General features: G+C 45.4%; 7 protein-coding genes and 1 long non-coding RNA gene across 13 annotated transcripts; 2 read left to right on the plus strand and 6 right to left on the minus strand.

Annotated features, from left to right (window-relative positions):
* Positions 1-8,379: 8,379 nt before the first annotated feature.
* On the plus strand, positions 8,380-14,417 carry LOC127296274 (protein GID8 homolog). Its single transcript, XM_051326313.1, has 5 exons — positions 8,380-8,806; positions 8,898-9,004; positions 12,754-12,885; positions 13,054-13,210; positions 14,059-14,417. Exons 1-5 carry the CDS (start codon positions 8,587-8,589, stop codon positions 14,178-14,180), a joined length of 738 nt encoding a protein of 245 aa, XP_051182273.1. The 5' UTR covers positions 8,380-8,586; the 3' UTR covers positions 14,181-14,417.
* A 261-nt stretch (positions 14,418-14,678) lies between these two features.
* LOC127296269 (pentatricopeptide repeat-containing protein At4g37170) lies at positions 14,679-16,800 on the plus strand. The gene has a single exon (XM_051326303.2). It carries the CDS (start codon positions 14,861-14,863, stop codon positions 16,745-16,747), a length of 1,887 nt encoding a protein of 628 aa, XP_051182263.1. The 5' UTR covers positions 14,679-14,860; the 3' UTR covers positions 16,748-16,800.
* A 425-nt stretch (positions 16,801-17,225) lies between these two features.
* LOC127296270 (protein NRT1/ PTR FAMILY 8.3) lies at positions 17,226-27,401 on the minus strand. 2 transcript variants are annotated; one of them, XM_051326305.2, is made up of 5 exons: positions 27,288-27,401; positions 26,297-26,396; positions 25,720-25,937; positions 24,863-25,419; positions 17,226-18,159 (listed from the first exon to the last, which is right to left on the minus strand). In XM_051326305.2, exons 1-5 carry the CDS (start codon positions 27,363-27,365, stop codon positions 17,340-17,342), a joined length of 1,773 nt encoding a protein of 590 aa, XP_051182265.1. In that variant the 5' UTR covers positions 27,366-27,401; the 3' UTR covers positions 17,226-17,339. The 2 variants fall into 2 exon arrangements, with proteins under 2 accessions (XP_051182265.1, XP_051182264.1); XM_051326304.1 differs by having other exon boundaries at positions 26,297-26,399; positions 27,288-27,396.
* Positions 27,402-29,579: 2,178 nt separating this feature from the next.
* LOC127296273 (protein NRT1/ PTR FAMILY 8.3) lies at positions 29,580-33,825 on the minus strand. Of its 2 annotated transcripts, XM_051326311.2 has the most exons (6): positions 32,891-33,825; positions 32,572-32,673; positions 32,016-32,115; positions 31,704-31,921; positions 30,910-31,466; positions 29,580-30,526 (listed from the first exon to the last, which is right to left on the minus strand). In XM_051326311.2, exons 2-6 carry the CDS (start codon positions 32,644-32,646, stop codon positions 29,710-29,712), a joined length of 1,767 nt encoding a protein of 588 aa, XP_051182271.1. In that variant the 5' UTR covers positions 32,647-32,673; positions 32,891-33,825; the 3' UTR covers positions 29,580-29,709. The 2 variants fall into 2 exon arrangements, with proteins under 2 accessions (XP_051182271.1, XP_051182272.1); XM_051326312.1 differs by lacking the exon at positions 32,891-33,825 and having other exon boundaries at positions 32,572-32,735.
* Positions 33,826-34,612: 787 nt separating this feature from the next.
* LOC127296272 (protein NRT1/ PTR FAMILY 8.3) lies at positions 34,613-40,038 on the minus strand. 2 transcript variants are annotated; one of them, XM_051326309.1, is made up of 5 exons: positions 39,870-40,038; positions 39,330-39,432; positions 36,843-37,060; positions 36,075-36,631; positions 34,613-35,531 (listed from the first exon to the last, which is right to left on the minus strand). In XM_051326309.1, exons 1-5 carry the CDS (start codon positions 39,942-39,944, stop codon positions 34,715-34,717), a joined length of 1,770 nt encoding a protein of 589 aa, XP_051182269.1. In that variant the 5' UTR covers positions 39,945-40,038; the 3' UTR covers positions 34,613-34,714. The 2 variants fall into 2 exon arrangements, with proteins under 2 accessions (XP_051182269.1, XP_051182270.1); XM_051326310.1 differs by having other exon boundaries at positions 39,330-39,429; positions 39,870-40,037.
* An 873-nt stretch (positions 40,039-40,911) lies between these two features.
* LOC127296271 (protein NRT1/ PTR FAMILY 8.3) lies at positions 40,912-45,282 on the minus strand. Of its 3 annotated transcripts, XM_051326308.2 has the most exons (6): positions 44,679-45,282; positions 44,092-44,194; positions 43,345-43,562; positions 42,522-43,078; positions 41,504-41,966; positions 40,912-41,398 (listed from the first exon to the last, which is right to left on the minus strand). In XM_051326308.2, exons 1-6 carry the CDS (start codon positions 44,748-44,750, stop codon positions 41,147-41,149), a joined length of 1,665 nt encoding a protein of 554 aa, XP_051182268.1. In that variant the 5' UTR covers positions 44,751-45,282; the 3' UTR covers positions 40,912-41,146. The 3 variants fall into 3 exon arrangements, with proteins under 3 accessions (XP_051182268.1, XP_051182266.1, XP_051182267.1); XM_051326306.2 differs by having other exon boundaries at positions 40,912-41,966; positions 44,679-45,279; XM_051326307.2 differs by having other exon boundaries at positions 40,912-41,966; positions 44,092-44,191; positions 44,679-45,276.
* A 4,666-nt stretch (positions 45,283-49,948) lies between these two features.
* Positions 49,949-52,748, minus strand: LOC139839268 (uncharacterized). Its single transcript, XR_011756897.1, has 3 exons — positions 52,292-52,748; positions 50,787-50,848; positions 49,949-50,650 (listed from the first exon to the last, which is right to left on the minus strand). It is a non-coding gene; the product is annotated as an uncharacterized lncRNA (long non-coding RNA).
* A 58-nt stretch (positions 52,749-52,806) lies between these two features.
* Positions 52,807-55,846, minus strand: LOC127296268 (protein NRT1/ PTR FAMILY 8.3). The gene is made up of 5 exons (XM_051326302.2): positions 55,664-55,846; positions 55,020-55,125; positions 54,522-54,739; positions 53,871-54,436; positions 52,807-53,785 (listed from the first exon to the last, which is right to left on the minus strand). The coding sequence occupies exons 1-5, from the start codon at positions 55,709-55,711 to the stop codon at positions 52,993-52,995; spliced, it is 1,731 nt and encodes a 576-aa protein (XP_051182262.1). The 5' UTR covers positions 55,712-55,846; the 3' UTR covers positions 52,807-52,992.
* Positions 55,847-68,153: the final 12,307 nt, after the last annotated feature.

The following is a 68,153-nucleotide window of genomic DNA, read 5'->3' on the forward strand; positions in this document are numbered from 1 at the left end:
TCTTCTATATTGGCAAGGCCTGCAGCTTGAGATGTGTGCCCTTACAACTTTGAAGCAATATAATATGGAAAAATACATTGCAGATGACATCTACCCATCATGGTCCAGAACTGTTAATCAATTTCACACTCTCAAGGAAACAAGAGAGTTCTCTTTGCCAAGGCTTAAGAAGTTATGAGAAAGGACATTGAGAGAGCTTTCTGGATATTGCAAGCTTGCTTTTGCAATTTCACATGAACCTACTACCTTTTGGATAAAAAGACGCCGATGAGGATCATGAAAACATGCACGATCTTGCATAATATGATAGTAGGGAATGGGAGGGTATAACATGACAACTTCAAGTACAATTTAATGGGATCACTTTGTGTAAAAAAGATTTTACAAGAACACCTTTAACCGTTGAAGAGAATGAATACATAATTCACAGGTTACTTGAACTTCATAGAAGCATAGAAGGTCGATATACACATGAGAAACTCTGATATGACCATCTCGAGCACATGTGCAACAATTCATTCATCATCATGATGTTTATTTGGATTATTTCCTTCATTTGGACCTCATGTTGTCTTTGAAGTCGAATTCAGTTTTCCCCAAAACAATGCATTTGGAATGTTGTTAAATTTGTAGAGTCTAACCATCAAAGTTTGAATTAATACCCAAAATTCTCTGAGCCTTCCTAAATTGGTATTTTGGGAGTTAAATAAAGCTTCTTCCTTCTAGGAATCTGATATATCTCCTAGGAAGTACTCCCTACGTTTATATATATAAGGCCACCACACATTCCGCGGTTTGACTTTGACTAACAATTTAACCAACTTAATATAAGTTATATGTCACGCAAAATATACCATTGGATTCTGATACGTCTCAAACGTATCTATAATTTCTTATGTTCCATGCTAGTTTTATGACAATACCTACATGTTTTATTCATACTTTATATCGTTTTGATGCATTTTCCGGAACTAACCTATTAACAAGATGCCGAAGTGCTAGTTCCTGTTTTCTGCTGTTTTTGGTTCCAGAAATCCTACAAAGGAAATATTCTCGGAATTGGACGAAATCAATGCCCAGTATCTTATTTTTCCCGGAAGCTTCCGGAGCACCGAAGAGGGGCCAGAGGGGAGCCAGGGGGGCCCCACCCCACAAGGCGGCGCGGCCAAGGGGGGGCGCCCCCCTATGGTGTGGCCCCACCAGGACTCCTCCGAGGCTGCCCTTCCGCCTACTTAAAGCCTCCGTCGCGAAAACCCTAGGAGAATAAGCCACGGGACGAGAAAAGTTACGCAGTCGCTGCCATCGCGAAGCCAAGATTCGGGGGACAGAAGTCTCAGTTCCGGCACGCCGCCGGGACGGGGAAGTGCCCCCGGAAGGCATCTCCATCGACATCACCGCCATCTTCACCGCCGCTGCTGTCTCCCATGATGAGGAGGGAGTAGTTCTCCATCGAGGCTAAGGGCTCTACCAGTAGCTATGTGGTTCATCTCTCTCCCATGTGATCTTTATGTGATCATGAGCTTTGTATCACTATTAATCTATGTGCTACTCTAGTGATGTTATTAAAGTAGTCTATTCCTCCTTCATGATGTAAAGGTGACGGTGTGTGCATCATGTAGTACTTGGCGTAGGTTATGATTGTAATCTCTTGTAGATTATGGAGCTAACTATTACTATGATAGTATTGATGCGATCTATTCCCCCTTTCATAGCTATTGTTGACAGTGTGTATGCTATGTTAGTACTCGGTCTAAATTGCAATGGTCTATGATGCACTCTAGAGGTTACTGAAATATGAACTCCGGATGTTGTGGAGCTTGTTTACTCCGGCTTGAGGTGTGCTTTTATAGCCCTACACAATGAATGGTGTTTGTTATCCAACAAGAGAGTGTGAGAAAGTAGCACAAGTGAAGAGAAGTTATTTATTTATGTGATCATTGTTGAGAGTGTCCACTAGTGAAAGTATGATCCCTAGGCCTTGTTTCCAAATATCGAATCACCGTTTATTTACTGTTCTACTGCATGTTTACTTGCTGCCATATTTATTTCGGATTGTTATTACCACTCATATTCATCCATATCACTTGCATCTTACTATCTCTTCGCCGAACTAGTGCACCTATACATCTGACAAGTGTATTAGGTGTGTTGGGGACACAAGAGACTTCTTGTATCTTAATTGCAGGGTTGCTTGAGAGGGATATCTTTGACCTCTACCTCCCTGAGTTCGATAAACCTTGGGTGATTCACTTAAGGGAAACTTGCTGCTGTTCTACAAACCTCTGCTCTTGGAGGCCCAACACTGTCTACAAGAATAGAAGCGTGCGTAGACATCAAGCTATTTTCTGGCGCCGTTGCCGGGGAGGTAAGGTAAAAGGTATTCACATCCTCCGACTACTAAGCTATTTCCTACCACTGTTGCCGGTGTGTGAGTGCTCGAAGGTATTTCCTTTAGATCCTGCAATTTTATCTTTTTGTTTCTTGTTTTCACTAGTTAGGCTTAATGGAAAACAACAACAAAATGAGAGATCTTTATGAACTTTATCTTGAATTAGGACATGATGTGTTTGAAGAGAGAATTAAAAAACCCATGGAACTTTATATGCATGCTAATGGGAATGTTATTAGTATGAATGCTTTGAACACCATTGTTGCTAATGCTATGGAAAATTCTAAGCTTGGGGAAGCTGGTTTTGATGAGCATGATATTTTTAGTCCCCCAAGTTTTGAGGAGAAAATTTTCTTTGATGATACTTTACCTCCTATTTATGATGATTATAATGATAGTGGTATTTTGGTGCCACCTACTATGGAGGATAAAGGTTATTATGATTATACCATGCCTGCAATTTATGATGATTACAATGATGGTTATGCTAGTTTTACTCCCACTATTACTAATAAAATTGATTATGCTTATGTGGAGAGTAATAATTTTATGCATGTAGCTCATGATAAGAATGTTTCATGTGATAGTTATATTGTTGAGTTTGTTCATGATGCTACTGAAAGTTATTATGAGATAGGGAAACATGGTTATATGCATCTTAATAATATTAAGTTTCCCCTCTTTATGTTGAGAATCTTGATGTTGCACTTGTGTTGCCTTTTTATGCTTGTTGCATTATGCTTACATGACTTGTTTATTTACAAGATTCCTTTTCATAGGAAGTGGGTTAGACTTAAAAGTGTTTCTTATTTGCTTTTGATGCTCTCTTTTGCTTCAACTCTTATTTCTTGCGAGAGTATCATTAAAATTACCCATGTTTATTGGGAGATAACCCATGTTTTTATTGGGAGATAACCCATGTTTTTATTTTGCTACTGTTCTGTTGTGTCTTGGAAGTTGTTACTACTGTAGCAACCTCTTCTTATCTTTATTTTATTGCATTGTTGTGCCAAGTAAAGTCTTTGATAGTAAGGTTGATACTAGATTTGGATTTCTACGCAGAAACAGATTTTTACCTGTCACGAATTTGAGTAGATCTCTCTGTAGGAAACTCGTAAAATGCTGCAAATTTTCATGCGTGATCCTCAGATATGTACGCAACTTTCATTAGTTTTGAGTTTTTTCATCTGAGCCTGTTAAGTGCCTCTAAAAAATTCGTCTTTACGGACTGTTCTGTTTTAACAGATTCTGCATTTTATTTCGCATTGCCTCTTTTACTGTGTTGAGTGGATTTCTTTGTTCCATTAACTTTCAGTAGCTTTGGGTAATGTCCAGAAGTGTTAAGAATGATTGTTTCCTTGCTGAACATGTGAATTTTTGATTATGCACTAACCCTCTAATGAAGTTTATGAGAAGTTTGGTGTGGCGGAAGTTTTCAAGGGTCAAGAGAGAAGGGTGATATAATGTGATCAAGAAGAGTGAAGAGTCTAAGCTTGGGGATGCCCCCGTGGTTCATCCCTGCATATTTCAAGAAGACCCAAGCGTCTAAGCTTGGGGATGCCCAAGGCATCCCCTTCTTCATCGACAACTTATCAGGTCACCTCTAGTGAAACTATATTTTTTATTCCGTCACATCTTATGTGCTTTACTTGGAGCGTCTGTGTGCTTTTATTTTTGTTTTGTTATTTTCATTCTCTGAATAAATTCATGCTTATGTGGGAGAGAGACACGCTCCGCTTTTTCATTTAAACACTTGTGTTCTTAGTTTTACTTTTAATGTTCATGATGAAAGTTAAAAGCTGCTGCATTTATTGCTATTTGGTTGGAAACAGGAAATGCTTCATGTGGTAATTGGTATATGGTCTTGAATAATTTGATACTTGGCAATTGTTTTGCTCAATAGATCATGTTTAAGCTCTTGCATCATGTACTTTGCACCTATTAATGAAGAACTACCGTAGAGCTTGTTGAAATTTGGTTTGCATGATTGGTCTCTCTAAGTCTAGATATTTTCTGGTTAAGGTGTTTGAACAACAAGGAAGACAGTGTAGAGTCTTATAATGCTTGCAATATGTTCTTATGTAAGTTTTGCTGTACCGGTTTATACTTGAGTTTGCTTCAAATAACCTTGCTAGCCTAAGCCTTGTATTGAGAGGGAATTCTTCTCGTGCATCCAAACCCTTGAGCCAAAAACTATGCCATTTGTGTCCACCATACCTACCTACTACATGGTATTTCTCTGCCATTCCAAAGTACATTACTTGAGTGCTACCTTTAAAATTCTATTCTTTGTCTTGCAATATATAGCTCATGGGAAAATAGCCTTAAAAACTATTGTGGTATTGAATATGTCGCTTATGTATCTTATTTCTTATAAGTTGCTTGTTGAGCGGTAACCATGTTTCTGGGGACGCCATCAACTATTACACTTTTGTTGAATATCATGTGAGTTGCTATGCATGTTCGTCTTGTCTGAAGTAAGGGCGATTTTCATGATCAAATGGTTTGAGTATGCATATTGTTAGAGAAGAACATTGGGCCGCTAACTAAAACCATGAATCATGGTGGAAGTTTCAGTTTGGACATCAATCCTCAATCTCTTATGAGAATATTATCTGTTGTTGAATGCTTATGCATTAAAGAGGAGTCCATTATCTGTTGTCTATGTTGTCCCGGTATGGATGTCCTAAGATGAGATCTATCAAAAACGAGAAATCAAATGCGATCTATCTCCTTGGACCTTTGTACAGGCGGCATAGAGGTACCACTTTGTGACACTTGGTTGAAACATATGTTATGCAATGATAATCCGTGTTAATCCAAGCTAATTAGGACAAGGTGCGAGCACTATTGGTATTCTATGCATGAGGCTTGCAACTTATAGGATGTCTTATACATAACACATATGAATTATTACTACCGTTGACAAAATTGTTTCTATGTTTTCAATATGAAAAGCTCTAGCACAAAAATAGTAATCCATGCTTCCCTCTGCGAAGGGCCATTCTTTTACTTTATGTTGAGTCAGTTTACCTACTTCTTTCTATCTTAGAAGCAAACACTTGTGTCAATTGTGTGCATTGATTCTTACATGTTTTACCTATTGCACTTGTTATATTACTTTATGTTGACAATTATCCATGAGATATACATGTTGAAGTTGAAAGCAATTGCTGAAACTTAATCATCCTTTGTGTTGCTTCAATGCCTTTTACTTTGAATCTATTGCTTTATGAGTTAACTCTTATGCAAGACTTATTGATGCTTCTCTTGAAAGTACTATTCATGAAAAGTCTTTGCTATATGATTCAGTTGTTTAGTCATTATCTTTACCATTGCTTTGAATCACTTCATTCATCTCATATGCTTTACAATAGTATTGATCAAGATCATGTTTGTAGCATGTCACTTAAGAAATTATCCTTGTTATCGTTTACCTACTCGAGGCGAGTAGGAACTAAGCTTGGGGATGCTTGATACATCTCAAAAGTATCTATAATTTCTTATGTTCCATGCTAGTTTTATGACAATACCTACATGTTTTATTCATACTTTATATCGTTTTGATGCATTTTCCGGAACTAACCTATTAACAAGATGCCGAAGTGTCAGTTCCTGTTTTCTGCTGTTTTTGGTTCCAGAAATCCTACAAAGGAAATATTCTCGAAATTGGACGAAATCAATGCTCAGTATCTTATTTTTACCGGAAGCTTCCAGAGCATCGAAGAGGGGCCAGAGGGGAGCCAGGGGGGCCCCACCCCACAAGGCGGCGCGGCCAAGGGGGGGGGGGCGCCCCCCTATGGTGTGGCCCCACCAGGACTCCTCCGAGGCTGCCCTTCCGCCTACTTAAAGCCTCCGTCGCGAAAACCCTAGGAGAATAAGCCACGGGACGAGAAAAGTTACGCAGCCGCCGCCATCGCGAAGCCAAGATTCGGGGGACAGAAGTCGCTGTTCCGGCACGCCGCCGGGACGGGGAAGTGCCCCCGGAAGACATCTCCATCGACATCACCACCATCTTCACCGCCGCTGCTGTCTCCCATGATGAGGAGGGAGTAGTTCTCCATCGAGGCTAAGGGCTCTACCGGTAGCTATGTGGTTCATCTCTCTCTCCCATGTGATCTTTATGTGATCATGAGCTTTGTATCACTATTAATCTATGTGCTACTCTAGTGATGTTATTAAAGTAGTCTATTCCTCCTTCATGATGTAAAGGTGACGGTGTGTGCATCATGTAGTACTTGGCGTAGGTTATGATTGTAATCTCTTGTAGATTATGGAGTTAACTATTACTATGATAATATTGATGCGATCTATTCCCTCTTTCATAGCTATTGTTGACAGTGTGTATGCTATGTTAATACTCGGTCTAAATTGCAATGGTCTATTATGCACTCTAGAGGTTACTGAAATATGAACTCCGGATGTTGTGGAGCTTGTTTACTTCGGCTTGAGGTGTGCTTTTATAGCCCTACACAATGAATGGTGTTTGTTATCCAACAAGAGAGTGTGAGAAAGTAGCACAAGTGAAGAGAAGTTATTTATTTATATGATCATTGTTGAGAGTGTCCACTAGTGAAAGTATGATCCCTAGGCCTTGTTTCCAAATATCGAATCACCGTTTATTTACTGTTCTACTGCATGTTTACTTGCTGCCATATTTATTTCAGATTGTTATTACCACTCATATTCATCCATATCACTTGCATCTTACTATCTCTTCGCCGAACTAGTGCACCTATACATCTGACAAGTGTATTAGGTGTGTTGGGGACACAAGAGACTTCTTGTATCTTAATTGCAGAGTTGCTTGAGAGGGATATCTTTGACCTCTACCTCCCTGAATTCGATAAACCTTGGGGGATTCACTTAAGGGAAACTTGCTGCTGTTCTACAAACCTCTGCTCTTGGAGGTCCAACACTGTCTACAGGAATAGAAGCGTGCGTAAACATCAGATTCATATTTGAAAGATGTTTCAACTATTCTTGCCCAGAGTGGCTTCACAACGTGCTGATGAACGCATATCATGAATTGCAAAATAATATTTTGATGTTGTTGTGGAGATCATGGCACCTAAGATGTGATATATATCATGAAAAGGGGGAGGAGACCATCACAAGATCTGCGACCTTCTTCATTAGCTACAACAATTTCTTACAAGGCACTGAGAAGCAAACTAGACTAATTCAAGTTTGGCTTGTCATAGCTTACAACACGCTAACTCCCTTACATGCTTGAGACATTTTGCTGATAGGAACAAAGAAAAGAGGATGAGTTGGGATAAACCAATCGCCGGAGAAAATCAAAATCAACGTCGACGCTGGCTTCTGCCTAGACACAAAAAAGTTCACTACTGGTGTGGTCGTTCGCGACCATATGAGAACTATCATCCTTGCCGCCAACCTAGCTGGAGAAAAATGCACATGTGTTGAAGAAGCTGAAGCAAATGCAATCTGGAATGGTTTGAAGATTGCCATCGATAACAACCTGAACCTGGAGTCTGACTGTTCAGCGGTGGTTTCGATGGTCAACAACACGACCCAAAATAGCTCCAGTTTTTGGCATGTCTACAAGAACATTAGCTTGCCAAGGATGCACTTCCAAGATGCATTATTCGCAAAATTGTCAGGCGTTGTAATGTAATACAGTGGCTCACGAGCTTGTACGTCAAGCTAATCTCCATGGCTATAGGTATATTTGGCTGGCTCATGTGATGTAAGCCATTAGGGAATTATGTAATCACGATTTTGTGTATGATTCTGAGAGCTGATTAAATCCCCCCCTCAGAAAAATATATTTGAAAGATGTTTCCACCTATGTTTTTTGATGTTATGTAAATTATTTTTTATCGATTATTTTGGCTCGAAATACTTAGTGGTCTTGTAAATAAAACCATAAGGAGTACTCTACATCACCAAAATAAACAAAAAAAAAAATGAAAAAATTAGAGGAAGAGTGAACAAATCAGAGGAAGGAAGTTGCAATCACGAGCACTCTCTCTCTCCTACTCTCCCGAGCTCCTCTTGTCCCATCGACCTCGACTACCCGTCTGCTTCCCCAACTCTGCCAATCCACCGGCCTCTCCCCGCCGCCGCGAAACCCTAGCTAGCCCCCCAAGCTCCCCGCCGTGGCCGCTGCGGATGGCGAAGGCGTGATCGGCGCGGACAGCACCCCGTCCCCGCCCGCAGCCCCGCATCTGATGTTCCTCTCCCGCATCGTCCTGCGCGACCTCGACTCCATCGACTCCCCCGCCTCCATGGCCTCTTCCAAGAAGGTGGTGACCCGCGACGAGTGGGAGCGCAAGCTCCGCGACGTCAAGATCCGCAAGGAGGACATGAACCGCCTCGTCATGAACTTCCTCGTCACCGAGGGCTTCGTCGACGCCGCCGACAAGTTCCGCGTCGAGTCCGGCACCCAACGTACTTCACGCCTTTGCCGCTACACGCATCGAGCCCATATTATCCTGCAATACTGACACTGAATTGCTGATTTCCACGGTTTTGGTTGCAGCGGACATTGACCTGTCCACCATCACAGATCGGATGGAGGTCAAAAAAGCGGTCCAGTCTGGGAATGTTCAGGAAGCCATCGAGAAGATCAACGATCTTAACCCCACGGTTCGCTCCTCAATCTGATTCTCCCGGTTTTAGTTCGGATTAGGAAATGGGACTATCAGGGAAGTTTGGATGGAGGAGGACGATGGTCTTGCTGTTATGTGTAGTTTTTCAATGTATGATGACCTAATGGTAGCTCGTGGTAGTCTGGTTATACACAATTAGCTGTGCTGCTTCATGAGGTGTGGTAGATGAGCAGATGGTATGTGTATGGTTATCTAGAGCTTAAACTAGTTTGGAAAATCGGAATATAATTCAGTTTTGTTCAATGGTGTTTGACAACCAATCTTATTTGGCATTTCGTATGTGTTAATTTAATATATTTTATGCTTTTGGATAGTACCTTTTGTTAGTTCCGAGTAATAATGGAGTAACCTGCCAATTCAACTTTCGAGTCAGGCAAATTGAGTTTAATAAGATGGTTTGGGGTGGGTTCACAACCATGTCTGCGCCCCCAGGACTTATCCGGGCAAATTGGATTTTATTCATGTTATTATCATTAGCTAGTATATAGAAATCTGCAAGATGGTAATACATACGATGGATGTATTTAGCCATACAGTCTTTATTACTGTTGAAATTAGCTCCACTTTTTGTTTTTTCCGCTGTACACACTGCAAATTTTGATCATTTGACCAAGGCACTCAAACAGATAGTGAAAAATTTATACCTGTCTATTGTGTCAAGATCCACTAGCTACGGCAGTTCGCTTATTGTTCTCTTAGCATGTGTTTTTAAATTTTATCATGTTTATTTAGATGGTCAGTGCGAACAATCTGGAAATATAGCATGCATTTTAAATAGACTTAATTTTGAACTAGAAATTTTCTGGTCTTCCTATTAGTTTTTCTTTATCTGGAAACTAATTGTGCAAAAGATTGGCGCCACCAACTGGCTGGATTGCACATTTTCCCACTAAACTATAGCACTGTATACCAGTTTTGTAGTTGGAACCTATAAGGCTATAACCTGGTACTTTGAACAGATCAATGGCTATCAGACTAGCAGTGTATAGGATATGGCATCGATTAGTACTTTTTGTCAGTTCCAAGTAATGGAGTAACCTGCCAATTCAACTTTCAAGTCAGGCGAATTGAGTTTAATAAGATGGGTTCACAACCATGTCTGCATCGCCAATGACTTCGCTGGGAAAATTGGATTTTATTCATATTGTCATTAGCGCATATAGAATTCTGCAAGATAGTAATGCATAGGATGGATGTATTTAACACTAGTCTTTATTGCTGTTGCAATTAGTTCCATTTTTTGTTATTTCTGCTGTACAGAAGCACCTCAAATTTATTTAACCAAGACACTCAAACGGCACAGTGAAAAAAGTTAGATAAAATTCCTTATTTGACACCACCTAAAAATTCGATTCCCTATTTGATATTGGAAAAGTTTTTCTTCCCTATATGACGCCATACCAAATTTTCTTTCCTTATATGACACTTTAGTTGATTTTGAGCACTAACAGTATTTAGTATGGACATGAAAAGACGCTTTTGCCCATGAATTCATCTTTGTGCCATATATATGTGCATAACAAGTTAGAAAAATGAAGCGGTATGGCTGCGGAAAAAATACATGTCCCAGACAAGTAATAGCAAATTGTTTCAAAGAATTAACCGAGATATGTTAAAAAGGAAAGAACTGAAGATATGTTAAAAAAGAAATCCGAGACAGCAGTACTGTTTTCCAGATAGGATCATATTTTTTAATAACATTCTAGATACAATCATGGATCTAGCAGAGTGGTGTAGGTGCATGTAGAGTTAACCAGAGACTTAATTGCCTATTAGTTGCGTAAATACGTGTCCCGCCATATCCCTTTATTTTTTCAATTTTTTTAATTCGAATTTCAGGGATACACCAAAATTCGTGTATCCCGCCGTATCCCCTTATCCCGCTGTATCAGGACGGCAGTTTGGCAGTTTCTGCCGTATCCGTGCTTTTTAGCTTGTCCAGGCCTGCAGTCGCACCGAAACCTGCAACAGAGCACGCATCCTGCCCTGTACACGAGCACGCATCCGCGCCCAGCCCTGCAGCCCCACAGCCATGCCATGAAGTGAGACCCATGGCAAGCCCGCAGCTGAGCTCTTTGACGGCGCTCCTCCGCCGCACCTTGTCTTCCGTCTGCAGCGACAGTCGCACCCGCCGTCCGCCGGCATGCCTGAAGCGCCCACCCTATCCCTGCCCTCCACAGCCAACCTTTGGTCGCCTATAGCACGCCGCGGTGCCGCTAGGGCTCCGAATTGGGTCAGAGCCATGGACAGGAGGGATTTCTATATAGGGACGTGAGGATTTGATCAGCTTTTTTTTTCCAGCTTTGCACATCGACAGGGTAGTTTGGTCGCAGAAAAGAAAATTTGACAGAAGATGCTAACGGAACTAACCGCGATGTCATATAAGGGAAGAAAATTTGGTATGGTATCATGTAGGGAAGAAAAACTTTTGCAGTGTCAAATAGGGAATCAAAATTTTTAAGTACTGCCAGATAAGGAATTCTCTCAAAAAGTTATACTTGTCTATTGTGTCAACATCCACTGGCTGCTGACAGTTATTCGCTTGCTGTTCTCTTAGAATGTGTTTTTAAATTTTATCATGTTTATTTAGATGGACAGCGCAAACAATCTGGAAATAAGATGCATTTTTTACTAGATTTTGAACTAGAAACTTTCTGGTCTTCATATTAGTTGTCTTTATCGGGAGACAACTAATTGTGCAAAAGAGTGGTGCCACCAACTGACCGGATTCAGCAGATCAATGGCTATCAGACTAGCAGTGTATAGGATATGGCATCGATTAGTTGTAAAGTTTGGGCTCACCATTATGTCAACATCTTTTCACAAATACTCCATAGCAGTAGCAGAGCAAAGTGTTAACCAATAGTGTTGAGTGATGAGGTTTCTCTTGGAACCTTGTTATTTTTATTGTTGGATGTTTGCTCCTTTTCTGCATGTAACTAAATATGTGCGTATCAGAAAAAAAATCTTTGGTTAACTGCCAGAAATTAACTTGGTACTTTGAACAGAACAATGGCTATCAGACTAGTAGTGTATAGGATATGACATTGATTAGTTTTAAATTTGGGTTCACCATTATGTTCACACCTTTTCACATATACTCAGTAGCAGTAGCAAAGTAGAGCCAACTGTTAAGCCAGTAGTGGGTGATTGATGAACTTTCTCTCGGAACCATGTTAGTGTTTTTTGTTAGATGGTTGCTCTTTTTCTACATGCAACTTGATATGTATGTATCAGAAATTAAATCTGTGGTCGATTGCCAGAAAATACCTTTGCTCTGTTTTTCTGCTGATCACCAGTACTCGCTCCGTTCTGATTTAGTCTACATTCTAGAAAAAATGAGATAAATTAGTAGTGCATTTATTAGTACTACTTAGATATTTGAACAACCAATCCAAGCTACATTGAAAATAACAACATCCAATACAAAGAGTAAAACCACCTCGTTTTCAGTGTTGTTGTTGACTAAAAACTAGAATGTAGAGTATTTCAGAACAAATTTTGGGGCTAGAATGTAGACTATTTCAGAACGGAGGGAGTATGTTGCTTATCTGTGTATACTTCTGAGGGCATTTCAGTGTTGTTATAAATCAGGTGTTGGGTTTTTACTGTGGTTTTTTCACAACAGCGTGTCGCTGCACCCATGTGTATATTTTGAAAGTGATTTCCCTATGAAGTCTTAATTATATTGTGACTTCTTATCCTGACTTGAATCATAACATGCAGATTCTGGATACAAATCCCCAATTATACTTCCATCTACAGCAACAAAAGCTAATTGAATTGATTCGTGTGGGGAAAATAAATGAAGCTTTGGAGTTTGCTCAAGAAGAACTTGCACCAAGAGGCGAAGAAAATGTGAGTTTTACTGTCTGAATTATCTCTATTACGTCAGTTAGGACTCAGGGTTCAAACCTATATTAATCACATAGCGACCCCTTTTTGCTATATTTCTTGGTAATACCACTGATTTTAAGACCATGCTGTGACATTACTTTTCATTTGTGAAATGTGGCAACTTTGCAGCAAGCCTTCCTCGAGGAAATAGAGAAGACTGTAGCCCTTTTGGTTTTTGAAGATGCAAAAAACTGCCCATATGGCGAACTGCTGGATGTTTCTCAACGCTTAAAGACAGCAAGTGAAGTTAATGCCGCCATTCTTACAAGCCAAAGTCATGAGAAAGGTCAGTAGCATGAGAATGGATGTGTCGTGATGCCTAATATTTGTTTGTTTATTTTGTTCTGTGATTTAGTGCCACTGAGGTGGACCTGCATCCACGTGACACATGTACTGACCTAATATCAAATATCTTATCTTTGAATAAGCTACCTTTTGGTAAAAGAATCTGAAACTGACCAGAGGATATCCAATCTAGAACAATGCATAGAATCTGATGTATTTGTTCTCATTTTATAGCTCAAAGCAAAATATAATTCTAAATTTGTCAGAAGGTTACATACCTCCATCCTAAAGCTTAAGGCTTATATTTTTTTTAAAAAGTCAAACCAAGTAAAGTTTGACCAAAATTTTAGAATAATCTATCAACATATATAATATTTTGTAGATACCATACGAGAATATATTTCATTATCTATTTAATGATATTAATTTTGTATTTTGCATGTTAATGATTTTTGGTAAAAACTTAGTCAAACTTGACATAGTTTGACTTTCTAAAAATAATACTCTATAAGCCTTAAGCTTTGGGGTGGAGGTAGTATTACACTTAAACATAATAAGGTACAGAACAGTTAAACTTATAAGATGATCATGCGTGACTAGTGATAAATGTATCTTCGTTTGACACTGACTGGTGATCAAAGTAGGAAATACTGATAAGCATGGGTGAACTAATTGCATATGGCTGTTTCTTGAAAATCCTTTTTAGAGGTGCCATTGAACAAATGACTGGATATTTTCAGTATTAACAGAATGAAAATATGCCATGCCTTGTGTCTGGGCTCTTTGAAACTACTATAGCGTTTTCCTTTATTTAAGCTCCTTGATTTTTATGTTTGTAACATGTAACAGATCCAAAGCTCCCCAGCCTGTTGAAGATGCTGATTTGGACTCAAAACCAGCTGAACGAGAAGGCAGCATATCCCCGAATCAATAACTTGTCCACCGCCGCACTGGAAGATCCAGCTATATGAGCTGCTGCTGAGATGTTTAGGCAGCAGCAGCAGCAGCAATGTCTGCCTGTACACTCTCTCTGTCTTAGGTCTGTAACTTGTTCGTTACCTGCAGTCTGCACCTGAACACGCTTCTTTCATCAGTGTTCTAGCTCAATGTAAAAAGAATGACATTTATCCCGCTCAGCTGTTGTGTATGATGCAGAGGACGTTCTCGTGACAATTTGATCAGATATAAATGTTGCATTTGTTTTATCATTGGACAAGCTATCTGTGTTCAACTAATGGTACAGAAGATATTTCAGTCAAACTTTGGTCTTATATATATTTGTTCGTTTTGTCCTTGCAAACTCAGGAATGATGCAAATTATGCTGCAAATTTTGCAAAGAAAGGCAGCGCGTTCACTATACCAGAGTTGCATACAAAATGTTCAAATGTACCAATAAGCAGTAGTTATTGGTGGTAAATAGGAGTGTGTAAACTGTAAATTACATGGACAAACATCTTATACAGGAGTACCAATAACCGGTCATTGGTGGATATCGAACCATTCCCGGTCAATTTGTAAGCTACGATTCGGCTGAGCTCTCCAGGCTCCAGCTGAAGACTTCCACCGTCACTGCCGTCGTCGCCAGTGGAGTAAAGAGCGCTAGAGAAATCTCACTGCCGCAACCATGCAAGCCACTGCCACTACAACTCCATGAAGACCAAGTCCCCGAGCTTCTCCATCACCACCGCGTCCCAGCTCCACGACGCCATCGACCGCCTCCTCCCGCTCCTGCGCGCCGACGCCGCCCACCTCCCCGCCGCGCGCTCTCTTGCCTCAGCCGCCGCCGCGCTCCCGCCGTCCACACTCCTCTCCAACCGCCTCCTCCACCTCCTCTCCTCCCACCCCGCCTCCCTCCCCGACGCGCTCTCCCTCCTCTCCTCCATCCCCAACCCCGACCCATGCTCCTACAACACCCTCATCGCCGCGCTCTCCCGCTCGCCGCGCCACCTCGCTTCCGCGCGCGCGCTGTTCGACCGAATGCCCCACCGGGACCACTTCTCCTGGTCCGCCATCGTCTCCGCCTACTCCCGCCACGGCCAGCCCCTCGACGCGCTCGCGCTCTACCGCCGGATGCAGCAAGAACCGGGGAACGCCGCGGCGGACAACGAGTTCACCGCGTCCAGCGCGCTCGCCGCGGCCACAGCCGCCCGGTGCGCCCGCGCCGGCAGGGAGCTGCACTGCCACGTGGCCAGGAGAGGGATCGGCGCGGGCGACGCCGTCATGTGGAGCGCGCTCGCGGACATGTACGCCAAGTGCGGGCGAGTGGACGACGCCAGGAGAGTGTTCGACGGGATGCCGGTCCGGGACGTCGTCTCGTGGACCGCGATGGTGGAGAGGTACTTCGACGCTAGGCGCGGTGGGGAAGGGTTCAGGCTGTTCCTTGACATGCTGAGGACTGGGGGCGTTCGACCCAACGGGTTCACCTACGCGGGGGTCCTGCGTGCTTGCGCGGAGCTCGCCGTAGAGAGCCTTGGGAGGCAGGTGCATGGTCGAATGTCCAAGAGCAGCATCGGGAACTCGTGCTTCGCGGAGAGTGCGCTCCTGCACATGTACTCCAAGTGTGGGGACATGGAGAGTGTGGTGCGTGTGTTCGAGGGGCTGACAGAGGCAGACATGGTGTCATGGACGGCGATGATCTCTGGCTATGCGCAGAATGGTCAGCCAGAGGAGGCATTGCGCTACTTCGACAAGTTCTTGAGGTCTGGAATTAGGCCTGATCATGTCATGTTTGTTGGCGTTCTGTCCGCGTGTGCTCATGCTGGTCTGGTCGACAAAGGCCTGGAGGTCTTCCATTTGATAAAGGATGAGTATTGCATTGCGCACACTGCTGATCATTATGCTTGCGTGATCGACCTACTCAGCCGGTCAGGTCAGTTTGACCGAGCAGAAGAGATGATTAACAAGATGACCATCAAGCCCAACAAGTTCCTATGGGCATCCTTGCTTGGTGGCTGCCGGATTCACAAGAACGTTCACCTCGCAAGGCGGGCAGCAGAAGCATTGTTCGAAATTGAGCCTGAAAATCCAGCGACCTATGTAACTGTAGCGAATATCTACGCATCAGTCGGTCTGTTCGATGAAGTTGAGGGTGTAAGAAAGATCATGAAGTCAAAGGGCATAACAAAAATGCCGGCTTCAAGCTGGATTGAAGTTGGGAGAAGAGTGCATGTATTTCTGGTCGGCGATAAGTCACATCCTCGAGCTGAGGAAATCTATGCGCTTCTGAAGAAGCTGTATGCCAAAATGAGGGAAGAAGGGTATGTGGCGGACACCGGATTTGTTCTCCATGACGTCGAGGACGAGCAGAAGGAGCATGACATTGGTTACCACAGCGAGCGCCTTGCTGTTGCATTTGGGCTCATTGCTTCTCCGGAGGGTGCCGCTGTTAAGGTTTTTAAGAATCTGCGGATCTGTGGGGACTGTCATAGTGCTATTAAGCTCATATCACAGATTGCTCAGAGAGAGATCATTGTCAGGGACTCAAATAGGTTCCATCACTTCAAGAATGGGAGTTGTTCATGTAAAGACTACTGGTAACATCCGCTGCATATATAGATATTTTAGACGTTGAATTATTATCCATTTTTTCATGGCATGGCCTCCAAAATTTTGTTGTTACTATACCATGCAGTCTTACGCGATGTATTTGCTCTGATGAAAGATTAAATTTTGCGCACGTGCCTTTGCTTTCTTCTATCAACCTATTATGTAAACATGGGCATTTTTTTGTACAACTCTTGGTTTGCAAGAAATGATACATAAAAAACTATGGCAAATTCTTTATAAAGTTGGATTTGGTTGTGGAGCTTCTCAATTTTCCCTCTGCAATGCTTTGCTTACCTACACATGCTACCTATAGTTTTCAGTACAAAAGTGATTTATGGATCGCTTTTGAAAGAACATGGGATGCTTGTAAAATGAAAAGGTTGCAATTAGGCATCAACTCTCGTGACACCGATTTGATACAAATTCTAATCACCAGTTATTTTTCATATGAAATAAACCACTGGAGGAATTGCAAATAAAACACAACTTCAAGTCTCTTTCTTGAGGAAGGGCAGCTGATTGTTTCCATGAATATGAAATATGAAATTACAAGTAATAAACTGACTGACAGTAATTTTGACCATCACACATTTTTGTATCTGTATCTCATTGCAGAACCAATATAAACCAGCAAGTTCACAAAGCTGATCCCTTCAATCAACCAAAAGAACCGGTCAAGATGGCCTTCATTTAGGTTATCTGGGATCCATCCAGGATTTCCCCCTTGAGTTGTAATATAGGACACCGAGGTCAATATGACTGAGCTTAAATAGCTACCCACTGAGATCGTAAGGAGTGCAAGTGCAGCACATAAACTCCTCATGGCATCTGGGGCCTGACTGTAGAAGAACTCAAGTTGACCAATAACAGTGAAAACCTCGGAAGCACCAAGAAAGAAATATTGTGGTATTTGCCAAAGAATGCTCATTGGAACAGCAACTTTCTCATGAATAAGACCTTCAGACCTGGCAATCTCTAACCGCTTCAATTCAACCAGAGCTGCAGATGCCATTGCAACAATGGACATGAATAATCCAATGCCAATCCGCTGTAGCTCAGAGAAACCCTTTTCCCTTCCAGTGTACTTTCTAGCTATAGGCATGATAACCCGGTCATAAAGTGGAATCCAGAACATGACACTGATTACATCGAAAGTTGAGAGGGACGCGGGAGGAACATTGAAAGATCCAACCTGCTTGTCAAGAACCATTCCCTGCTCTATGAACATGGAAGAGTTCTGAGAATACACCACACTGAATGTGATAGTAGTCGCCCAGATCGGGAACATTCTTATGAGGATCTTCAGTTCTTCTACCTGGGTGATTGTGCATACTCTCCATGGGTTTGTAAAAAGGTCAGTCTTGGCATCAGCAGATGAGATGATGGCAGCCTTGTCAAGGAATCTATACCAAAGAGATAGATGAAATGTTGTATTTTTCGAGAAAACGCAAAGGACCTTTGCGCTTCATTTCATTGAAAAGAAAGAGTTGTAATTACAAATCTCCTAGGAGACGGTGATACAGGGTAGGGGATGGTATGCCTAGTGCACATCCCAGCTGGTTGGAAGGACGGCTCTCAGTCCTAGAGCACCCGCCCTTGCCCAGAGACAAGCTTCTTCCTTGATGTTGGCGAGCAGTGTCTGCGTCGATGGCTGGGCCCTGTCAAACACGCAGTCGTTTCTGTGTTTCCAGAGCATCCAAGGTATGAGCAAGGAGGCTGATGCGAACCCTTTCCGAAGCGGCTTTGGGAGTGCAGGCTTGACCTTTGCCATCCAGTCACTGAGCGAGGCGTCCTCGGCGCCAGGGATCCTACATGTCATCCGAAGCCAGGAGAGCACCTCATGCCAAACTTGCTTGGCAAACGGGCACTCCAGCAGAAGATGATGCATAGTCTCAGGCAGCTGGTCGCAAAGCAGGCATCTGGGGTGGTGCTGCAGCCCTCTTCGAGCAAGCCTTTCCGCGGTCCAGCAGCGATCTTGGAGGGCCAGCCAGAGGAAGAATTTGACCTTCTGGGGCGCCCAGGTGCGCCAGATGAAATTGGCCGCGGGGCACACCGTGGACCCGTGGAAAGTGGCCATGTAGGCAGATTTGGCAGAATATACTCCCGAGGCAGTCCACTTCCAGTTGAGCCGATCCGGCTCACCGCTGAGCATCGTGCCCTCGATCCTTCGCCAAAGGAGTAGGTATTCGCCGATCTCTTGGATACCCAGGTTGCCGTGTATGTCTGAGGCCCAAGTGTTTCCCTGCAGCCCATCGGCGACGGTGCGGGATTTGCGGCGTCTTTTTGGTATGCACTTGAACAGCGATGGCGCGATCTCACGCACCGAGCGGCCCTCAATCCATCGGTCGTCCCAGAACTTGGCGTCGCGGCCATTGCCGAGGATCATAGTCGTGGAAGCGAAGAACAGGGCCTGTTCTTGATCGGAGAATTGAAGCTCCAGGCCATGCCAGGCACGCCGGCCGTCCGTTCTGCTCAGCCATAGCCAGCGTAAGCGCAGGGACATGCTGGTTCTCTCCAGGTCATGGACCCCCAGGCCACCGTAGGCTAGGGGACGGGCGACGCGCTGCCAATTGACATGGCAGTGCCCGCCATTGGCGGCCGCGCGTCCCGACCAGAGGAAGCCTCGCTCAATCTTGACGATGAGCTTGAGGATCTTCTTGGAAGGAGCCAGGACAAGCAGCTGGTGAATAGGGATCGCACCCAGGACGGATTTCACCAAGGCGAGGCGGCCAGCCTTGCCCATGAGGCCGGCCTTCCAGGTGGGTAATCTGCTTGCCACCTTGTCCACCATCGGCTGCAGTTGTCCGCTCGTGGGCTTGCGGATGGTGAGCGGAATGCCTAGGTAAGTGATGGGCAGCTCGGCGACAGGGCAGTCCAGCAGGGCGATGGCCGGCGCCGCCTCCTCTGGGGCACAGCGTATGAGAGTGGCCGTGCTCTTGCCGTAATTGACGTGCAGTCCCGACGCGCGGCCAAAGAGCTCGAGCATGGCCTTGACGGCCTCGATCTCCTCCCGAAGCGGGTGGCAGAACAGAATGACGTCGTCGGCGTAGAGCGATATCGATGGTAGCACGCGACGTGGGTGTAGCCGGCGTAGCACTCCGAGCTCGGTGGCGCGGCGGAAAAGCCGTCCGAGGGTATCAACAACAGGACGAACAGCCGTGGGGACAGCGGGTCTCCACGGCGTAAGCCACGGCGGTGCCAGATTGGCGGACTGGGTCGCCGTTGATCAAGACTGCGGTGTCGGCGGAGGCTAGGAGCACGGCCAGCCACTCCAAGAAGCGATCACCGAAGCCATATTGCCGAAGCGCCTCGAAGAGGAAGGGCCATGACAGGGAGTCGAAGGCGCGGGCCAGGTCAAGTTTGATGAGCAGACGTGGGCTCCTCAGTTGGTGCAGCAGGCGAGCGCTCTGGCGAACCAGGACGAAGTTGTCGTGTAGGCTCCTGCCGGCGATGAACGCGTTCTGGATGGGGCTGACGAGCTTGTCGAGCTTGGGGGCGAGGCGCAGGGCGAGGACTTTGGCGAAGAGCTTGGCCACGAGGTGTATGAGGCTGATGGGCCGGTAGTCGCGTAGCGTGCTGGCGCCGGCATGTTTGGGCAGCAACGTGAGCAATGCCTGGTTCAGCTGGGCAAACCCGCGCCCGCGCATCTCGTAGAGCTGTTGGAATGCAGCGACAATGTCATGCTTAACAATGGTCCAGCAAGCGCGCAGGAACTCGGCCGTAAATCCGTCCGGGCCAGGTGCCTTGCGCGCGGGCAGGCGTTTAACGGCCTGCCAGATTTCCTCCTCGCCGAAGGGGGCCTCGAGGCAATCCAGGGTGGCGTCAGGCTCGATCAGGTCCTGGAGGTGAAGAGTGCAATCGCGGCTCATGTCCGTGCCCAGAAGCCCGTCGAAGTGTTGGAACGCAGCCTCTGCCATGTGAGCTGGGTCGGTGAGCACCGTGCCATTGACGTCCAGGGCGTGAATCCTGTTCTTCTGCCTGCGGTAAGAGCACTGCCGATGGAAAAACGAGGTATTGGCATCACCGTCCTTGAGGGCCGCAATCCGGGCACGCTGACGCGCGATCGTCCGTTCCAGGGAAGCCAGGCCCAAATAACCTCGCTTAATCGCGTTGCGCAGCCACTCCTCGCGCGCGGTAAGCTGCCGGTCCTCCGGGCTTTGTCAAATTTGAGCAGCAACACCCTGGAGATGGCGAGTTTATCTCTTATGCCGCCAACGGAGCGGGCGCTCCAGCTCGTGAGGCATCGCGCCGTGGCCTGCAAGCGCAAGACCAAGCGTCGGAAGGGGTCTCTGTCCTCGACGGACTGCCATGCCATCGCGACAGTGGTCTCGAATCCATCAAGGCTAGTCCAAAAGTCCTCGAAGTGGAATCGGCGGTGGGTTGGCGGTAAGGGGGAGCAGTCGAGGAGTAGCGGGCTATGATCGAGAGACCACGGATGCAATGCAACGTAGGTGGCAGTGGCTGTGCTGCTCCTCCCAGTCGACGGTGCAAAGCACGCGGTCGAGGTGGACAAGGGTCGGCGGAGATTGCTCGTTTGACCATGTGTATCGCCTTCCATTGAGGTAAACCTCTTTGAGAGCGAGGTCGTTTAGCAGCCGGCGAAAGCGCCCCATCATGCGCCTGTCAAGGTTCCCATTGCTCTTGTCATCGTCCTTGTAGATGAGGTTAAAGTCTCCACAAAGCATCCATGGCCCGGTGCACTCGGCGCGGATGTCACGCGGTTCTGAAGGAATGTAATCTTGGCGGCATCGTCTTGTGGTCCGTAAACTACGGTGATCCACCAGGGGCAGCCGTGGTCGTGGGCGTGCGGACCTTGGCGCTCGGCGCGTTCGCCGTGAACATCGGATCGGTGACGGTCACCTCTTCCGGTCCTCCAGCGAGCAAGATGCCCCCACGGGTGCCCTCCGCCGCAGGTAGACGTAGTCGTCGAACTCGGAGCCAAGCGTCTCGAGTACAATGTTCCTATGAATCAACTCCATTTTCGTCTCGGAAGCACACGATGGATGCATCGGTGGTGGCGAGGGAGAGTGCGGATCGCGATTCGCGTGCGCGGGCGTTGAGACCACGGACATTCCAAACAACAATCTTAAGGCCTAAATCCATTAAGACGAGATCGACAGGGAATGTGAAGCACAACTAAGCCGTGATCGGCGCATCGGACGGCATGGGGGAGCCCAGGGAAGCAGGGAGCTGCCTGTCGACCAGAGCGGCAATGGCCGTGAGGACGGCGAGTGGGATCGGAGCGGCGAAGACGTCGTCGAAGGCCTTCATCTCAGCCCGCGGTGATCACCCTCGGTTGGTGCCCACGATGCCGAGCGTGCGAAGAACCCGCACGTGCGCCCGTCGTTCACCGTGGGCGGCGGCGCGTTTGAGGAGGCCGTCGTCGATGCGTAACGGCCACGCCGCGAGAGAAGTTCAGCGGTTGCCGGCGCGCCCTTCTCTCGGCGTGGGGAGGGTCGAGTCAACATGCTTGGTCGCCGCAGGTGAGGAAGTCGCCGAGCGTCCAGTGGCACCGGAGGCTGGGTGGTGGTCGGTGGCGGCGGCGGTCGTGGCCTTGTTCTACGCATGGTGATCGGCGGAGGCGAGCGGCTTGCATGCTCTTGACGCCGGGCTGCGGAGATGCCGCCGGGGCAGCGGAGGCGGGCCGCCGAAGGATGGTGATGGGCTGTGTCTCGTGGGCCGTGGAGTTGGCCTCATCGCCAGGAGCATCCGTAAGCGGGGCCGGGTTAGGGGCGGGAAGGTCACAGCAGTTTGAAATGGCTCTTCAAAGTGTAGTGCGAGGTCGACACGAAAGGCGCCGACCGGTCTCCGAACCCTCCAAACCAAAGACGGAGGGAGGTCCAAGCTAGCACCAGCCTGCCCCGACAAGTGATCCGCCGCAGAGGCCGTGGCAGCTTGGCATGGCATGGAATCGGCAACTTCGCTTTCCAAAAGCATCTGAGAAGGGAGGGTGCACCGATCCCCATTGTCGCATTGGTCGGGCATGGCAGAAGAGGCCCCGACGGCGTCGTCCTCACCCGCGCTACACGCCGAGGGGCCAGGCTTTCGGCGGGCCCCGGTGGATGTGGAGACGGGGGCTCGGCGAATGGCGCAACGCCAATGCCGCGGCTGCGTGTGCAACGGTCTGCGGCTCCGATCCCGTCGGCACGGGAGCGGTGGCGTGGCAGCTTTGGGCCTGTACTCCATCCTAGCAGTGGAGCTTTGACGAGCTTTGCCCTTACCCTTTTTGGCAAAGCGACGAGGACGGCGGGCCCCACGTTGAGCAGGCCAAGGGCCCACCAGTCTTTGCTGCAGCGGCGGCGCCGCCGCACGGCCCCAGGTGGCGTCGACGCCAACTCCGTCGGCCCGAGCGGCGCGCGGAGCAGTCCAGCCAATGGAGTCAATGGCCATGCCGTCGGCGCGACCATCGGGAGCACCTTCTGTCCGGCGACGCTTTCGTCGCGGCGGCGGGAACGGCCGTGGCCAGCGCCTGGCCGGCGCGTTGCTGGTTACCATTGCCGCGTGCCCGGCGCATCATCGTGGTCACCAGCCTGAGGAGGGCGCGTGCCGCCGTTTGTGCCGGCCCTGGTGGGCACGACGCGGATGTCGATGGAGTAGGTCAGCGTCCTGAGTGTGGGTGGCGCGGACGGGACGTGCGACGGGACGATCTCGACGATCTCCAAGACGGCTTGGGCGCGTATGGCGGACGGGTTGTTCGTGCGCGCCGTGGCGCGGAAGATGGCCATGTCGGTGCGGGATCTTGTCGCCGGGTGCAGCCGCTCGATCCAGCAGTCCGAGCCGAGGATGTGCTCCGCCGTGGAGAGGTGCCAGGCCTGGGCGGGGATGCCGCGGAGTTCCAGCTCAACGCGTTGATCCAACCTGCCCGTGCCGGCGTGGGCGAGCTTGCTCCAAGGACGGAGGAGGAAGGAGAAGTTGGCAGTGTTGACGAGATGCTCGCCTGCGACGCGGTCCATGGTGGCTCTGGTGGAGAAGAGGATCAGGAAGTCTTCGGGCAGGTGGAGGTGAACGGTGAAGTCCCCGGGAGCAAGGTCAAACATGGCATAGAGGGCGTTTTCCATGTCGGTCGCGGACACGACGGGCCTGGTCCCTGTGATGGTGGCCACCATGGCACGCTGCAGCGTGAGCTCAGCCTCCTCCATCTCAACAGAGCGAGAGAGGAGGACACGCACAGGCGCGGCGGCGGGTGGGGCAGGGGCAGGGGCCGCGGGCGGTGGAGAAGCCGTGATGGGGGGCGGCGGCGGCGGCCTCGTCTCAAGCAGCGCCGGCGGTGGTTGAGGGCGTGCACGGCCGCCGTCACGGCGCTCCCGCGCGCGGTCAGCCTCGAGGCGGCGCTGCTGCTGCTCGCGTGCGCACGTCTCCCGGTCAGCGGAGGAGTGGCCGAGCACAAGGCAAGTGCGGCAGCGCACCTTGTTGGTGCAGTCGCGGACGCGGTGGCCGGGGTCGAGGCAGCGGAAGCAGAGCTCTGAGCTCCCCGGAGAGGTGCTGCGGCGGCGGGGGCTTGGCGCGGGACGAGGTGGAGCGCGGCGCTGGTGGTGCCTGCGGCGCGGCCGCTGATAGCCTTCGGCGTCGAGCTCGGCGGCGCGGTTGACACGGTGGACCTCGGAGCGTGGGCCGATGCGCGCGGAGGCCGGGATCCGCTCTCTCGCCGGCGACCTGCTCGCAGGCGCGGTCCTTTGACCGGCCGCGGGGGCAGGCGCAGCGGCGGCGGGAGGCTCGTCATACAACAATAATATGAGTCACGAGGCAAGCTACCTATATCACATCCAAAAAGGGATAGTCCGGCCTTATCCTGAAATTATATCAGATTGATGACTACCAACACCAGTAGCGCCCGTTATGCTCATTGTATTGTGTACCTACTACCCAGTACGCACCATGAACTGTTCAAGTACTGAGCATGACAACCTTATCCAGGCTATGCATAACCCTATCCCTATTTCCTTTTTGCAATTAGCTATTTATATTCTACCAACGCCAAATTTAAAACCTTACGAAAGGTTGTTTCATGCTTTATTGTCTTCATTACTGCAAATTTCTGTTGTTTAATTAATACTATCGACATATCATACTAAAAGCATGTCAAGATGCAGGACAAAATATAATTACCCAAGTTCGCTCGTGTGCTCCAGCTTGCGGCTTCCCAATATTGCTGAATATTGACCATCAATTTCATAAAGAAGAGAAGTATCATGTGGCGCTTCTACATGCCACTTGCGGAATGCCGCGACAACGACCTGGCACACTCTGGTAAGGGGGCTCCCACCTGGTTTCTGATATCTGTACATATTTGAGGCTGCAAAGAAGCTTGCGGTAGCCAATGCCATAAATACAGTAGGTATTGCAAATCCAATTCCCCAACCCAAGTTATCTTGTATCCAAACAATAAGAGTGCCCGATGTGAATGAACCAATATTTATGCAGAAATAGCCCCAATTGAAGTAGGAAACCTGCTTTACTCTCTCTGTTGGATCACTGTCATCAAATTGGTCAGCCCCAAAGGGTGACACACAAGGTTTAATGCCTCCAGCCCCTAGGGCAATCATATAGAGACCCAGGAAAAATGCGCCATTCTGAAGTAAGCTTGCTTCTGGACAAACAGACCCTAAACATGCAGGTGGTTGAAGTGTTGGAAGCAACGCTGAAAGCGTTAAAATTGCCAGACCCTTCAGCAAAAAGGGTTATACACGATTAATGTTTTCTAAGAACAATGGTCTGCTATTATTCTTCATATGGGTGATTTAAAATATTTAGATGCACAAATCTACGATTAGATAAAACCAAACTGGGTATAACAAGGCCACATGTTCATTATTTGTACTGAAAAACATACTATCTTTGGATTCAATTGTTCAAGTGCTCAGAAATACTGAGTGGAATGTGCACATTGCTTTCCATGTCATCATGGAGCTTTATGTAACAAAGTAGATAGAGAAAAGTCGAGGGTTCCTTGATCTTGTACTTACAGTGAAATAAACTGATGAAAATACTGCAATAGTCCAGTACTTTCCCCAATAGGAATCTGCTAAGATGGCTCCAATGAGGGGAGTCAGATAGCATGTCCCCGTCCAAGTGGTAACATTTCTTGCAGCTTCAAGATTGCCTTGATGAAGCTTTACTTTCAGATAAGTGACTAGGTTTTTCGCAATTCCATAGTAGGCGAGACGCTCACAACACTCATTCCCTGTCACCAGACTAGCATCCTTGAAACTTGCCCAAACATCGTTGCTGAATATATAAAATATGCACAACAATCCCAAAATGTTCTTTACCATAGCATATGACCAACAATATTTATGAGAGCTAAAACTTTTCCTTACCATATGCATGTAAACATATGATCTTATAATTGATTTTTTTTTATTAAGCTGGTGTAGTATTATGGAGTAACTACCAGACATCACCAAATTGGTTAGAAGTTAAATCATTCCTATGCTTACTAAGGAAAATAGGTCACTAGTTATAACTATTTCTTATGAGGCAATAAGAAGTTTCTTCAGTAAAACATTTGCCAAAGTTATGCAGGACACAAATTTGTGTTACCTAGTATGAAGAAGCATGCTCGCCAATTTCCTGTGGTGCGCCTTGTTGCAGGACGCCCTTTGATGTTAACAGACCCATCACCTGTGTAAAGACTTGCATCCTGCTAAGAAATAGCAGTACCCAGGCTCAGTCTTAACCAAAGAAGGGCATAAAACGCACCAAGTTGCGTCCCTTAATTTCCCTAGCATGGAAAAATAAAAGGTACTGTTTAGTAAGTTCAACTGAAATTTCTGTGTGAATTCCGAACTCCAAATGAATCCCAAAGATTGAAACTACGTATTCAAAAAATTCATTGCGCTTCACTGAAAATCTATGAATAGCTAAATCCATAACCCAGGAGATTCGATCCATTAGTTTTGCACCTCTGATGGGGCTTATTCCGCCAAATCTGCCTACATGGCTTAGTTATTGGGAAGCTCGGTTGTTTTCCTTATGAGTAAGTTTTGGAAGGCGGTGGATGAGCCTAAATGGTGATTTTTTCTCCCGCATGGTTGGCTCTCCACAGCCGGGTTCTCACTGTGGTTAATCTGGAGACTGAACCCTAAACTTTTCTATACCTCTTTTTGAGATGCCCTTTAATTCAGGAGGTTTGGTTTGGTGTCGGTTTTCCTGGCTATTCGAAAATGTTTGGAAGGAGCGTAATCGGCGTGTTCTGAAGCATGTAGCACTGGAGACAAGGGGTGTGGCTCTCCTCGCGCATGAGCAAGGACTTTGCTCGGTATGGTTTTGCTATGGCTAAGGCTAATGCATGGTTTTGGTTTCTCATTTAGCCATTTAGGATCTACCAAGCTTGAAAGTATGTTGTCAGAGTTTGCACTTGGTCGTTGGTGCAATCTTCATCGGTGAGCAGAAATTTTGCTTGCCCTCAAAACTAACCGTACCAATCCAAGTGACTAACTCCTGGCCCTTGCCGGCAACAGCAGTGAGGCAAACGCAAAGGCAAGACTAGCGGAGCAACGGAACCAAACGCATTTCAGAAAAAAAAAAATACCAGGAGAGGAGGAAGGAGCAGCTCATGATCCCCATCATCTTGAACCTCTAATCTAATACTCTCTTCTTCTGCGTCCATGGAGTGTGTATCAGCAAAAGCAAATAATGGAACTGGGTAGGGGACAAAATTGTATTGGCCTGACGTTCGGTTGGTGACTACTTAATGTGTGTTTTTTTTTCCTGCAGTCAGGTCCCACGAGAAAGCTCTCTGCTGGGTGCATGCTGTCAGAGCTCCTTCAATTGATTAAATTGTTTTATGTGTACATTTACAAGTTTCAAAAAATAATTGAAAAAATAAAGATGTAGCCAGTGATTTATCGAACAGACGTGCACGATATCCATTTCAAATACTTTTATATTGTGAGGTACACAAAAATGAAAAACAAACGTGTGGATTTAAGCATGTATACTTTCAAAGCTTCAAATTTTCAGATTTTGTCATTTTTGTTTAGCCCATAGTATAAGAATTTCTCATTGTGATTTTTCGTGCTTGTAGGTAATCATTGACAATGTCTAGATTTTTTTTCAGAATTTCTGGAAACTTATAAGTATGGTTTTTGAATTTTTTCAAGACAAAGTGATCACAAGGGGCCGGGAACCAAACACACTTTTTGATTCAACAAGAGTGGAGATATTTGGGACCCAGGCACTAGTGAACTCACCGTTTAAAAAAAATCACATTTACAAGTTAAATATTTAAAAAATCCAGATGTAGTCAATGATTTATCCAACAAACATGCAAAATATCAGTTTTAAATACTTTGTATTCCAAGCTAAGACAAAATGACAAACATGTGGACCTAAGCATGTATATTTTCAAATCTCTAAATTTTATCATATGTTGCCATTTATGTGTAGCCCACAATATAAGAATTTCTTATTGCGGATCTAAGCATGTATACTTTATCTCTCTAGATTTTTTTTTCTTGTTCTCTGATTAAATAAGAACAACAAAGTTAAATAGATAAAAAGACAAGAAACACAGTTCTTATCTTTCCCACTTAGGAAGATTTGAATTGATATCATAGCCTACCAAGGTTTGTCTGGTCTATAGACCTTGTCCCATTTCGCCTTCCACATAATATTAGCTACATTCTCTGTCCATAGTCCATACTTGATAAACAAAAGCACCAATCGAAGTGAATTAAAAGATCAACGCTTTTAGCTCACCAAACTGTTAGATAGGCACATGTCTAATATTTGGCTCCGGCATAGCGCATAGTCCCTATGGTCCATAGGCGTTGGATTTTAATTGTTGGTTCGCTCCTCTCCTCCTCTGCTCCTCTTTCGTCGGCTGCAATTGAAGTACAACATCGTTGTCTACACAGCTTAGGTGCACAGGCTTTTGGATGCGAGAAAGAAACATCTCACCAAAAGATGTACCAGGTGGTTATATTATTTTGCATACTTAGCAAGCAATCCACCGACTTGATGTGTCCATGGAGCATGGAGCATGGAGCACAGTGGCAGGACGGCCGCTCGCAGAGTTCGCTATGATTTCCCTGGTAGTATCGTGGTCGGTATCTTTTTAATTGTCTTCATCAAACACGGCTCCGTTGATTTGGCCGGAGAAACAAGGCAAGGTCAGACTGTTGTAGTACAAGATGAGCATGTGACAGACATATGAGACATGTTGTTTTGAGAATTTGAGAAGGCAGGGCGAAACCTCCAGGTCACTGGCATTCTCTGATACTCAAGAGTCAAAAAAATTATCGAAAAAATGCCAATCAGGACTGAACATATCGGCTAGAAAGAAAATAAACCTGAGACCATCTCCTTCGGAATAATTGATATCTATTTTTTCATCATCCTGCAATCCTATTAGCGGGGAAAAAATGCCCACGTAGTTAGAACATACCCCAGAAAAGAGCATAGTAATCCAAGAAGGACCTTTGCTCGTGCGCCTGATCGGGATAAAATAAAAATGGTCAAACTTGGCTCGCTGTCGCTGGGAATAGCAAATTGCACCATCAACATTAATGCTATTTGTAGTGTGTCATCGCCAGGCATGTAGATATCAGATCCATACAATCAGCTAGAGGTGATTGTCGAGCCTGTAGGGCGGTTTCTGTCATGTTCTGTTGATGACTAGTAATAGTAATAGTATGTGCAACTCTGGTGGTACCAATATCATACAAAACCTAATCACCAAACAATCATTTTTCAATCTATTCCCTCCGGCCATCAATAAGTGACTCAACTTCCTCTAAATATGGGTGTATTTATACACAAAACGTGTGACACATCTGTATCTAGACAAAGTTGGATAACTTATTTTGGGATGGAGATAATATAAAAAATCACCAGTGGATTTGCAGAAAGAAACAACACAACTGCAAGTCATTTTCTTGTGGACTTAGTCTAGTCAATACAATGCAATGCTTCATGAATATGAAATCTCAAGTTACTAGAAACTATAGTCATCACACATTCTTATATTTATATCTCATTGCACAACCAATGTAAACCAAAAAATTAACAAAGCTGATCCCGGCAATCAACCAAAAGAACCGGTCAAGATGGCCTTCATTCAAGTTATCTGGGATCCATCCAGGATCTCCTCCTTGAGTTGTAAGGTATGACACTATGGTCAATAAGATTGAGCTTAAGTAGCTTCCAGCTGAAACCGTAATGAGTGCAAATGCAGCACATAAGCTCCTCATGGCATCCGGGGCCTGATCGTAGAAAAACTCAAGTTGACCTATAGCAGTAAAGACCTCGGCAGCACCAGCAAAGAAATACTGTGGTATTTGCCAAAGAATGCTCATTGGCACAGCAACATTATCATGGATAAGACCTTCAGACCTGGCAATTTCTAAGCGCTTCAACTCAACAAGAGCTGCACATGCCATGGCCACAATGGACAGGACCAGTCCAATGCCAATCCTCTGTAGATCAGAGAAACCCTTTTCCCTTCCAGTGAATTTTCTAGCTATGGGTATGAGAACATGGTCATAAATTGGAATCCAGATCATGACACTGATTCCGTCAAAAGTTAGGAGGGATGCAGGAGGAATATTGAAAGATCCAATCTGCCTATCAAGAACCATTCCCTGCTCTATGAACACGGAAAACTGAGCATAAACCGCGCCGAATATAATAGTAGTTGCCCAAACAGGGAACATTCTTACTATGATCTTTAGTTCTTCCACCTGGGTGACTGTGCATACTCTCCATGGGTTTACAAGAAGGTCACTCTTCGCATCACCATCTAAGATGATGGCAGCCTTGTCAAGAAATCTGTAAAAAAGAGGAGATAAATGAAATACTGAAATGTTGTAATAGTCACGCAGCAAAGCAGTTAAGAGGAAACTACAAACAGAAATAATATACAGGTAGAAAGGTGATATTTCGTATTAAAAAAATAGTCCATCCTTATCCTGAAATTTTACCACTACCACACTAGTAACACACATTATGCTCTTACTGCCATACATATTGGCATTTTGTTTGTCACACCGAGGTATTCATTTTCCACGAACCTCATACTGAAACCTTACTATATATTTTTATCACACTTCAATGCCTACATTAGTACTGCAAATAACTTTTGGTGTTCTATAAATACATTGACAGATAACACTAGAAGTGAGGAAAGATGCAGAGCGAGGAAGATAAATTACTGAAATTCACTTGTGTGTTCCAGCTTCCGGCTTCCCTCTATTGCTGAATATTGACCCTGAACTTCATAGAGAAGAGAAGCATCATGCGGTACTTGGACATGCCACTTACGGAATGCAGCAGTAATGACCTGTGACACTCTTGTAAGTGGACTCCCACCAGATTTCTGAAATCTATACATATTTGAGGCTGAAAGGAAGCTTGCAATAGCCAATGCCATAAACATAGTGGGAATGGCAAATCCAATTCCCCAACCTGAGTTATCTTGTATCCAAACAATAACAGTGCTTGATATGAATGCACCGGTGTTTATACAGAAATAGAACCAATTGAAGAAGGAACCCTGCTTTACTCTCTCTGTTGGATCAGTGTCATCAAATTGATCAGCTCCAAAAGAAGATACACAAGGTTTGATTCCTCCAGTCCCTAGGGCAATCATATAGAGACCCAGGAAAAAAGAGCCATTCTGAAGTAAGCTTGCTTCTGGACAAACAGATCCTGAACACGGAGATGGTTGAAGTGCTGGAACTGATGCTGAGAGCGTTAAAACAGCCAGACCCTTCAGTAAAAAGGGTGAAACACGATTAAAGTGGATGATTGAAGATATTAATATGCGTGAATCTATGGTGCATTAAAAATCAATCTGAATATGACAAGACCCATATTGTATTCAAACTTCGAAGTACACCAATAATATTACCAAGTAGAATGTGCAAGTTAGTTCGCTATGCCAGAATGGAGCGTTTTGGAACAACGGAGGCAGAGAAAAGTTTGGGTTACACCATCTTGTACTTACAATGAAATAAACTGATGAGAAAACAGCGATAGTCCAATACTTTCCCCAGTATGAATCTGCTAAGATGGCTCCAATGAGAGGTGTCAGATAACATGTCCCTCCCCAAGTGGCAACATTTCTTGCAGCTTCAAGATTGCCTTGATGAAGCTTCATTTTGAGGTAAGTGACTAGGTTACATGCAATTCCATAGTAGGCCAGACGCTCACAACACTCGGTCCCTGTCAGCAGACTAGCATCATTAGAACTTGCCAAACCTCACTGGTGAGAATATACACAATATATGTTCTGTACCATATGAACAATATATGTTACCTAGGATGAAGAAGCATGCTGGCCAATTGCCCGTGGTGCGCCTTGCTGCAGGACGTCCTTTGATATCAACGGACCCATCACCTGTGTAAAGCCTTGCATCCTGCCAAGAAATAGCAGCACTGAATAAGAAGCGCACACTGAGTAAGAAGTACCAGGTGTATCCATTAACTTCCAGATGGAAGAGGTTATGAAGCAATTTGGTACAAATTCCTCTGATAGTCCTGAAATCCATGTGAGGCCTAAAGAGTAATATTGCACATTTCAGCAAAGGGCGCGTAAGTCAAAATTTCAACATAACTGAAACACTCGTCAGGAGATATATAGCATCCGTTCATCATCCTGTTGTCTCCAGTTTCTTTTTGGAGAATGTGTGCAGTTTCTCCTGTTAGTTTGGACTTTGGAGCCAAGAGGGTAAAGGATTTACTAGCTAACGATTCTCTTTCAAGAAAAAGTTAAGAGGATGATCAGCTACACAGAAGCCACCGGCTAGGACTAACTACAATGAACTGTGCAATGCAAGTTCGAAAATAGAAGAAGAAAAAACAGTAGATTTTACCAGGGAAGGAAGAAGGAGCGCCTGATGATCTCCATCCTCTTGGACCAGTAATCTCCTCTCTTCTGCTGCGTCCATGAAGGGCCTCCGTCGCAGAGATCGAATCTGAACAGCAAATCAATAAGCTGGTAGAGGACAGACTGTATTTGGTTGGGTTTGACCGCCAAGTCGTTATTCCTCGATGCTTAAGTAGTTTTTTGCATGCAGGTCCTATTGTTCTTCTCTTATTTATTTACTAATCAGATTATCGGTATAGAACTCAAATTCAATGTGCATTTTATATTTATATGAAACCAAAAGTTACATTCACTCCCCAAATCACCTAGAGCTGGCGCCGAAGCTGCACGTCGCCCCGCAGGTTGCAAGACGACTGACGGCGCTCGGTGGACGAAGATCCGACTCCAACATCGATCGTCGGTTGCACACCAAGCTCGCCTCGGTCGAAATACGCCAGTCGGGATTTTGCTTACCCACCTCTCGATTCCTGCGATGCTAGCTCTGTTGTGGCCGAACTACGGCATCTCTGTCTTGGACAACATCGAGCTCGATGCGGCTCCGTTTTGCACCAAATTGGAAAAATCGACACAATAGCAGCAAAGAAGATACTAGTTGATTCCAACGACGTCGATTAGCAGTGAATGGTGCGGGAGGGCGGCGGAGAGTGCAGGGTGTCACAAGAGGCCTTTGGTGGTCGGCGGCGTAGGGGTGACGAGAGAGAACACTGGCGCAGGTGGAAGAGCCAAAATTATACTCGGTGCTGTGGAGATCGAGTATATTTACTCCTCCACGCAGCCGACTCCTGAAATTTTTACTCCTCTAAACCTTTTAGAAGATCGGCTAACTGCCGTTTAGAGGATAAAACCGAAATTTTACTCCTGTAAAGATTATATGGGATCAGTTAGAGATGCTCTTTCAGGCCGTCACTTGCTCTTCTCAAATTAAAAGGGCGATGAGTTTCTTCTCCATCCGTTCCTCCTGCGTCATTTAAAAAAAATATATAGTTTTAGATCACCAAAATATAGTTAAGATAAGTCCATGTCTAACATTTGGCTTCGGCATAGTAGTCCCTATGAGCTATGAACGTTGGATTTTAACTTTCCTTTCTCTCCTCTTTTTCTCGCAATTCCTCTTTCGTCGGCTCCAACTGAAGTACAACGTCGTTGTCTCCACAGCTTTGGTGCACAGGCTTTTAGATGCAAGAAAGAAACATCTCACCAAATGATGTGCCAGCTGGTTGTTGGATTGCGGACCTAACAGTGCAGCGGCTTGACATCCATGGAGCACAATGGCAGGCCGGGCGCTGACAGAGTTCACTATGATTGCCCCGGTAGCATCGTGGCCTAAATCTGTTTAATTCGCTGCATCAAACACTGCTCATTGATTTGGCCGGACAAACAAGGCAAGTTCGGACAGTTGTACAAGAAGAAGATGTGACAGACATGTTGTTTTGACTTTTGACAATTTGAGAAGGCAGATCAAAACTTCCGAGTCTCAGCATTCAATACTCAGAGTCAAAATTTTGTCGAAAAGGATGCCACATCAGGATTGAACATATGGGCTAAAAATAAAAATAAATCCGAGAACATCTTCGGACTAACCCGATGGCATCTATTTTTTCATTGTTGCAATCCTTAGCGGGGAACCGGGAATAAATCCCCAACCCCATGTAGAACAGACCCCCAAAAATAGCATGGCACTCGAAGAAGGACCTTTAAAGGACCCCCAAACCGGGAATAATTTGCTCGTACCTCGTATGCCTGATCAGGTCTAACAAAATGGTCAATCTAAACTCGCTCTCGCTGGGATTAGCAAACTGCACCATCAGCATTAATGATGTTTGTAGTGTCTTATCAGCACGCATGTCGATATCAGGTGCATACAATCAGCTAGAGGTGCTTGTTGTTCAGCTTGTAGGTCGATCTTCTATCATGTTCTGTTGATGACTGCTAGTACCTATAACTCTGGTGGTACCAATATCATACAAAACCTAATCACCAAAGAATCAACTTCTCATCTATAATAAAGCACCAAGAGAATTGCAAAAGAAACCCAACTGCAAGTCATTTTTCTTGTGGACTTAGAGTCTAGTCAATATAATGCATCGCTTCATGAATATGGAATTTCAAATTACAAGAAACTATAACCATCACACATTCTTATATTTGTATCTCATTGCGCAACCAATGTAAACCAAAAAATTAACAAAGCTGATACCCGCAATCAACCAAAAGAACCGGTCAAGATGGCCTTCATTCAAGTTATCTGGGATCCATCCAGGATCTCCTCCTTGAGTTGTAAGGTATGACACTAAGGTCAATAAGATTGAGCTTAAGTAGCTTCCAGCTGAAACTGTAATGAGTGCAAATGCAGCACATAAACTCCTCATGGCATCTGGGGCCTGATCGTAGAAGAGTTCAAGTTGACCTATAGCAGTGAAGACCTCGGCAGCACCCGCAAAGAAATACTGTGGTATTTGCCAAAGAATGCTCATTGGAACAGCAACATTCTTATGGATAAGACCTTCATACCTGGCAATTTCTAGGCGCCTCAACTCAACAAGAGCTGCACATGCCACTGTCACAATGGACAGGACCAATCCAATTCCAATCCGCTGTAAGTCAGAGAAACCCTTTTCCCTTCCAGTGAACTTCCTAGCTATGGGTATGAGAACACGGTCATAAATTGGAATCCAGATCATGACACTGATTACGTCGAAAGTCGAGAGGGATGCAGGAGGAATATTGAAAGATCCAACCCGTTTGTCAAGAACCATTCCCTGCTCTACGAAGATGGAATTCTGAGCATACACCGCACTGAATATGATAGTAGTCGCCCAAACTGGGAACATTCTTACTAGGATCTTCAGTTCTTCCACCTGGGTGACTGTGCATACTCTCCATGGGTTGGCAAAAAGGTCACTTTTGGCATCAGCAGCTGAGATGATGGCAGCCTTGTCAAGGAATCTATGCAAAAGGGAGATAGATGAAATCCTATAATAATCATACCAACAAATGATTAAGTAGAAATAATACACTGGGAGAAAGGTGAGTATCACATCCAAAAAAACAATAGTCGGTCATTATTCTGGGATTTATCAGATTGATGTTACCACATCAGTAAAACCCATTATACAATAACTATGGGTATATGCATCTCCGATGCAGTGCAATAATTATGATTGTATGCATCAATGAGGCAGAGGCCGGGGGTAAGAAAGCTTCCATTTTCTAAATAAAGTGCTAAAAAAATTTATGCTCCTACGGTATTGTGTACCTAGTGCGTACTATGAACTACTGCCATACATTTTGACATGTCTGCCCCTATCCATATTCCTTTTGTTGCATTTAGGTATTCATTTTCGACGAACCTCAAACTGAAACCTTACTAAAGGTTGTGTCACACGAAGTGTCTACATTACTACTGCAAATAACTCTTGCTGTTCTATAAATACATCAACAGATGACACTAAAAGTAAGGCAAAGATGCAGAATAAGGAAGATAATTACTCAAATTCGCTTGTGTGCTCCAGCTTCCGGCTTCCCTCTATTGCTGAATTTTGACCATGAACTTCATATAGAAGAGAAGCATCATGTGGCACTTCGACATGCCACTTACGGAACGCTGCGACAACGACCTGGCACACTCTTGTAAGTGGACTCCCACCAGGTTTTTGAAATCTATATATATTTGAGGCTGAAAAAAAGCTAGCAATAGCCAATGCCATACATACAGTGGGAATGGCAAATCCAATTCCCCAACCTGAGTTATCTTGTATCCAAACAATAACAGTGCCCGATACAAATGCACCGGTGTTTATACAGAAATAGAACCAATTGAAGAAGGAACCCTGCTTTACCCTCTCTGTTGGATCACTGTCATCAAATTGATCAGCTCCAAAGGATGATACACAAGGTTTAATCCCTCCAGTCCCTAGGGCAACCATATAGAGACCCAGGAAAAATGCGCCATTCTGAAGTAAGCTTGCTTCTGGGCAAACAGATCCCAAACACGAAGGTGGTTGGAGCGCTGGAACTGATGCTGAAAGCGTTAAAACAGCCAGACCCTTCATTCAAAAGGGTGACACACGATTAAAATAGATGTTTGAAGATATTCAGATGCACAAATATTTGGTTCATTACAATCAAACTGAATGTATTAAAATATTTAAGTACTCATATATTTAGCCAAGTGGAATGTGCAACATTTCTATGCCAGAATGGAGCATTATGAACAAAAGAGGAAGAGAAAGTTCGGATACTTCATCTTTTACTTACAATGAAATAAAGTGACGAAAAAACTGCAATTGTCCAGTACTTTCCCCAATAAGAATCTGCTAAGATGGCTCCAATGAGGGGAGTCAGATAGCATGTCCCCGTCCAAGTGGTAACATTTCTTGCAGCTTCAAGATTGCCTTGATGAAGCTTTACTTTTAGATAAGTGACTAGGTTTTTCGCAATTCCATAGTAGGCCAGACGCTCACAACACTCATTCCCTGTCACCAGAGTAGCATCATTGAAACTTTCCCAAACATCATTGCTGAATATATAAAATATGCACAACAATCCAAAAATGTTCTTTACCATAGGCCATAGCATATGACCAACAGTCTTTAGGAGAGCTAAAACTTTTCCTTACCATATGCATGTAAATAAATGATCTTATAATTAAATTAACTTTTTATTAAGATGGTGTACTGTTATGGAGTATCTACGAAGCAGCACCAAATTGTTTAGAACTTTAACCATTCCTATGCTAACTAAGGAAAATAGGTCACTACTTATAATTTCCCTGAAGAAATTTGGCACTCGTACCCCCTCGCGTCGTCTCCTCTGGGCGACCGGGGGGCGAACCCTAACCCCCGCCGCCGCCTCTTCCCCCACCTCCCCTCCCTCCCCTCGCCGTCCCCTGAGGCTGCAGCCGGCGAAGCCCCGCAGAGCCGGTGAAGGGGGCAGCGGGGATCTGCGCGCGGGCTCCCCTGGCGCGGTGGCACGGAGGCTGGCTGCCGTGTGTGTGGGGCATGGCCTCCGCCGCTGGCTGCTTGGTAGCCCTCCTTCCCCGTCCTCCTCTCTGGCTCGGCCTCGCCGGTGCTGGGGTGCTGCCCGGCGCGGCTTTGGCTGGGGCCATGGATCTGGGCGGCGGCCCTTCTGGCGTGGCGATGGCGTGCTCGCGGCAGGCGTCGTCGCAGGTGGCTCTGGCCGTCGACCTCGTCCTCTCGGGAGGTGCGACCGCGGCGGGCTGCGGCTGCGGCTTGGAGGTCTTCCTCCTCGTCAAATCTGGTGTGTGTCTCCCCGTCCGGATCTCTCTCCTCCACCGGTTTGGTTGAGGGCGGCGGTTGCTCCCTGACCTCGACCATGGTGGGTGTTGGTGGTTTGCTTGGGATCAGGGGAAACCCTAGGTCGGCTGGCTCGGCCCAGCGGTGGCGATGCCTTCGGGCGCCGTTCTTCCTCCTTGGAAGCGTGGCTGAGGTCCCCTATTTACACCCCGACCTACCTCCCGGGCGAAAGCCCAAAATCCTGCGGATTGGGCGACGTCGACGTGCTGCGCGCCGTGTCGTTGTTGGAGGCGTCGCCTGGGGAGTGTGGTGCTCGGTGAGAAGATTTGAAGGTGGGAGCTTTGACCTATGCAGACGTGCAGTTGCTTCCGGTGGCTTTCCTGCCTCTCTCAGGTTCTCCAAGGTCGGCAATGGTTTGGCGGATGTAGTGTGCTCCCTTTCTTCGGTGGTCGTGGTTTGGGGCTGTCCCGGGGCTCGAGTCCAACTCCTCTCCAGCTCTCGGGTGAGCTGATCTCATGTCCGATGGTTCGACGCCTTCGAGCCAAGGCGAGAGGGTAGGGACCCTCTTCGGCGTGAGAACGGGAGGGTGTGCTTGCAGACCAGGGTGTCTTCCTCGAGCACAATCTCCATCCTGCTTCATGGCAGTGCCTCGTCGTGCCTCCCGTTCTTGATGTCTTGGTGCCGGAGCGTGGTAGTCTCCACCTTGCAAGTTCCTTCGGTGCTTGCGTGTAGTGTTGAGTTGTAAGCTGCTGGTGCTCCCTTGTATCGTTCGGCCGTTGTGGTGTGTGGTGTGTAGTGTTGTGTTGTGGGTGGCCTTGTGTAATCCTTGGCCGGTTGATGGCTTTGTTAATTCAAAGTCGGGCTCATCTGAGCCTACTGTTTAAAAAAAACTTATAATTGCCCTGATGAAGCTTCAAGATTGCCCCGATGAAGATTTGTTTTGAGATACGCGACTAGGTTTTCTGAAATTCCATAGTAAGCTAGACGCTCACAACATTCATTCCCTGTCATCAGACTAGCAACATTAGATCATGACAAACCTCATTGCTGAATATACAAAATATACACTAGTCTCTAAAATGTTCAGTACCATCTGGCCAATATTATAATTTTGTAGTACCATATACCTGTAAATAAAGGATATTATAACTGTAAATTTGAACTTCAAGAGGCTGGCATACTATCTCCACTAACAGGTAGCAGCCCAAGGGTAAAATGTGTAATCGTTCATAAAGCAATGCAATGAGGGATGTGTTTGCTAAGGAAAATAGATCCTTACCACAATCAGTAAATACTCATGTTGGCCCGCCAAAATTTTGTGCTCTCTCAGCACTGGTTTTATCAACCATTTAAAATCAGCACAATGAAGATATTTGGAACTCAATTTGATTTTTCTTGAGAACTTGTGCAAAAATACAGCTATGGTCAGTGGCACCTGGTTTGGATCAAACCGACCCTAATCATGTTGGTACACACTCATATATGTTACCTAGGATGAAGAAGCATGCTCGCCAATTGCCTGTTGTGCTCCTTGTTGCAGGACGCCCTTTGATGTCGACGGATCCATCACCTGTGTAAAGACCTGCGTCCTGCTAAGAAATAACAGCACTCAGACTTCTTCTTAACCACCTAAGGACACACTGAATAAAAAGGTACTACCAAGTTGCATCCATTAATTTTCCTAACATGGACATATAAAAGGGACAGTGTAGCAATTTTGTACAAGGAATTCGTCTGAGAATCCTAAACTCAATGTGAGGACTAAAGATAACTGCTCCACGCTGGAAGGAACCGTTGTGGGTCAGTCAAATTTTCAACATCGCCGAAGCAAGAACTACCTCGGGAGATAGCATCAGCTTACTCTGAAGTATCAGTTGGGACTTTGGACTGGAGAGGCCAAGAGTATAAAGGATTTCTCAGTTTGCTCTTGAGAGGATTGAAAGTTAACTCTACAGGCTAGAACCTAACTAGGACGAACTGTAGTCTGTACAATGGAAATTCAGAAAAATATAAGAGTGGAAGAGTTTACCAGAGAAGGAAGAAGGAGCGGCTGATGATCCCCGTCCTCTTGGACCAGTAATCTCCTCTCTTCTGCTGCGTCCATGGAGAGTCTCCCTGGCGGAGATCGAATCTGCAAAGAGCAATCAAGAAACAGGGTAGCGGGTTGTATTGGTCTGGGTTTGACCGCTAAGTGTTTAGTTTGGTCTTTTGCAATCAGGTCCAATACTTTTATCCTATTTATTTATCACACTAGTTTTTTTGCGAAAATTCCACCGCTCTATAAATAATCATCACCAGTACAAAGAGACCCAAAAGTAATAAAAATTACAAATAGGTCATTGGACCTCCTAGCGATGACTACACACTAGCGCGAGCCGAAGGCGTGCCGCCGTCCTCGCCCCTCCATCACCAGAGCGAGGCAAAGCTTGTCGTAGTAGAGCTTGTTGTAGTAGACAAACATGAAGTCGTCATGCTAAGCCCCCAAAGGACCAGCGCACCAGAGCCAATGATGACAACTGTAGATCGGAAGAGACTGACCTGAAACAACACCAGTGAACATGAAAACCAACCAGATCCCAGGAGATCCGCCGGACACACAACTCCACGCACCCTCCGCCAGCGCTAGATGCACCACCGGAACGAGGATAGGGCGGGGAGGACCTTTGTGGAGACGAAACAGAAGTTCGTATTACTCCCCAGCTTTGTTACTTGTTTAATCTAGCGCGGCAGATTGGTAATTTGCACTGCATACATGGATGATTATCTTGTTTTATCTATGCTAAATTTAAAGCGTTGACCAACGCGGAAGATCCCTCCCTTAGCTATATAGCTATGGATAATAAAATAACCAACAGTACTATCCCCCTCCCTTGCTATACAGCTATGGATAATAACCAACAGTACTATCCAGCGAATTACAATAACCCATTTTGTCAAAGACCCTCCAGCGAATTACCGCTACGGGTGAGACTCGAACCTGGGTGGGCTAAGCTCAAAACCACAGCACAAGCTACCAAGCTGCAATAATGCTCTTTGAATAGCTTTGAGGAATAAAATGATGCTTTTTGAAATACTCATGTAAAAAATATTCTTTGTATAATTATGGCAGTAACCATTTCATAGCAAACCCAGTCACCAAATGATCAAACAAATTATCTGAAATACATCACCAGAAGAATAGCAATTAAACCCCAACTGAAGGCCTTTTTCTCTCTTAGGGCGTCACGATGTCTTAATTAGTTTATACAATGCACTGCTTCCATGAATACGGAATATGAAATTACAAGAATTGATTCGACATAGCCATCACACGTTCTTATACCTGTATCTCATTGCGCAGACAATGTAAAGCAGCAAATTAACAAAGCTGATCCCTGCAATCAACCAAAAGAACCTGTCAAGATGGCCTTCGTTCAAGTTATCTGGGATCCATCCAGGATCTCCTCCTTGAGTTGTAAGGTATGCCACCAAGGTCAATATGATTGAGCTTAAATAACTCCCCGCTGAGACCGTCACGAGTGCAAATGCAGCACATAAACTCCTCATGGCATCTGGGGCCTGATCATAGAAGAACTCAAGTTGACCAATATTAGTGAAAACCTCGGCAGCGCCAACAAAGAAATATTGTGGAATCTGCCAAAGAATGCTCATTGGAACAGCAACCTTCTCATGAGTAAGACCTTCAGACATGGCAATCTCTAGGCGCTTCATCTCAACAAGAGCTGCAGATACCATTGCAACAATGGACAGGACTAATCCAATGCCAATCCTCTGTAGCTCAGAGAAACCCTTTTCCCTTCCAGTGAACTTTCTAGCTATAGGTATGACAACACAATCATATAGTGGAACCCATATGATGACACTGATTACGTCAAACGTCGAGAGGGACGCAGGAGGAACCTTGAAAGACCCAACCTGTTTGTCAAGAACCATTCCCTGCTCTATGAACATGGAAGAGTTCTGAGCGTACACCGCATTGAATATGATTGTAGTTGCAAATACCGGAAACATTCTTACTAGGATCTTTAGTTCTTCCACCTGGGTGACTGTGCATAGCCTCCATGGGTTAGTAAAAAGATCACTCTTGGCATCAGCAGATGAGATGATGGCAGCCTTGTCAAGGAATCTGCAGGAAATGAAGGTAGATTAAATGTTGTATTTTTTTTGAAACGGAAGGTAGATTAAATGTTGTAATAGTCATACAACAAAGGAGTTGAGAGGAAAGCTAGCTGCAGAAAAAATGCACTAGGAATAATTTGAGTATCATATAAAAAGTGCCAGTCCAACCCTATCCTGAAATTATAGTCATATTACATTTACATATTTACACTTGCAACTCATAAAGTCTGAGAAAGACTCATCAAGTTGTGTTGAGATATATTTAATTTGCAGACATCAGATCGATCACTATCGATACCAGTAGCTATGATCGATACCAGTAGCTATAACTGCATTCCTGTTATATTGCGCACCCAGTACCCACTGCGAATTAGCATATAGCATGTTGTACTGGCTCTAGCGGTTCTACTTTTGTTGTAGATATGCATTTATTTTCCGCCAATCTCAAGTTCAAGCCATACTGAAGGCTGTGTCACAATTAAATGTCTTCATTAGTAGTGCAAATACATCCACATATCATACAAAAAGTAAGCCAATGATGTAGCATAAGGAAGATAATTACTCAAGTTCGCTTGTGTGTTCCAACTTCCGGCTCCCCTCTATTGCTGAAAGTTGACCATTAACTTCATATAGAAGAGAAGCATCATGTGGTGCTTCAGCATGCAACTTACGGAATGCTGCAACTACAACCTGGCACACTCTTGTAAGTGGGCTCCCACCAGGTTTCTGAAATCTATACATATTTGAGGCTGAAAAGAAGCTTGCAATAGCCAATGCCATAAATACAGTAGGAATGGCAAACCCTATTCCCCAACCTGAGTTATCTTGTATCCACACAATAACAGTGCCTGATATGAATGAACCGATATTTATGGAGAAATAGAACCAATTGAAGAAGGAACCCTGCTTAACTCTCTCTGTTGGATCACTGTCATCAAATTGATCAGCTCCAAAGGATGATACACATGGTTTAATTCCTCCAGTCCCTAGGGCAATCATATATAAACCTAGGAAAAATGTGCCATTCTGTAGTAAGCTTGCTTCTGGACAAACAGATCCTAAACATGAAGGTGGTTGAAGTGCTGGAAGTGATGCTGAAAGCGTCAAAACGACCAGACCCTTCAGTAAAAAGTAATACACGATTAAAATGGTTGACTGAAGACATTAAGATGAATGAATCGATGGTTCATCCAAATCAAACTGAATATAACAAGATCAACATGTTAAGTATATTAAGTTAAAAGTAAAGATCTTTTGGATTCTTATGTTCAACTACTTAGAAATTACTAAGTAGAATGTAAAACGACATTGTTTTCTATGCCAGGATGAAGCATTATGGAACAACGGAGATAGCGAAAATTCTGTTGACTTTATCTTGTACTTACAATAAAATAAATTGATGAGAAAACAGCAATAGTCCAGTACTTTCCCCAATAAGAATCCGCTAAGATGGCTCCAATGAGGGGAGTCAGATAGCATGTCCCTTGCCAAGTGGTGACATTTCTTGCAGCTTCAAGATTTCCTTGATGAAGCTTTGATTTAAGATACGTGACTAGATTTTTTGCAATTCCATAGTAGGCCAGACGCTCACAACACTCATCACCTGTCAGCAGATTAGCATCACTGGAGCTTGCCAAACATCATATAGAAAATATGCACAAGAGTCGCCAAAATATTGTGTACCATATGTCCAATAGTCTTTACTCTTTACTCTTTAGGCAAGTTATACAATAGTTTCATTCCATACACCTCTATATAAAACATCTTATTGTTGTAACTGCAAATTAATGAAGCTGGCATACTATTACTCTGTTATTACTAACATGAAGCACTCAATAGGTTAAATGTTGTTAGTGAAAAATGCGCTGAGGGATGTGCTTACTAAGAAAATAGCTCGCTACAACAATAGTTATCTGTTATATATGAGAAAAGAAAGAGTTTCTTCAGTAAACACTTCGCCAAACGTTGGTGCGCTTTTCAACATGGGATTTACCAAACCTTGTAAAATGGGGACAGAGAAGCAATTTGGTACAGAAATTTCTTGAGAACTTGTGCAGACATACAACTATGTTCAGTGCCAGCCAGATTGGAACAAACCACCCAAAACATGTATGAACACCCCTATATGTTACCTAGGATGAAGAAGCATGCTCTCCAATTGCCTGTGGTGCGCCTTGTTGCAGGACGCCCTTTGATGTCAACGGATCCATCACCGGTGTAGAGACTTGCATCCTGCTAAGGAGTAGCAGCATCAGACTGAGCCTTAACCACCAAAAGACATACTAAAAAAACAACAGTAGAGTTGCAATCCTTAATTTTTCCTAACATGCAGGGGCAGAGGGAAGGACCATGCATGTAGCAATACGGTACAAAATTTCTGAACCCAAAATCAGGCCTAAAAATTACTAGTACTACTACGCATTTGGAAAATAAATGTTGCGTGTGGGAGTCAAATTTTCAATGTCACTGAGGCGCAAGAATTGAGGAGATATCCATTCCTCATCTTACTGTCTGTGTCCAGTTTCAGTTTGGTCTTTGGACCCAAGAGGCCAAGAAGATGAAGAATTTATCAGCTAATACTGCTCTCTTTCAAGAAGAAATTAAGAGGATGGTCAGCTAAATAGAATAAACGCTAAACTCTACAGGCCACAAGTAACTAGGATGAACTGTAGTCTGTGCAACGGGAATCGGAAAAAGGAAAACCACAAGTCAACTTTACCAGGGAAGGAAGGAGTGGATGATGGTCTCCATCCTCTTGGAGCAGTAATCCCCTCTCTTGTGCTGCGTCCATGGAGCGTCGGAGACCGAACCAGCAAGAGGTAATCAAGGCACTGGATAGACGGCAGTACTGTATTGGGCTGGGTTTGACCGCCAAGTCCTAATCGCTGAATGCCTGAATGTGGTCTTTTGCGTTCAGCCCCACATCTTTTCTCTTATTAAGTTATACCGGATTTATACGCCTCATCGAGTCAGCCGCAGCCCGCAGGTGGTGGCCGCGGCGAAGGTCAGTGCAGCAACGCCTAATCGCCTGCTCCGGCGCCGGTGAGCTCGCGGGAGGCTGTGTCGGAATCGGAGAAGCGGATGAGATCCATCACCTCGATCCGGTGAGACCAGGAGATGATGGAGTGCGCGGTGGGAGGCTCCCCGAGCTTGCACGAGTAGGACGGCATGGAGGCCAGAATTTGGGGCGCTCGGGGGTGACGCCGTGACGGCAGGGTGGCCATGGAGAAGTTGAGCTAATTGCAACGACAGGGATTTCTTCCACGACAGTGGATGGATTTTTCATTTTTCATTTCGACTTCAGAATTTCAATGTGATAGTAGGACATTATTTTTACAACTACTAAAGATGCGCCACGTACCCCACGTTCCAGCAAACCTCCCATTTGTCTTCAGCTGTCTGGTATTGGGTTTTTTCCGCTTAATTTCACCTCACTATTTGCAATTTCGCAATTAGTTTCAAAATTACGAATAAGGTATTATCTGAGCTTTTTAAGTTTCAGCATTGCCACAGTGTACACTTGAGATTCTTATGCCATTCAGCCGAACCTCACCATTTCATTACTCTCCTCTCTCTCTATAAACTTATTAAAAAGGGGTTCAAAAAATTTAAGATCTGTATCCCAAAACACCAACAAAAAATTATGGCATGCCATCCCATCCCATAAACAACATTTGAAAATAGAGTAAGGTTTAGTCGATGGCTATATGAATATGTGAACCGTAGCATGTAGTGACCAACTTGTTAAAAGTTTAGACATGGTGTAACTAAAATTTACCTGTCATCATATAGTCACATACTTAATCATTACGCCCAAGCTTGGTCTCATTGCGCAAAAAAGACATTAAAACGTTCATGTGGTTCAGGAAAACTTTTAACCTTATCATCGTCTTGAAATTGCCGAGATATGCAACATTGGGATCTCATCATGTATGCAAAAAGAACTGAAAGATAAGGATTCATGTCATTGTGCAGCAGTCTAAGATAGTGGTTCATACTCGGTAGCCATGTAATGCAGAGAAATGTGCTGACATAACATACTAGAGTCTATTAGAAGATACAGCCTCACATGATGTGGCACAAGTTTGGGACAACAAAACATCGAAAGAAGCCACATTGTTCAAACAGCTCCGATACTCTTGACATATCCTGGAACCAGAACGTTGAAACCCAGGCATAATTACCGCAAGTCCACATGCCAAACCTGTAGGCTGTAGCATACACAAGCACGATCAGATCTTAAAGGTATATGGAGACATGTGATAGATGGTGAGATGGTCCAGGAGCTCGGGTACTGGCCCCGCAAAGCTGCAGTCGGGCGTTGGGCAGAAGCATGGGGCATATGGGCACATTTGCTCATGTCGTTCTTTTTGACAGTAGGCGTGACCCTCTCTGCATCCATACTTGGCATTGGAGCAAGGAAATGCGACTGATTGGACAACATGTTCCATCCCAAAGCAGCGCTTGAAGGAAGTTTTGATAGAGCATGTGGGGCACTTCTTGTCCAGTATCTTGTCGCGGCAAGACGAGCATATGAAATGCCCCACAGAACACTGTGGAAGCGAGAGGTTAATTGGGTCCCCATGATAACATAAATAAGAACAAAAAATAGAATACTACGCAACAAGAAGATAGGTTAGAACAACAACAAAAACATGAAAGCCTTTTTCCCAAGCAAGTTGGGGTAGAGGCTAGATATGAAACCCAACAGAAATAAAAGGAAACAAGAAGACGATAGGTTAGCGCTACACATTTCATCATTTCAGCTAGTATATGTATTATGTTACTACCTACACACGAAACACTTTCTCGCCAAGCAGAACTACATCCAATCCCATCAAAGCTCTTATCTTATCTTGAGCTTTATAAGAAGTGAAATAAAAGCTTGGGTTCAAAGACTAGTGAATATGCTTAGTGCATTTACCTGATAAATCTCGGTCCCGAAGTGGTCGAAGCAGACGGGGCAGTCAAGGGTCTCCTTCAATATTCTGACATCCACCCAAGGGTCTCCCTCTTGTGGTGCTTCGACTGTTCTCTTGCTGGAGTTGCTGCGGTCCATCGCCAACAAAACTCAAGGGAACCAGAGCCAACTTGCTTGGTGTGTACTGCTAATGCCGCGGAACTAAATTGCTTGCACCTGTTCTCCTGTTACACAAGATAGGCTGATAAAAGTCATGGAAGTGGCGGAGCCACTTTTTTTAGGTAGGCGCAATAAGTTACTTCCGCTGTCCTAAAATATAAGACCATGTACTTGGGTAATAGAAAGGCAATTGTTCTGGGCAAGATAGCAAAGAAAAGCAACAAAACAAGCACAACTAACACACAAGCTGATTAACCGAGAGGTGGATGGATGGAGTACTGCGAGTATGCATCTGCTATCTCTTTTGCTTCGCGACGGATCTTTGGAACTGATTTGCATTATTATTGGGGGTAATAATAAAAATGACTATGCGAGGTCTGACAGATAAGCAATGAAAAGAAGGGAATTTATTCCCGTTCAAAATTGGGCATCGGCATTAACAATGTGGCTCTGACGACGGAGGGAAGGTCCAGAATCGGGAGGGATGCAGCCGTACCTGAACTGCTACTGGTCGCCGTCCGGGTCTACCGTCTGCAAGACCTAGTCGCCATGGCGGACATCGAGGTCGCCGTCTCCTGATGGCGGCGCCGTCGAAGATGAGGTCGCTGCCTGAAGGCTGCTGCTCCCCTGCCGGTGAGTTCTCCAAAGTGCGAGCGCGCGCGTTGAACCGTTGATTCGACGCCAACGGGAGCGCAGGAGGAGGAGGAGGCGAGAGCGCGGCGGCGGCAGGGTTCGGTTTTGGGAGTGAGAGGGTGTGACCACTGACCAGTCGTCAAGCTTTCTCGAGAGGCATCTTCACCGTGTTTAGAAAAAAAAATTCAAGATGTTCGAAGAAAATATTTAGTATGTTTACAAAATATTCATAGGTTTGGTTTTCTGTTTTCTTTTACATTTTTTCTTTTTTAATTTATTTCATGATTTCGCAAACTTGACCATATTTTTGAACTTTGTGAACTTTTGTTTTAAAAATCTCTTAATATTCAACATTGAGTTGAAAAAATCATGGGTTTGAAAAACTATTCAATGACAAATACAAAGTTAAAAAGAAGATATGAACCAGTACGGCCCCAAGGGCTTGGACATAGACATAGGCAATACAAAAAAAAACGAATATTGGTACCCCTCGTCAACGACACCGCCATTCTACTCCGCCTCTAGTGGACCGTCCCTACCCCGAAGGAGGGTTCCTGTTCTCTGTTTAGGCCTTTTATGTTCCTTTTTCGAAATGATGATGTGGCAGCGACATCCTGAGGTAAAAAATGATAGTATCCCTGCTCTATCCTCACCGCGGTGGTGCATCTGTGTATGATAGTTATGTGTCAGGGTGATCTCGCGGGATCCTATCAGTTTTCGTGTTTGTTGTTGTGGTGGTTTTTGGTCAAACTCTTTCAGTCTATAGGTTGTTCCTTTAGGGCCTTAACATGATGACACTCTACTTTTCTACTACAACAAATTCTACTATGACAAGTTTGTTCGGATCCGGTGATGGAGGGGCGAGAACTGTGGCGTGTCATCGGCTCACGCTAATGTATGTAGTCTTCTTGGCCCATTTGTAATTATTAGTAGTTTTTGAACACTTTGTACTATAGTTTAGTAGTGTAGAAGTGACACTGTCGTCAAAGCTCCTGTTGTTCAGCGGCCATGCCTATGCAACGTATGCCGTCTTATATATGGTTACAATAAAGTGCATGGGATTTTCTCATGTCGACGTCAATTTCTGAGAAGTGCAACTTCAGTTTAGACATGGAACTTGAAACTTTTTTGGATTCATAAAACTTGATGAAAATGCAAATTAATACAATTCCTATAAGTAAAAGATTTAACATGTATCTACGGGTTCCAAAATAAATGTTGCGTTTTTCTAGATATATATCCGTATCCATACATTGGAATGCTTCTAGACAAATTTATTACTAGTAGAAGGCACGTGCTTTGCACGTGTGCGTTGCTATACATTTGTATGTCACTTTGCATACATTTAGATTCAGGATGGAAGGAAATATACATGGCTTGCTAATACACCTATATTTTGCATAGTTCCTCGGATATTTATCTCTTCAAGCAATACAGTCGCATCTTATGTATATTGTACTCTCTTCAACTGATTTATCAGCATTAGTGAAGAAATATCGGTGTTTGCAGTAAAATGACCAGGTATTAAATCAAGTTTGAAGCCCAATGGATCAATGTATGAAAATGATCTGCCCTCTGGTTTTCTCTCTCTTTGTTTTTGAGGGAGAGAGGCACTTCAATTATCATCAAAAGAGTTAGTTATGTCATGTATCACCAGCTCATTTAGAATTACAGGGACATGATTCAGCCAGGTTTCATTGATCCCCTAAAAAACCTAGCGCATTCGCCATCTTATATTAATTCCATTGTAATATTGTTGTCTTCAAAACCATTTAGTCCATTCTTCTAGTCAATCTCCCTGTATAAACTTTTACAACAGCTGTGTTGTGGTTGTTATATTCCAGATCAGAGGGACATGAGACAAGTTAATGACAAGTTCAGACCCATTTCACGGGTCGTCTTTTGCTCGGATGCTTTTGTTGTATGCTAAAACGGAAAGATGATGCATGTAAATTTGAATCCCAATGGCAGGAAAAAAAAGGATGTGCCCAAGTGTATGCTATACTGAAAAATGAATGCTAACTGCTAATCCAATAGTATAGTACCACTACAAATTTGTTTGGTCTGCCTTCCTCAATGACCAAACCCAGTTGAATAGCTCTCTTTGGGTACTCGTTGTGTTAACACAACACAAAAGGAATATTGACGTTGCTAAAACAGCTTTATGAAATCTGCTCGTGACCAAAGAGATTTAATCCACACAGAAATCCAAGTGAATCTGACATGAGAAACGTACAAAAAATTGTATGCATGTACTATATCCTCACTTCCCTAATAGTTGTATGCGATTCTAAGAGGTTAGACAAATTATTCTATTAAAAAGGGAACATATTTACACAAGACTTCTCTTATCTGATGACACATAGTTTTTGTTTACAAACAATGCACGATAGTCAGGTTTTTTATAGAAAGCTGGAACAGAAACACCATAACCAGCTACAATCACAATAAAAAGGACTAAAACATCAACCATAAGCAAAAGGTTGCAGGTTCTACTTCTAGATTACAAGAGAAAGGCCATGCACAGGCAGGGGCAATCCCACATTCAGACAAAGAACAGCCAGGCCGGACACAAAGTTTCTTGCTTTGGTTAGTCACGAAAATCATAGTGCAGTGCCATGGTATGTACATGAATTAAAACCAAAACATCCCGGTAGACAATATTTTTTGTGCTTTTTCCTGATGGGTCAATATCCTTATTTTTCTTTGCAAGTATTGGAGTTGTTTGTCTTTATATCACTCTATACAAAGCAACATAAAGTTGACCATGTGAGTACACCGGCTCGGGAAGATATACACCAACATTTGGGATTGTTTGACCTTGAGCTTTGTTGATTGTCATGGCAAAACTCAGCCGAACAGGAAATTGCCTTATTTCAAACCTGAAGGGAAGTACATCATCCTCCAAAGGATAGAGAGGAATTCGTGGAAGGAACACTCTATTGGCCACCAATAACTTTTGCATTAATAGCATTCTCCTGTGCGTAAACAATTAGAAGGATTAAAATTACGAAGCAAGATATTCAATCTGAGCATTTGCGGTGGCAGGCCATTATGTTCTACTAAGGGCATGTACAACGGGGCGCTTATGCCCAGGTGCTAGGAATAAATTACCGGTAGTTTCTTGCTGTTCCCGGCCATTTTTGAAGCATCGATGCACAATTAAGAGTCCGGCGCTGTGAATAACAATGCAAAATATGTTAGCTAGGCTGCCGGCGCTTGGCTGCGTGGAGTAACTGACTCATTTAGCGCTCGGGTAAGAGGCTAGCAGTGTACATGCCCTAATAAGAAAACGTCACAAGAAAAGCAATGCTATGTCAGCCTATCCCGGTATAATTAGGTGTAATTGGTATCTTCGCGATATCAATATATTCCCTTTGTCGAAAAAATGTCAGATGCTCATGGTTTGGTCTAAAACCGGCTAAACCAAGAGCCTAGCCCGTACTACGCCAGGTTTATCTCGGGTTCGCTGGTTCTCGGATTCAAACGTCGTGCGTAAAACTTTAGCTAGGTTGAGATGGGCTCAATCCTGACGAAACCATCCTACCCGTTCAAAATCAACCGCAGTCAGCACAATCCTGTCGCACCGGCACTATGGCACAGCAGAGAACGATCTAGCGCCAGCGCCAAGCTGTGACGAAGACGGAAGAGTGTACTGCTGAGGGCGTGGTGGAGGCTGTCAGACATGACTTGCCTGCTCCTCGGTGACAGGCAGACGTTTATTCTCCTCGGCGGCTAGCAGCCATTTTTTTCTCGTCCAACGCCATTGTCTCGTGGCCATGTGCGCCGCCGGCGCATCATCCATGAACCACTAATCACATGCCATGCATGTCCTCCAGGTAGTCATGCCGAAGCATGCAGTGGCTCTTCTCGTTGCGGATGTCGAACGCACATAGCCGGATCAGCGCCACGAGCCCACGAGCCCACGAGCAACCCAGTGAGTGCCCAACGCAGGCCATGGCTTGCTCCGCTAGCGGACCTCGTATTAGATGCCAATGTTGGCGTCACCGACTGGCACGAGGGTCGATGGCCAGACCAGAATCAACTGTTCGCCGCCGGGTCAGACGCGGCAACGGTTGCAGTCTAGCAGGAGCCGGCCATCAGGATGGTGCGCTAAAAGATGGACGACGCGTCCCTTACAGCGATTTATGCATGTCTCCTCTTTTAGCATTCAACCCGTGCAAAAACCAGTTACCCTGTGCAACCAGTCCGCACCAGGCCGGCATATAATCTCCCGTCTAAACCAAATGAAACTGTGGCACGCGGCCTGTGTTGAAGAGCCAATGGAACACGTCTTAGATGGGGATTGCACATGCTTAATGCTATGGAGTCATTTTGCTTTCCGGTAGCATTGCCTTTTGGTCTACCAGCGGATAGTAGTTTGGACAATAAGACAAGCACCTTGCGTGCAAGAATAACCCGATTAATCCAAAAAGGACAACCAGACCAATCTACTACTCTTGGGTGCTAATATAGTGACAGTTGATCAACATTAACAAGAAGAATCACGTTTGCAGCAATCTCATGCAAAATAATTTCACAAAACTGACAAGCAACGGGAAAATATAGGGAACCAAGAGAAGGAACAACTTAATTATGAGACTGGAATCGGTAGGCACCAGGATATTTCGAACTTGACGCGAGCTTGCTTGCAAGACGATGGTGGCGGAGCTGCAACGTGGATGTGAGAGATCTGGACTCTGGAGATGGTGGTGCTGTGGAGTGGACGCGGCGAGGGGATGGAGTGATGGACCGGTGGGAGTGGTGGACTGGTGGTGAGTGACGGGCTAGAGATTTTCTATGGCTATCAAAGGCTCAAAGCTGCCAGGCGATGCTTCACATTTTGCTAGAGGTGGCAAGATCGCAAAGGACAGCTCTGGAGCAATCCAGAAGGCTCGACTGATTCACATGCGAGATGGAATGGCGGGACTGGGCGGGGTAGCGAATCCGGACAAGAGCAGCCGTTGGATTGAGTGAAATCGACGGCTAATAGTGAAATTATTTTGCCAATGGCGGGTGGACAAGGGGAGAGGAAGGTGGATTCAAATGTTCAAAAAATTGTGTACTATAGTAGTAGAGATACTCCGTATTTGTTTTGAAGCAGAGGTGGTAAATATATGTGTGACTAATTCTCGATAGACTGAGAAGAAGTCAAGCGATGTCACTCTCATATTTAAACTTGCAAACTGGACAAAATTAAGTTGCAACTCGACTCGCAACAGAATAAAATCTAGAAGCATTTCTACGGTTAAGAAACATTCTCGGTAGAAATATACAACTGTCTCAAGCCATGAAATAAAATCTAGAAGCATTTCTACGGTTAAGAAACATTCTTGCACTTGTATCTCTTGGCACAGCAGATGAAAACCGCCAGATTTAGCGAGCTGAGCGCAGCGATGAGCCAGAAGAAGCAGTCAAGGTGACCCTTGTTGAGGTCATCGGGTATCCACCCGGGCTCGCTGCCCCTCGTGGTGACGGTGGACACCACCGTCACGACGAGTGAGCTGAGGTAGCTCCCGAGCGACACTGTGAGGAGCCCCAGCGCGGTGGAGAGGCTCCGCATCGACTCCGGCGCCTCGTTGTAGAAGAATTCCGACTGGCCGACGCACGCGAACACCACGCTGGCGCCGACGAGGAGGTATTGCGGTATCTGCCACAAGATGCACATGGGCGCCGCCGCCGTCCGGTCGAGCGCTAGACGTCGCGTCTCGACCACCGCCGCGGCCGCCATGACCAAGACCGACAGGAACAGGCCGATCCCGAACCGCTGCAGCTCCGAGAAGCCACGCTCGTTGCCGGTGAACCTCCTCGCCGCCGGGGTGAGCACCCTGTCGTAGAGGGGAACGAAGAGGATGACGCTGACGGCGTCGAAGGAAGCCAGCGACGCCGGAGGGATGGCGAACGCGCCGACCGAAGTGTCCATCATCCTCCCCTGCTCTAGGAACGTCGAGGAGAACTGCGCGAGTACGGAGAAGAAAACGATCCCGGTTGCCCAGATCGGGAGCATGCCGATGACGATCTTGAGCTCCTCTACTTGCGTCACGGTGCAGAGCCTCCATGGATCAGAATAAAGCTCTTCGGTGTAAGAGATCACCGCAGCCTTGTCCAAGAAACTGCACCAGGAAAAACATGCAACCAGTCACATAATTATTAGGATCAGCAGCCATGTCGCATTTACAGATTCAGATAGCTAGTTACCTGAGGACTGGTGTGTGCTGCAGCTTCTTGGTACCGTCGTCCGCCATTGATGTATCCTTGGCCAGTAGCTCGTGAAGAAGGGAAGCATCACGCGGCAAACGTACATTCCGCTTCAGGAACGCCGCCACGACAACCTGGGAAACTCTTGCCAGCGGGCTTCCGAGAGGCTTCTGCACTCTGTAGGAGCTGGAGCCGAGCAAGAAGCTCCCGATAGACAAGGCGATGAAGAGGGTCGGTATCCAGAGGCCGATGACCCACCCGCAGTGGTCCTGCACCCACACGACGACGGTGCCGGAGACGAAGCTGCCGATGTAGATGGAGAAGAAGAACCAGTTGAAGAAGGAGCTCTTCTTGAGCCTCTCGGCAGGGACGCCGTCGTCGAACTGGTCGGCGCCGAAGGAGGAGACGCAGGGCTTGATGCCGCCGGCTCCGATGGCCATCATGTACAGGCCAAGGAAGAAGACGGCGGACTGGGACGAAGACGACGACGAGGCGTCCTGATGCAGGCAGTCGAGCCCGGTGCATGCCGCTGGGATCGATGCTGAAATCGACATTGCAGCCATTCCCTTTGTGTTGCAAAAAGAAAGAAAACAGAATTATTAGCTAGCTCCAGTGATGGATGCAACATCACGTGTGTGCTAATGTGCTTACCATCAGGTAGACTGCGAAGAAGGCCAGCGTCGTCCGGTATCTTCCCAGATAGGAGTCTGCCACGATAGCTCCGACGAGGGGAGCGATGTAGCAAGTCCCCTGCCAGTTGGTGTAGTTTCTTGCTGCCGAGACATTGCTCTGCCGCAATATCGTCTTGAGGAAAGTCACCAGGTTGAACTGGATCCCGTAGTACGCTAGCTCCTCGAAGCATTCAGTCACTGCAATGCAAGTCAGAATACAGATGAGTAGTATGTCTGAAGCAAATCCCAAGAGGATCCTCTTTATAATATAATGGAAGGATCATGATCGTGATTCATGCGAGGATCGCAAAAAAATGGGAAAAGTGTGAATGAACAGTACAAAGAAACAATAGTGAGGTTCATGGCCAAATCATGCATTTGAGCAGTCTGAAGTCTGAACACAAAATTTGGACAAGTGAACTGAAATATAGTACGCCTGACATTTCTCTGCCAGATTAAAACTTGAGTCTCCACTTACCTAAGATAAACTTGCATGCTTTCCAACTGCCCGTACGATTCTTCGTTGTAGGAGCTGGAGTTCCTTTAATGTCAACAATTTGGTCCCCTCTATGTAGAACTGAATCCTGTAATAAGACAAACCTAATTTTCTGTAGTAAACCATTTTGGGCAAAACCATGAAACAACTGTTATGCACTACATGATAAAAGAAAGTAGCCTAGAATCAGAATATAAATAGCAGGCAGATATTGGGGCCAAGTCTAGTAATGCTTTTGTTGACTGCGATGTTGCCAAGCACGCCATCCTTTTTCATTGGACAATGATCATGAGAGACATCAGTATTGCATCAGGAATGTAACAGGCAGAATTTTGCAGATCTCAGCACAGCAATATGTAGCCATGATGCGCTAGTCTGCAACAGCAAAGGGACGAGAGATCCATTTGTTTCCAACATTTCAGTGTCCAAGAACAGATACAGATATGAAATCCATATGCAACCCAATATATGTTACTTTGGGATACTTTGGGCATCAAATGAACGAGGGTCTCTCCAAATTTAGGAAGATACCTTTATGCTTGCAAATACTTTCGGAACACGTAAAAAACAAACAATTGATTTTAAAAACCAGGCTACTAGTAGATTTGAACGTAAAAGAAACTGACCTTGAGAAGTGGTTCTTCCAACTGCAAGTTTTCCTTGAGAGACGCCATGGTGTGGTGCAGTCGATCCCCAGTCCTACAGCTCGGTAGAAGCAACACCAAACCGTGTAAGAAGGTTCAACACAAAGGCACGGCACACCTCGATTTATATAGATCTAACGTACGAATGCACAAGGTCAAATTTCCATAGTACAAAATAACAAAAAATAATAATTTACTAGTACTAGCGTATTGTGCTCCCTTGGAAAGTTTGTAAGCTCAAAATAAAAAGGTAACCATTTTTGCGTCCATCTTTAATTTAAAGTGCCATTTGATTCCCTCTTTAAAGTTGCAATTCGTAATGATGCAACAACGTTGCTTGTATGTACTACCTCCATCCCAAAGCTTTAAGGTCTATATTTTTTTTCAGAAATTCAAACTATGTCAAACTATGTCAAGTTTGACCAAGTTTTTATAAAAAAATATTAACATGAAAAGTACAAAATCAATATCATTAGATAGATAATGAAATATATTTTCATATGGTATCTACAAAATATCATATTTGTTCATAGATTTTTCTAAAAGTTTGATCAAATTTTACTTCGTTTGACTTTTCAAAAAAATATAAGCCTTAAGACTAACCACAATGGAAGTATCATAAGTATCATGTATGTCATATTGGTAAAATCTGATGTGGCGCACCAATTAATGAGGTGAGAGATGGGAGTGGAATCATAATATGATACCGTATCATAGCACGTAAAACTAGAAAACTTAATGGCAAACACATCATGTACACGAATTTGCATTGAGATTCTACAAAACATTATATATGATAATACTATGATACTATCTTATAATACTACACCCATAATGCATAGTATCATATGATTTTTTTTGTATCATAAGAAAAAAATCTTATGATACTATGCATTATGGGCGTAGTATCATAAACTAGTATCATATGCATGATACTAGTGTACGGAGTATGATACTTCCCATTATAACTAGTCTAAGCCTTGGGATGGAGGTAGTAAACTATTCAACATCCCCTAGTTTTTCTACACTAGTAGAAACAAGGGCTTTTATCCTGTCCTCGAAAGAGCTTTTGCACCGGATTTGGCACAAACCGGTGCTAAAGGGGATATTAGCACCGATTCGTGCGGTCTGGACGTCCAGGGGGCATTAGCACTGGTTCGTGTGGGACCTTTAGCACCGGTTCGTGCTAAAGGGTTGGCGTCAGCCGCGAACCCTTTTGCACCGGTTCGTGTTACGAACCGGTGCTAAAGGTCTACCTTTAGCACCGGTTCGTAACACGAACCGGTGCAAAAGGTTTTTCTGCTCCCCACGCACCTCCACCCACCCCCCGAATTGCTTCTCTAACGATTCGATCGGCCTCCGCCTGCGCATAGGTCATCTTTACTTCCCACTCTTGCCTCATGCTCTTGACATGCTCGAGTGTGTCAGCGATTTCGCGATCCTATCTTTCGAAGCGGTCCATCAAGTTTGCAGCTTCTGCCCTTTCATCCATTATTGCGGCTGCGGTATTGGCGAGCTTCTTGGCTGTGGCCAGCATTTCCTTTCTCGTGACCTCTAAAGCCTCCGGATCTGCGGCGTCGCCCGAGGTTATGGGTTTGTTAAGAATATCCGAGCGATAAACTGCATCCATGCCTGCTTGTGCAACCATCTCTTCAGGTGACAGGAGTTCCTCCGAGGAAGAATCCCTGCGGGGTCGCTCCCGTGACATTGGAGATCCTTGGCGGGATGGCTGAGGGTCGGATTGGTTGGTTGCCCCTTCGATCCAGGTTCTCCTGGCGCTGCTACGGTTGCAAGGACTTGCTTAGGGCCGGGCGGAGTCGACTTCAGGCTGATCACCGAAACCGTACTCCCTAGCTTGCGGTTGAACTCGTCGAGTATCCATGGAGGGGGTATCTCCGAAATTGGGCTCAGATTGCCCAAAATCGACTCTTCAACCGGAGTTTCGCTTTCTCCGACAAAGCTCAGCCTGATCCGGATCCGCGTCGTTTTCCGGTGCCTCTACCGCTCAGGACCAGCTCCGTCTTCTTGAGGGGCGGTTCCGGCGGTATGGGCCAAGAAGTGTACGAAGTGGCACTGCTTTTTCTAACACCTGGGAGACCCAGGCGGATCTGCATTGGTCTTCCACCGTTGTTTCCTGCTCAGGGGCGGATTGGGTGGGCTTTAAAAATTCCAGATCCGAGGCGGAATCTTCCTTGGGAAGCTCCTGCATCTCAGATCGGATCTTCGCGACAGCGTCCAGCTCTGCGGCGGTCGCGTCTGCGTTACTTACCAGTGGGTTTCCGTCGGAATCGACGGTTTTCCCGATGAAGATGTGTATGCCGCCAACTGGGACGATGGAGAGCTTGACAGGGTTTGTCCTAGCCGGAATCCAACACTCGTCCGGAGGGACGATCGGCAGATTTCCGGCGTAGAGGACGCGCCCCACAGCGATGGTGTCGTCGTAGCTTCCCATGGCGGAACCCTCCCGGTTCCGGCCTCCAGACGCCGCAGGCCCCACGGTGGGCGCCAACTGTCGTTGCCTAATCGACGGTACCCCGGAGGAGGGATCCTCACGAGGGGGAGAAGAAGTAGGGGCCATAGGGCGGAGTGCACACGGGACGGTGGTACGCGATTTACCCAGCTTCAGAACACCTGCACGATGACAGGGCCTACTGCTGCTTGTCTGGAATTATCTGGGCGCTTTCGCGATATTACAATGAGTTGAGGTTCTGCCTCTAGGGCTCCCGGGATCCGGCTTATAAAGGCGCACGGATCTAGGGTTTACATGGAGAGTCCTACCCGGATACAGGTTTCCTAACTACGGTACAATGTCTTGCCGTGTACGCCAAGGATCCGCCCTTCCATCTACGTCATACCGGATCCGGGTCCCTTAATGGGCCTCCGTGGATCCGGGTTCCTCCTCAATGTCGGTTGGATCCGGCTCCCTACTCCTGGGCCGGACATCTTCCGTCAGGATCAACAGCAACTGGGCCGCCCGATGGGCCACATGCCTCACCACCATCTGTGGGCCACCCGGGCTTGCCGGATCTAGGCACTGTCGATGGTACACCCATGAAGTATACCCACAACACCCCCCCCCCCCCCGTGGATCGCCTTTTTTAACACCGTAAAATAGAAAAGAAAATGATAGAAAATTCAAAAAATAAATCTTTTGATATTCCTGTATGTTACACAACCTACTATTAGGGAAAATTAACAAATTTGAATTTCAATTGTTTTTAAAAAAAAGTTTGAAGAATGGTAAAACCGCATTAACTTTTACATACGACGTCGAAAAAAAACGTATAATATATCAAAATCATTGTGGGAAAAAGTTACATCCGAATTCACCGGGGTTTACCCGGTTAGCCAATTTTTAGATTCTCAAAATTCCAAATGAAAATATGAAACCAGGAAGATTTTAGTTTTTTCTAGAAATTTAGGATTTTATATATTTTTTTATTTTTTCAAAATTAAAATTAATAATTGCATCCTGCATAAAGATTACACTCTGAAAATTATAAGTTTTTCAAATTTTCAGGTTTTAGGTTTGGCAAAAAAATTAAAAAATTGAAAATAATTAAAAATAATACAAATTATAAAGTTAATGTTTATTTATTTAGTCTAGATTATTATTATATCATTACTTTTGTTTATTAAAAGAATTATTTGAAATTCGAACAATAAAGAAATATGACATCTACCGATATGTTAATAGGATTGATATGATACTACTATGACATACATGCGCGCGAAGCACTTGGATACATGATGGAAAGGAACTTGGAAGTTAAGCGTGCTAGTGCTAGAGTAGTGGGAGGATGGGTGACCGAGCGGGAAGTCTAAGCACGAGTAAGTAATTAGACTAGAGATAAGGGTAGTTAGATACTAAACTTGTGAAATAACTAGAATAATAGAAATTCTGAGAAAAAGGAAAAAAGAGGGAGTGAAAAATAATTTGAAATTTTTTTACGGTAGCGGGGTTCTACCGCGGCAGCGTTTTGGGACATTTTCCTACCGCGGTATACCCGATTCGAACCGGTGCTAAAGGTCCTCTCGCTCGGGCGCCCGACAGCCGCCACGTGGTGCCCCTTTAGCACCGGTTCGCAACTGAACCGGTGCAAAAGAGTGGGCCTTTTGCACCGGATGCTTTGCACCGGTTGGGCATCCGGTGCATATGGCCCTTACCAACCGGTGCAAAAGCACCATTTTCCACTAGTGCTAGCGGACATTTTTTGCATGAAATATTATAAAATGATACTCTGAATCACGATCTTCCCAGATTTAACCAAAAAGGAATGTAAGCCTTGCTTTCCGCATAATCTAAATCTGGGCTTATTTGAACATGTCCTTACTAAATCTCTTTCCAAACCCCGTTAGCAGATCTAGACTGACATTTTTTTTAAAAGCTGAACAGTACGTGAGTTGCATATTTTAAATTTTATTATAGAGTAAAGTTATTTACATATGAGGTGCTAGAGAGTAGCACCAAAGGACGCAAAACTAGCTATGGGATCAGCATATTTGTATCCAAAAGTGAGTGCTCCATTAATTGTGTTCATCAAGTCCTTCCATTTGCGAATCTTGTTGGAACTACATAAAAGGTGCGCGCGTGCGCGGTAAAATACCAAACTCCTATCACTACTAGTGCAAAAACATCAAGAAAATATGCTCCAAAAATGCACTCGCCACTCGTACCTTATAATGAGTCATAAAAAACATTTGACCACTCTGTTAGTAAATTTGGTTGAATAATTCTGGATAGAATTACCAATATACAATATCACAATTTTATTCGGATAAGTATATATATCAATTTTCATATCCACATTTGATTCTAAATCCAATACCACATTTGTTTTGTCTATTTTTAAAACGGATTCAGATATTTACCACATCCATTTTCATGTTCATCCAGATTCGGATATTGCCATGGCCATTTTCAATTTCCTGAATATGAATATTGCATAATTCAAATTATCTACTACTAGTTCTCACCCCTAGATGTGATATTCTCGTTGCGATTTGAAGGTGATGGTGGTTGCATGTTAGATCCATCGTATGTGCGGCATGTCATGGCACCAGATATCGTAATCTGATGGCAGCATATGAGTTTGGGAGGTGGCAGTTTTATTTCTTCGACAAAGACAACCACAATGATCGTATGGACGACGCGACGGTCGAATCTTGAAATAGTGATGACCGTCAACTCTGTGTTGTCGAGGTTGATGCGTTGATGGTGGTATGGGACACCCTCTTCTTGGACCCTAGGTAGAGATAGCTTCGACGATGAGCATGTTTAGTCCAGTGAAAACACAAGACCCCTTATCAACAATGTCGACACGTGTCAGACCCTTGTTGAAGGTGGTGGTTCGAAACCGACTTTGGGGATGAAAATTCTGAGATAAACCTATGGTTGACCTCGTCATCTCATCGACGCATTACGCCGATCCTTCTTGAAGGCTTGGCCTATAAATTATGTACATTTTGTACGTTATGGTCTTTTACAATTGAGTTAGTGGCGAGGCATACATCCTCAATTTTTTTCTTATTTGGGTCAGCTTTGTTCGGATTCGATGTCTAGTTTTGCATGTTATAGTATATGGTTGTCTACAACATCGATGGATGCCGGGGGTTACCCAACTTTTTTGAAAATAACAAATTCTTGCTGCACCCCCACATAGCTAAATAACAAAATATAATTACTGATAGTACGAAATGGTCTAGCGATTATGGTGTTTCATGGTATTCCACCCGTTAGATCTTTGTTGTATAGTTGTTTGTGATCTAGATCTCTTGGACCTTGAGCGCCAGAGCACGAGGTGAAATTAGAGTCTACACATAGCATCAACGAAGGCAAAGCCAGGATCAATGACTCAATAGAGTTAGGGTTAGAGTTCAGAACGAGGGGTATCGAGTCTTGGCATTGAAAGACTAGAACTATCTTACATGGCTTATGTTTCGAGTTGCCCGGAGTTTTAGCATCGGTTGGGCTAAAAACCCAGACTAAAGGGTGCATTAGCACCGATTTGAGCGGTCAGGATGTCGTAGAATCCGCAGGGTTTTTATCACCGGTTCGTAAGGCACCTTTAGCACCGGTTTAAGTCATGTGGCATGCGCGAACCCTTTAACACCGATTCGTGGCTCAAACCGGTGCTAAAAGTCCCCCTTTTGCACCGATTTAATCCACGAACCGGTGTTAAAGGATTCACGCCCATTTTTTCCTCTCATGCCTAGCCACCCCACCCCCCGCACAGAAAATAGGTCTAAACAAATAAACAAAAATGATAAAAACTTCAAATTTCAAAATCCTTTGACATGCATGTACCTCACCGAACCAACTTTTAGGGAAAATCCGAAAATTTGAATTTTGATATTTTTTTTGCAAAAAAGGTTGTTCTAAATTAAAAAGGCTATAACTTTTGCGTACGGTCTCGGAAAACAAATGTGTAATATATGAAAAAACTATCTACGCAAAATATTACATCCGATTTCAACGGCCGTATAGTTTGCACAAAATCTTGCTTCTCAAAATTCCAAAGGGAAATATGAAAGCAGGAAGATTTTAGATTTTGTCAAAAAAATTGATTTTTTTGAAATTTTAGAATTTCTGGTGATTATTTCAGTTTTTAATTATTTTGAATGTTTCACATTATTTTGGAATCCTGATTTTTTTAAGTTTTTTTTGAATTTTTTATTGTTTTTTTGAAATATTTCGTGTTTTTAATTAATAATTGAATTATGCATAAAATTATTTGAAATTTATTGTTGCTTATTATTACTTAATCATTGTTGCTTATTTTAAAATTATTTGAAATTCAAAAAATAAATCATGTCACTACGGGAAAAACAGGCGCTGCCGTGCGGCCTATCATTGCCGTGAGGCACCGCACGGCAAAGACATATTTGCCATGCGCCGAAAGAGGCACTCACGGCAAACAATATACGCACGGTAAAGTTAGAGCGGGGCGCACGGCAAAGTTCATGTGCACGGCAAACTCACCAGTGCCGCACGGCAAAGTTAATGTGCACGGCAAAGTCCATCAAATGCGCACGACAAAGAATCCAGGACGGCAAAGCCAATAAACGACGCACGGCAAAGAAAATATGGTCGGCAAAGGGCCGGGACGTTGCCGTGGGCCACCCTTTGCCGTGCGGCCAGAGAAAGTGCACGGCAAAGCCGCCTTTGCCGTGCGACTTCTTCTTTGCCGTGCGCCATACTTCATTTTATTTGTTTTTCTTTCTATTTTATTTCATCTAATACTTATTTTTTTTTAGTTCTACTTTTTGATGAATATTTATTAGTGTTAATTAAGACAATGTGCAATACAAAATTACTCTCCATGTTCATCCCCCACATATATCATCAGGGTTTCAGAGCAATTAATACGTACGCGCTTCGGAAAATCTGCTAAGTGTTATCGCCCAAATGTGAGGAAGGTCACACACCGGGGAGCTACTTTTGCACCATTAGACCTTGCACCACACTTTGACACATAGCATAGGTCCACATGCAAGATTTGGTGGGGTTCCGGTGCTCCGGCGGTCGTTCTCCCCCTCCTCCCCCAAAACAGCGGAACGCGTGCCCCGGCGGGTCTACCCCCCTAGATTTCTCCGCGCGAGGGTGCACCACTGTAACTTTTTATTCTTTTAGGTTTGTTTAGTACATATACACATGGAGAACCAAGATTGGGACCCTTTGGCACATATACCCGCAGCTAGAGCCATTATCACACGATCGACGGTGTGCCTGATCTACTAGTTAGGGTTAGGTGTAGGGTTAGGGCTAGGGTTTAGGGGCTAGGGCTAGGGTTTAGGTTAAAGGTAAGTATTTATGGTTAGGTATAGGTTTAGGGTTTAGGGTTAGGGTTAGGGTTTATGATGCATGGTTCTGCAGCTCCGGCGTCGTGGTTTAGGGATTTAGAGGGGTTTAGGGCTCGAAGCCTCCCTAGTTTAGGGTTTAGGGTTTAGGGGAGCTACTTTTGCACCATTACACCTTGCATCACACTTTGACACATATCATAGGTCCACATGCAAGGTTTGGTGGGGTTCCGGTGCTCCGGCGGTCGTTATCCCCCTCCTCCCCCAAAACAGCGGAACGTGTGCCCCGGCGGGTCTACCCCCCTAGATTTCTCCGCGCGAGGGTGCACCAATGTAACTTTTCATTCTTTTAGGTTTGTTTAGTACATATACACATGGAGAACCAAGATTGGGACCCTTTGGCGCATATACCCGCAGCTAGAGCCATTATCACACGATCGACGGTGTGCCTGATCTACTGGTTAGGGTTAGGTGTAGGGTTAGGGCTAGGGTTTAGGGGATAGGGCTAGGGTTTAGGTTAAAGGGTAAGTATTTATGGTTAGGTATAGGTTTAGGGTTTAGGGTTAGGGTTAGGGTTTATGATGCATGGTTCTGCAGCTCCGGCGTCGTGGTTTAGGGATTTAGAGGGGTTTAGGGCTCGAAGCCTCCCCAGTTTAGGATTTAGGGTTTAGGGGAGCTACTTTTGCACCATTACACCTTGCACCACACTTTGACACATATCATAGGTCCACATGCAAGGTTTGGTGGGGTTCCGGTGCTCCGGCGGTCGTTATCCCCCTCCTCCCCCCAAAACAGCGGAACGTGTGCCCCGGCGGGTCTACCCCCCTAGATTTCTCCGCGCGAGGGTGCACCAATGTAACTTTTCATTCTTTTAGGTTTGTTTAGTACATATACACATGGAGAACCAAGATTGGGACCCTTTGGCACATATACCCGCAGTAGAGCCATTATCACACGATCGACGGTGTGCTGATCTCTCGGTTAGGGTTAGGTGTAGGGTTAGGGCTAGGGTTTAGGGGCTAGGGCTAGGGTTTAGGTTAAAGGGTAAGTATTTATGGTTAGGTATAGGTTTAGGGTTTAGGGTTAGGGTTAGGGTTTATGATGCATGGTTACAGCTCCGGCGTCGTGGTTTAGGGATTTAGAGGGGTTTAGGGCTCGAAGCCTCCTGGTTTAGGGATTAGGCTTTAGGGGAGCTACTTTTGCACCATTACACCTTGCATCACACTTTGACACATATCATAGGTCCACATGCAAGGTTTAGTGGGGTTCCGGTGCTCCGGCGGTCGTTATCCCCCTCCTCCCCCAAAACAATGAACGTGTGCCCCGGCGTGGTCTACCCCTAGATTTCTCCGCGCGAGGGTGCACCAATGTAACTTTTCATTCTTTTAGGTTTGTTTAGTACATATACACATGGAGAACCAAGATTGGGACCCTTTGGCACATATACCCGCAGTAGAGCCATTATCACACGATCGACGGTGTGCCTGATCTACTGGTTAGGGTTAGGTGTAGGGTTAGGGATAGGGTTTAGGGGCTAGGGCTAGGGTTTAGGTTAAAGGGTAAGTATTTATGGTTAGGTATAGGTTTAGGGTTTAGGGTTAGGGTTAGGGTTTATGATGCATGGTTCTGCGGCTCCGGCGTCGTGGTTTAGGGATTTAGAGGGGTTTAGGGCTCAAGCCTCCCAGTTTAGGCTTTAGGGTTTAGGGGAGCTACTTTTGCACCATTACACCTTGTACCACACTTTGACACATATCATAGGTCCACATGCAAGGTTTGGTGGGGTTCCGGTGCTCCGGCGGTCGTTATCCCCTCCTCCCCCCAAAACAATGAACGTGTGCCCTGGCGGGTCTACCCCCTAGATTTCTCCGCGAGGGTGCACCAATGTAACTTTTCATTCTTTTAGGTTTGTTTAGTACATATACACATGGAGAACCAAGATTGGGACCCTTTGGCACATATACCCGCAGCTAGAGCCATTATCACACGATCGACGGTGTGCTGATCTCTTGGTTAGGGTTAGGTGTAGGGTTCGGGATAGGGTTTAGGGGCTAGGGCTAGGGTTTAGGTTAAAGGTAAGTATTTATGGTTAGGTATAGGTTTAGGGTTTAGGGTTAGGGTTAGGGTTTATGATGCATGGTTCTGCGACTCCGGCGTCGTGGTTTAGGGATTTAGAGGGGTTTAGGGCTCGAAGCCTCCCCAGTTTAGGGTTTAGGGTTTAGGGGAGCTACTTTTGCACCATTACACCTTGCACCACACTGTGACACATATCATAGGTCCACATGCAAGGTTTGGTGGGGTTCCGGTGCTCCGGCGGTCGTTATCCCCCTCCTCCCCCAAAACAATGGAACGTGTGCCCCGGCGGGTCTACCCCTAGATTTCTCCGCGCGAGGGTGCACCAATGTAACTTTTCATTCTTTTAGGTTTTTTAGTACATATACACATGGAGAACCAAGATTGGGACCCTTTGGCACATATACCCGCAGCTAGAGCCATTATCACACGATCGACGGTGTGCCCGATCTCTTGGTTAGGGTTAGGTGTAGGGTTAGGGCTAGGGTTTAGGGGCTAGGGCTAGGGTTTAGGTTAAAGGGTAAGTATTTATGGTTAGGTATAGGTTTAGGGTTTAGGGTTAGGGTTAGGGTTTATGATGCATGGTTCTGCAGCTCCGGCGTCGTGGTTTAGGGATTTAGAGGGGTTTAGGGCTCGAAGCCTCCCCAGTTTAGGGTTTAGGGTTTAGGGGAGCTACTTTTGCACCATTACACCTTGCATCACACTTTGACACATATCATAGGTCCACATGCAAGGTTTGGTGGGGTTCCGGTGCTCCGGCGGTCGTTATCCCCTCCTCCCCCAAAACAATGGAACGTGTGCCCCGGCGGGTCTACCCCCCTAGATTTCTCCGCGCGAGGGTGCACCAATGTAACTTTTCATTCTTTTAGGTTTGTTTAGTACATATACACATGGAGAACCAAGATTGGGACCTTTTGGCACATATACCCGCAGCTAGAGCCATTATCACACGATCGACGGTGTGCTCCGATCTCTTGGTTAGGGTTAGGTGTAGGGTTAGGGCTCGGGTTTAGGGGCTAGGGCTAGGGTGTAGGTTAAAGGGTTTGTATTTAAGGTTAGGTAAAGGTTTAGGGTTTAGGGTTAGGGTTTATGATGCATGGTTCTAGACTCCAAGGCGTCGTGGTTTAGGGATTTAGAGGGTTTAGGGCTCGAAGCCTCTGATTTAGGGTTTAGGGTTTAGGGGAGCTACTTTTGCACCATTACACCTTGCACCACACTTTGACACATATCATAGGTCCACGTGCAAGGTTTGGTGGGGTTCCGGTGCTCCGGCGGTCGTTATCCCACACCTCCCCCCAAACAACGAACGTGTGCCCCGGCGGGTCTACCCCCTAGATTTCTCCGCGCGAGGGTGCACCAATGTAACTTTTCATTCTTTTAGGTTTTTTAGTACATATACACATGGAGAACCAAGATTGGGACCCTTTGGCACATATACCCGCAGCTAGAGCCATTATCACACGATCGACGGTGTGCCCGATCTCTTGGTTAGGGTTAGGTGTAGGGTTAGGGCTAGGGTTTAGGGGCTAGGGCTAGGGTTTAGGTTAAAGGGTAAGTATTTATGGTTAGGTATAGGTTTAGGGTTTAGGGTTAGGGTTAGGGTTTATGATGCATGGTTCTGCGACTCCAGCGTCGTGGTTTAGGGATTTAGAGGGGTTTAGGGCTCGAAGCCTCCCCAGTTTAGGGTTTAGGGTTTAGGGGAGCTACTTTTGCACCATTACACCTTGCACCACACTTTGACACATATCATAGGTCCACGTGCAAGGTTTGGTGGGGTTCCGGTGCTCCGGCGGTCGTTATCCCCCTCCGCCCCCCAAACAAATGGAACGTGTGCCCGGCGGGTCTACCCCCTAGATTTCTCCGCGCGAGGGTGCACCAATGTAACTTTTCATTCTTTTAGGTTTGTTTAGTACATATACACATGGAGAACCAAGATTGGGACCCTTTGGCACATATACCCGCAGCTAGAGCCATTATCACACGATCGACGGTGTGCTCGATCTATCGGTTAGGGTTAGGGTTAGGGTTAGGGCTAGGGTTTAGGGGCTAGGGCTAGGGTTTAGGTTAAAGGGTAAGTATTTATGGTTAGGTATAGGTTTAGGGTTTAGGGTTAGGGTTAGGGTTTATGATGCATGGTTCTGACTCCGGCGTCGTGGTTTAGGGATTTAGAGGGGTTTAGGGCTCAAGCCTCCCAGGCTTTAGGGTTTAGGGTTTAGGGGAGCTACTTTTGCACCATTACACCTTGCACCACACTTTGACACATATCATAGGTCCACATGCAAGGTTTGGTGGGGTTAGGTGCTCGGCGGTCGTTATCCCCCTCCTCCCCCAAAACAATGAACGTGTGCCCGGATGGTCTACCCCCTAGATTTCTCCGCGCGAGGGTGCACCAATGTAACTTTTCATTCTTTTAGGTTTGTTTAGTACATATACACATGGAGAACCAAGATTGGGACCCTTTGGCACATATACCCGCAGCTAGAGCCATTATCACACGATCGACGGTGTGCTCGATCTCTTGGTTAGGGTTAGGTGTAGGGTTAGGGCTAGGGTTTAGGGGCTAGGGCTAGGGTTTAGGTTAAAGGGTAAGTATTTATGGTTA

Source organism: Lolium perenne, chromosome 4 (assembly GCF_019359855.2).
Source record: "Lolium perenne isolate Kyuss_39 chromosome 4, Kyuss_2.0, whole genome shotgun sequence".
Taxonomy (NCBI): Eukaryota; Viridiplantae; Streptophyta; class Magnoliopsida; order Poales; family Poaceae; genus Lolium; species Lolium perenne.

What these genes read in the sequence shown, in the direction of transcription:
- LOC127296269 (XM_051326303.2), top strand. Translation starts at nt 14,861, where the DNA reads ATGAAGACCAAGTCCCCGAGCTTCTCCATCACCACCGCGTCCCAGCTC.
- LOC127296272 (XM_051326309.1), bottom strand. Translation starts at nt 39,944, where the DNA reads ATGGACGCAGCAGAAGAGAGGAGATTACTGGTCCAAGAGGACGGGGAT. An exon ending in CGCTCCTTCTTCCTTCTCTG is followed by an intron (nt 39,433 to 39,869) that starts GTAAACTCTTCC and finishes GTTATTTCTTAG; the next exon opens with CAGGACGCAGGTCTTTACAC. An exon ending in GAGCACACAAGCGAATTTGA is followed by an intron (nt 35,532 to 36,074) that starts GTAATTATCTTC and finishes CCTTTTGCATAG; the next exon opens with ATTCCTTGACAAGGCTGCCA.
- LOC127296274 (XM_051326313.1), top strand. Translation starts at nt 8,587, where the DNA reads ATGTTCCTCTCCCGCATCGTCCTGCGCGACCTCGACTCCATCGACTCC. An exon ending in CGTCGAGTCCGGCACCCAAC is followed by an intron (nt 8,807 to 8,897) that starts GTACTTCACGCC and finishes TTTTGGTTGCAG; the next exon opens with CGGACATTGACCTGTCCACC. An exon ending in CACCAAGAGGCGAAGAAAAT is followed by an intron (nt 12,886 to 13,053) that starts GTGAGTTTTACT and finishes GCAACTTTGCAG; the next exon opens with CAAGCCTTCCTCGAGGAAAT.
- LOC127296271 (XM_051326306.2), bottom strand. Translation starts at nt 44,750, where the DNA reads ATGGACGCAGCACAAGAGAGGGGATTACTGCTCCAAGAGGATGGAGAC. An exon ending in ATCCACTCCTTCCTTCCCTG is followed by an intron (nt 44,195 to 44,678) that starts GTAAAGTTGACT and finishes GCTACTCCTTAG; the next exon opens with CAGGATGCAAGTCTCTACAC. An exon ending in GAACACACAAGCGAACTTGA is followed by an intron (nt 41,967 to 42,521) that starts GTAATTATCTTC and finishes CATTTCCTGCAG; the next exon opens with ATTCCTTGACAAGGCTGCCA.
- LOC127296268 (XM_051326302.2), bottom strand. Translation starts at nt 55,711, where the DNA reads ATGGCGTCTCTCAAGGAAAACTTGCAGTTGGAAGAACCACTTCTCAAG. An exon ending in AGCATGCAAGTTTATCTTAG is followed by an intron (nt 54,740 to 55,019) that starts GTAAGTGGAGAC and finishes CTTGCATTGCAG; the next exon opens with TGACTGAATGCTTCGAGGAG. An exon ending in TCTTCGCAGTCTACCTGATG is followed by an intron (nt 54,437 to 54,521) that starts GTAAGCACATTA and finishes TGCAACACAAAG; the next exon opens with GGAATGGCTGCAATGTCGAT.
- LOC127296273 (XM_051326311.2), bottom strand. Translation starts at nt 32,646, where the DNA reads ATGGACGCAGCAGAAGAGAGGAGATTACTGGTCCAAGAGGATGGAGAT. An exon ending in CGCTCCTTCTTCCTTCCCTG is followed by an intron (nt 32,116 to 32,571) that starts GTAAAATCTACT and finishes ATTTCTTGGCAG; the next exon opens with GATGCAAGGCTTTACACAGG. An exon ending in GAACACACAAGTGAATTTCA is followed by an intron (nt 30,527 to 30,909) that starts GTAATTTATCTT and finishes TCTTTTTTACAG; the next exon opens with ATTTCTTGACAAGGCTGCCA.
- LOC127296270 (XM_051326304.1), bottom strand. Translation starts at nt 27,365, where the DNA reads ATGGACGCAGAAGAAGAGAGTATTAGATTAGAGGTTCAAGATGATGGG. An exon ending in TGCTCCTTCCTCCTCTCCTG is followed by an intron (nt 26,400 to 27,287) that starts GTATTTTTTTTT and finishes GCTATTTCTTAG; the next exon opens with CAGGATGCAAGTCTTTACAC. An exon ending in TTTCATCAGTTTATTTCACT is followed by an intron (nt 25,420 to 25,719) that starts GTAAGTACAAGA and finishes TTTTTGCTGAAG; the next exon opens with GGTCTGGCAATTTTAACGCT.